The sequence below is a fragment of the Anarhichas minor genome, unplaced genomic scaffold, assembly GCF_050575085.1.
Source record: "Anarhichas minor isolate MPS153535 unplaced genomic scaffold, ASM5057508v1 ptg000040l, whole genome shotgun sequence".
In the NCBI taxonomy this organism is placed as follows: Eukaryota; Metazoa; Chordata; class Actinopteri; order Perciformes; family Anarhichadidae; genus Anarhichas; species Anarhichas minor.
Window position 1 is genome coordinate 7,396,826 of NW_027466486.1, and position 72,089 is coordinate 7,468,914.

Consider the following 72,089-nt stretch of genomic DNA (forward strand, 5'->3'; position numbering starts at 1 on the left):
GCGCTGTCAAGAAGTCACCAGTTAGTTTTTGGTAAATGTGCAAAGGAAGGAAAGTGGAGTTATAAAGGGGGGAAATGTATGCCAACTGTATAAGCTTTGTTGGCCCATATGGGGGTGTATCAATGGCTATCATCAACATCCACATATCAGTGGACAGCCCTCTGAACACATACAGCACAACATGGCTTAAAAACAAATCAAACAAATGGTGAAGTTTATATTTAAATTTAAAAAAAGTTCTTGGACCAAACCCAGGTGTAAAAGTGATCCAATATTGGACTTTATGCTATCTAGTTCATTAGAAGTCTATGGTCCAAACATTACAGAAATATGGACTCAAATGGCCCAAATTTCCCCAGATTGTTGTTGTATAAAATAATACGTATTATAATACTAATAATATGAATAATAATTATATCACTAGGCATGATAATAAAATGTTAACTTGTACATTGTCTGTATTATTTGTATGTACTTTAATCTAATTAAATTACACTACATGGCTAAAATGAATATAGCCTACTGTAAACTAACTAAATGTGATCTAAGGTTACATAACCAACGGATTCTCCCCTGTTGGTTGACTTGGAAACGCATTCGTTTTGGGGGAAAATACTGAATTAACGTTAATTAACGTTAATTAACGTTACATACAAAGGAACAACTGGGAAACCACAACACAGACGGTGGTGGATCGGTTTCGTGTGAAAGAATTGGTTTCCATATCAGACGCTATCTCCAGTTACGTCTCCGGAGCCTCTGCACCCCGAGACAGGGACACGTTTACTTTTGACACCAAGCGAACGTTACTCTTTGTTTGTTTGACCTAACGTTAGTTTACATACTAAGTATGCCAGGCACAGCAGGGAGAGGCGATCTGCCGCCGACAAAAACAATCATCGTCTACAAGAACGGAGACGCTTTTTTCCCCGGAAGAAAAATAGTTGTGAATCCGCGCCATCTGTCAACTTTTGACAACTTGTTGACGTCTTTGACCAGAGAGATCGAGGCTCCGTTTGGCGCCGTGCGGAGGCTGTACACTCCCACAGAGGGCCACAAAGTTCAGAATCTGGACGACTTGGAGCATGGGAGTGTCTATGTTGCAGCCGGAAATGAGCAGTTCAAAAAACTGGAGTAGGTACCAAGCTGGAATTTGTGTGTGTGTGTGTGTGTGTGTGTGTGTGTGTCATTTACATTATGTATTATGTATTGCCTTCCAGGTATTGTAAGATAACAATCAAGAAGCCACAGAAAAAGAAAATAGAACCGGTAAGACTACCTTTTATTTGTCTTTGATCAGCATACTGAAAAAGATTAAACTAAGTGTAACATTTATTTTCAGGTGCTATATTATGTGTGACCATATATGGAACTTTTCTTTAGTGGGAAGTTGCATGTATAGGTTAAGCCTAAACCCTAAACTGTGATAATGAACTCAAAAGTCCTGTTATCACACACAACATCAGAGTTGCGTCAGACACTTGCCTCATTGCTTATTCACCACTGACCATTAGTTTTACCATTTTCAGATTCGGCCTGTTGTTCACAGCAGAATAATAGTTTCTGCTCGTTGGGGGAGAACTACCCATGAGTCTTGCACGATAAAGTGAGTATTGATTTTAAGGTACAAAGTTATCCGGAGTGTAAAACAGGAGCATTTTCTCTGCTGTGTTATGTCGTAAAGTAATAATGTTTTTGTATCCTGTTTACTTTTCAGCGGTTAAATGATTATTCCTTTGTGTCTTCTTTTTCTTCTTGTGTTTCGTAGTGTTTTTACCAACGGCGATGTCTTTGTAGCTCCGGTTCGAATGCGGATCCCAAAATATACTCTCAGAAGCTGGGAACATGTCTTAGCCATGGTCACAGAGAAAGTGCGTCTTCGCACCGGTGCTGTGTACAGGTGATGTCTGACATTAGTACTTTATAAACCCATATCATTTTGAAATGAGTCATGTACCAGTGAGGGCAAGCAAAGGTACAACCTGTCGTTTTTCTGTAAGAAGAAAATAGGAGCCATAATACACCTTTTTATGTTTTTGTATTTTTTGTTTCAAATATATGAATCATGACCCAAATAATGTCCTTCATCAATATTTGATTTTCTTACTATTGCCCAGCCCTGATCGCAAACATTTGAAGTCACTAACAGTTCACCAGTCACAGTACTGGGTCTTGATTCTCTGTAGAGTATCAGCTGCTCTCATATAGATTTGGGAAATATGATTATTGGAGGCTTTTCAGTCAGTCTAAATGCAGCAATATTTAGCAGAGCGGAAGGAGTTTTCTAATTAAGTAGTGATTGGGACGATGTCTGGTTGTGATGGGCTCACAAGAGTTTATCCAAAACTGCTTGTTAGACAAATAGTGCTTTGATTAACTTTTTGCTTCCATTAAATTTAACCACTCAAACAACATTTGAGACATCTACGTCTTTTTTGTATCAAGAAGTTGAAACAATCACAAAGCATTGCTCCCATTTGTGGTATTTCTTTAACTTGAATTCCCAGGCTTTGCACATTAGATGGACGTCCTGTCTGCGGCCCAGCTGAACTGGAGAACAACCAGCACTATGTTGCAGTTGGTGCAGAAAAGTTTAAAGCGCTCCCATATGATCACTGCGTCCCCTTCAGGGATCCAATCGGGGGAAACCACATGATCGAAGGGTATGACGCCTATCGTGTTTTTATCAACACATTTTGAATAACCACTGGATCCCTATTTTAGTGTGAAAAAGAAAGAAAACACATGTTTGTCAATTTTGGTTTCCTTTTTTCCCCTTGCAGCCAAGACATCCTGCCTGCTGTTAAAAAGACAAGACATCCAGAGGATACGGTGAGTGCTATTGCTTCAGAGTCGGGTGCAGTTTGCCATCTGGTTGTTCACTTTATCGCTACATGCTCAATTGTTATTTTTTTCCCGTAAATTCCCCCTGGTTTATTGCTGTAACACCTTGGTTGTATCACCGTTGAAAAGCGTATCTTTGCACACACAGCATTTCAATTAACATTTCCCACGTGTGAGACTTGTTGGGGGGGGGTGCATTTTGTTATGAAACAGCGCTATCATCAATCACTGTCTGCAGGAGGCATTGAGTTACCTTTGCTTTCCACTTTGATGGGTAATCCCCACAGAGAAAGGCTGGCCCACTTGATCAAGTGCAGTGAGCCTCATAGACAGATCATATGCACCAGGGGGGACTTCACTGACTGAAAACCCCAAAAAAAAAAATCTCTTATTCAAACCAGAACCGGGACAATTTGTATTGTGATTAAGTAGACAGTGAAGTGCTTTGAATCCGTATGAGGATTGCGCTGCTGTGGGGCCGAGCTGAACACCAAATCACACGGTGAAGATGAGAACATGCCCACTCAGCAAGTTGAGGTGGAGATGGGGGGGGGGGGGGGGGGCTGTTGCGAGATGTGTCTGACATCTGATTTTTCTAACCATGAAAGATGACAATGCTGTGGCAGATGCCAATGTTTTCAGATGAAGAAAAATACCCCCCATGCTGTATCTCCAGCTGTGTCTGTGGTTGACTACCATTATATTCAGAATGCATATTTATTAGTAATACATTAGAATATGTTAAGACAATTGTAAGATTTCCTTATCTTATATAAATCCATCCAATCATAAAACAATATATGGAAACCGCACTGTTATCAGACTTTGCTAAACTGAGGCACAGTCTTATTGTAGGAAAACACTGCCAACGCCGTATCCTTTGCCATTTTCCACAGCACCATGAGGTGGAGACAGAGACAGAGCTATGGCTGTGTTTTGCATCCACCAGCTCATCGTAGCATTAGTCATTCAATGGACACGATGCTGCCGCATTTTACTCCCTTTGCCTCCGTGTCGGAGCCCTCATGAATTTGTAAACATGGTTTGACCAGTTAATGAGGACCACTCAGAGGGGACAGACACATGTGACAAAAATCGCCCCCCCCACTCCGTCTTGATCTGTTGGCCGTTTAGCTTGCTGATGATTACGCATACATTTATAGGGTCATGTCTGTCATTCATTTCAGTTTGACCTCACAAAACAACAGCAGTCTGGTTTGCAATGCCCGTAAAAAAGATCCTTTAAAAACATGCTCGCTGAAGCTGTGTAAAATGTAACCTTGCTCTTGCAACCTCGCTGCATGGGGGGGGGGGGAACGGTGTCCATCTGTCCTGTCGGTGTGTTTCTGCGCCACTGAATGGGACATCTGGTCTGGAGCAACCACTGAAGTCTAAACTGACGGCTCTGCAGAGTGTAATATTGAAACTCCAGCACACCATGTTCCCATCGGGAGCGAGCATAAGTGCTGAGTTAGGTGTTCACAGACATGATGAGGTAGAAACTTTTGAGGTAGACGTCGCATAAAGAGAAGATTAATAGGGGGGGGGGGGGGGGGGAGGAATGCAAAGAGAAAAAAAAAAAGAGAATAATGATGTGTATCAAAGCAAAGTACTTTCATATTGTAGTGATAATAATGAGCAGTGCAATTGTGCTTCACATGTACTTCAGAAGAAGCATCCTGTGAAAACAGCCCAGAAAGGCTGACTAAACCTTTTAATAGCTGCACTCTCCCTGACATCAGCGAGGACTTGCTGCTGCTCTCCATTTCTCCGCTGTTTCTGGATGATGTCATTGGTGAGGGGGAAGTAGCAATGCCCTGTGGGAAAACTCAGCTCCTCACTGCTGCCGGCACGTCTGCTCGCCGAGGACCCGGCCCTGGGAGTGGCTCCCACTGATACCTCAGCCAGTGTTCGGTTCAATTGGTTGGGACCCCCCCCCACCCCCCCGGCTATCCTATCACAGTGTCCTCTTATTGACTCCTGTTCTCTGCCACTAGAGAGGGCCACAGATTATTTGCTGCTCTGTCCCCCTGAGCCCCCTTCACCCTAACTCTAGCACTCTCTCTCCCATCCATGGTCTCTTTCTCTGGGGCCTGCCGACGCACACAGTCGTCTGCTCCCCCAGGACATGGTACTGTAGATATGTAATGCAGAACAAGAGGCGAGATGACCTCAGCTTTCCCACTGCCGGGTTTCCAGTTGTGCTGCTACTGGTACTGTACTCTCCTGGCTGCGCGGCGCACCCTCGTCCTCTGCTTTCCCCTCCCCGAGTGGGACAGTCTTGATTTAACTCTGTTGATTTAAATAAGATCTATTTACATCGACACCGCCAGGCTGTAAACATGCAAAACAAGCTGTTCAATTTTTGATTGCCCAGATGTATTTTGATTTTGAACTTTTATGGTGAAGTTGTTTCACATCACTCGCAGACGAATTGAGGTTGCGAAAACTGAATTAGCAGCTCACCACTGCGACAGCGCCGCCGCTCCTCTGTCTTTGATCTCGTGTGGTTGTGTGGACACTGCAGCGATGGAGTGTGAACTCTGTTTCAACTCTCCTTCGCTGAATATGCCAGGCAAAACTTCACTCTCTCTTTTGTTGTTTTTCTTTTTCTCGGCCCACCAACGGCTGTAGAAATTCAAAAGAATATCAACAGACTTTGCCTCTGTCTGCATTAAACAAAGCAAACAAGTGAAGAAACAACGCTGCTGTTCCCCAGAGGCCATGTTAGTGAGCTTGCAAACACCATTGCCAGAAGTGTATTCTGGTGGAAGCCTGAGATCACTACACTATCCCCTGAGCCAGCCCAGGGATCCAGCCAGGCAGCCGCAGTACAGAGCACTGTAGCTGCGAAGAAACATTAAGTCTGCTCTATCCTGCTCTCTGTGTCTGCGTCTCTGTAAGGGAGACGCACCTCACCTTGCTACCTACAGAGCGGATGAGAAGCCTGTGAGGAGAAAATTGCCTTTTGTGGAAGCATTAATTCAGATGTGTACCCTGCTGTCTGAACATCACTCTGAACTCTCCCCACTGCTCTCTCTCTCTCTCCTTCTCTCTCTCTCTTTTCTTCTCTCTCTCTCCTTCACTCTCCCACCATGCAACTAAGTCTCGGAGCCTCTTTTTTTCCCCTCCCTTCCCCATCAATAACCTTCTGCTGTCTACTGCTGAAGAATAAGTTATTCCCTACGACTCCCTCCCTTTCCCTTTAAGCTTGTTTGGATTTTCATTGTTTGATCTGGCTTGATAAATAAGACAAATGCAGTTAGAAATTCATGGCTGCCCCATTTCATCAATAAATGATTAGTTTGCCACGCTCCCTAGTGATTGATAGGTTGTGCACGGGATGTATTGGAACCAGATGAATTCAATACAGTAGGAGTCACGGGGGAGCTACAAAGCATATCAGCTCGTGAAAAATTGAGGTCAATGGAAAATGTAGGAAAAGACAGGAGAAACAAGTTTTGCCCTGATGTGTTTTGTCTTTTGTCTTCTTCCTCTTTACATAACAACAGCAAAAATTCGATGATGAATCACAGAGAAATCTGACGGTATACGCCTTCATCCGTGCCCCTGTTTTTCCCTCTCTTTTGTCTCTTCATGTAGTTTGCTCACACAGGCTTTAGAGAGGACCTTGAGCACACAGCCAGGGGCCAGATGAAGAAACAAGCCAGACCGACGAGAACCAAACAACGGAGGCAGGTGTCCAGAAACCCAGTTCTCTTCTCAACAGGAGGTAAGCAGAGCTATTCTATAGAAATCTCTCTCTCTCTCTCTCGCCCCCCTGTCCTCTTCGTGTGTTTTTTTCCTCCAACACCTCCTTTTCTCACTAAGACGATAGGAAGAATCCTGTTGACCAATTTATATGTCTATGGAAGTGGTTACAGTATGTGTGTGCATGTGTAGGGCTACATTTGTGCACACGTGTAGGCTTGTTCACCATTATACATTCCTCTGTGATTGTATGTGAGGAGATGTGAGTTAAAGTGCGAGTTGGGAACATAGAGGCAAAAAATACTTACAGTTGGCAGGTGAAGGAGCTTTCTTTGGGTTGTCAACCCTGTTCTTTTAAGTCCAAACAGAGCCCAACTCCCTGCTGCTTGAAAGAATCAACCAGGCTTCCCTGTGAATATTAAACAGAACCAGACTTCAGACACCGTCAACGGTGCTTAAATCATAGATGAATTCAATCGGGCCATTTTGTTGAATATGTATCCAGAAAGCCTTGTTAACTATGTGGGGGAGAAACAAAATGCTCTAATTTTCTCCTGATGTGGAGATCAACACGGTAATAAGTTATTAATCACAAAGGACGCTGACGGAAAGAGCATAAAAGTGACAAAATACTCCTTTTAGATTGGTGGCTTTGAACATTGCAGCAGTTGTACTGTTTTATGGCGGTACTGTGTTTATCATTAATTCACAGTAATTGTGTGTCTCCTTCCTCTATCCAATTATTCAGTAGTAGATGTTTTCACGGCCGTTTGTTTTACCATCTGTTCACAGTAATACAGTGGCTCATCCTCTACTGTACCACATATCACATTACACGGTATGGTAACAAGTTGAAACCCGCCATCCCTTCATATGTTTGACTTGCTCATGTTGTGCTCATGATGATGCTGTTGTTTGTCAGTTCCCTGGCCACATTTAGGACCCCCCCCCCCCCACAAAACACATTACTAAAGGCCCAAGAGTTCTTCACATCATCTTCGTACAGGAAATAGCTCTGAGTAGTGTTCACAAGCATCATCTGGTGCAGAATCAGAGCTTTCGGCACCAGAATTCCTTCGTCATTTTGTCTTTTCCTAACTGGAGTTTAGAAAAAGATCAGTGCAATGTGTCAGTAAAAAAACACAATGAAGTCTACATGTTTTGTAGCTGTATGATTGCCTCTTATCTAGCTGTTAACCACATACATTTTCTTTATTTTCTTTTGTCTTATCACTGATTAATCTACCGTGCTTTTTAAAATTTATTATTTACATCAAACTACTTAAGGCTATTGACGTAGATTCAAGCTCAATAATGTGTTTAATTATTAACACTCCACCCCGTCCAGCAGCCACAGACAAAAAGGAGTTTGTTTACAAAGGAAAACAGTGTGACGTTTCCATATAAGCGATTCCCCACATGCATCAAGAGCAACCTCTCACTGTCAGGAACTAACCCTGGACTGAAAGTTCACGCTGGCTGGCCATATTTGTGGCAGGGCAGCTGTGGCTTTCTGTGGCCCTTTCGTCTGTGGGACCACTCTAAATAAATAAATGGCTTGACAGTAACATTGATCTCTCGCGGAGTTGAACAGGAGAGGCAAAGGGAGAGGGCAGTGAGGGATGGAGGGGTATAGAGAGGGAGAGAATGAGTGTGCACACAAGAATGAGACGGTGACTGCCAGCCGATGAGGTAATTGTGATTAATCACTTTTCTCAGAGGGCAGCGTGTTCAATGCACAAAACAAAAGGAGTGAGACGGCAGGAGCAGCGGAGGTGCAGGAAGACGGCCAGTTGAAGGTGGACCTGCCTATTGATCAGGTAAAACGCAACCCCATACAGCACTGCAAGCTGATGAGGTCTTTAGCATGCAACCTTTGAACAGTTTGGTCCTATTTAGGACTGGAATCAATCCTTACTTCCTAGTACGAACATCACCGTAGATAAACATAGGCCACCTGGTCACGTGCCGAGTCCATTTAAGTTAAATATGTACTCCTAATTGTACTCGTACTTTTAGAACCTGTTGACAGTGGAGACAAACAGAAGCTTAAGAGTTGAACATCACAGCAAGCTTAGTTCGGTTGGATGGAAAAGTGTCTGCTGCTACAGCATCCTCTCCTCATTTTCCTTCCTATTGTGTTTTCTTCTGTATTTTGAAAATTGAGAATACACTTCTAGCACAGTATAACATCATTTTCTGTTCATAACAAGACTCACAAATTCTCAGTAGAACAAGTTGCATAAATATATAAATATTTAGCAAAATCAATACAGCAGTACAGTACAGTGTAAGCCAAGGGGGATCTTGTTTTCTCCCTCTCTGCAGGTTGAGGCCAAGCTAGTTGACGAGGAGTATGTGGATGGGAGTTGTTCTGCGAATCCCTGCAAGGCCTCCCTCCATGATTCAAACGGCTTGTTTCTGCAGAGGTCTTTGTCTGCAGGTTCCAGGAAACATGTAAGTACCCTTATTATGAGTTTCATGTAGGTACTATTTCACGTTTAGGTCATTTTAAACTTTATTATTATGTCCAATTTTTTCATTTGCATTTGGATTAGGTCACATAAAGACAGTCTAACCAGCAATTATGGTGATCAGCATTCCCATAATTGCAAAAGCGACACGTAGACCTGCTTCCAGCAACTATACTTTCGTCTAATTTGAGTATAACCTGATTGTCTGTCTCCATGGTTCTCTCTGTGTATTGTGGACTCTGCATTTAGCAGCGCAGCCTTTCTGCCGGGCAAAGAGACACAGGCACAGGGCACAATGCTGGTACCAGAGACACAAGATTAAAGACACCTGAGCCCCAGGTACAACTTTATGTAGTGTTGTAGAGTTCATAGAGCTTAGCTGTGGTCACAAACACTCCGTGTATCACAGCACGAAGCTTGGAAATTACATAGAAGTGTGCATTTGTGATTAGAGTAGAGCCCCACAACAGTATGTGGTTGTATTTGATGTATTTGACTCTGGTGATCGTGTACGTTCCCAGTGATGAAGTAGGGCTGAGCTGTGTATACAGATGTTTTTGCATGGATCCGTAGTTCCTCGAAATTACAGTCATTTAAATACACTTATTTTGCTCTAATAATCCTCGAGGGACAGCAGTATGAAGCAGCATAACTGTGATGAATGCACACAATAGTTGGCTGATATTACTATTCCAAGCATTTTCATTCGGCTTTGAAATGAGAAGATATTGAGTCTTATTTAAGCAATCAATAACCTTGAACATTTTGTTTTAATGAAAACTATAATTTCAAGCAGTGGCAATTACACCATAGGGGAATGTTTTGGTGTGGTGATGGTTTTGCTGCCGTATGCACTTTTGCAATAGAGATATTCTTATCGGAGTAATTATTGACTTCTGGGGGCCAGTTATGACCCTGGCTAAAGACCTCATCAATAGCTTAATTCATTACTTATCACTTTTAGTCATAGAGCAATGTTGCTGATTCAGATTGGCTATGGATTGCAGGGAAAGCCCATTGAATAATACAAAAAAAAATTAAAAAAATCCCTGCTACAAACTCAGCTACTTTTTGCAATAACCATCTTGCCAAGCACGATTTGATTTGTTAGCTAACGGAGACTGACATAAGGAAAGGTGGGATTGTTGTTGCAAGCTCTCCAGTTTAAAACCTCATGCCAGAACACATCTTAAGGAGGTCTTAAACTATGTTTTAAAAACTTTTTTAAAGTAAAGAGACCGTTTTTTATCAGAACACCTTCTACTTTCCCAAAATTTGTCTTGGTGGCAATTTTGTTTTTTGTTGATTCTTGTTTCCAGTATATTCATACAGGTTGTCATCGGACCAGAAATAATGATACTGCAGGTGAGACTTACCGAACTTAAAGTCTAACCATCATTGATGCATACTTTCCTGTTTTCCCTTTGAGGCCAAACAGACTGTCGCTGTCTCGTCGTCGGCAGCCTCATCATTTAGAGGGCTGTGAATAATAATGAGGGATAACTGCACCGCTATGACTCATACTTTGAGCTGTGTTCGGACAGATTTCCTCCCACTCCGGTGCTCAAATGTGCTTGCGAAATGCCCGTGTACTCCGTATATATGTGCATATATATAGTAGATATTGATGACCAAATTCAATTACATGATTACATTTTCAGCCCAAGCTTTAAATGATTTATTGCATTGAATTTAAATAGTGAATACATTTGCAGACAGTACACCGGTGAGGCAGTTGTGTGTGTATGTGTGTGTGCTGTGCGTGATATTGACCTGTGTGGTCCAGGCCAAATAAAGAATAACGAGATTCAGCATCTCTGCCAAGTGGAGATGTCCGCTGGGAGTGAAGGCAGGCTATCTCGGTGGAAGAGAGCGAAGGATGGCGGACTGGAGCCCGATGCACATTTATCAAAGCTTTTCTTATAATCACTTGACTGACTTTTGTTGGGCTTTCTGAAGGTTGGGTTTTCCTTTAGAGTGCACTCTGTTAAGGAGTTGATTGATTTCATGAGGGAGGGACTCAGTCTATGTTGTAGATGTCATACACTTTGAGGAAATATGGACAAGGGTAGATTTGCACTCACTGGTGCGGTATTGTGTTTACAACTATCATTTGTTTTGATTTAACAATATTGGCTGATTTATCAACCAGTGAGCTAAGCATTTTTTCTTAATTAATATTGTTAGAAATGTCAATACGACTAGGGATGTTTGATCAATCGTCTTCCTTTTCTTAAGAATTTTGTGATAAAAAATCGAATCATTATTGAGCGCCGCATTGATCCATTCCTTTCCTTTTCCAATGCAAGTCCATTTCATTTGTCTTTCAGCTGTTTTTCTGTGCTCCTATTCCCTGAAGCTTAGGTTAGCCATTTCAAAGGCCTTATTCTCCGCATGCAAGGTCAACTATAATCAACTCTAGGCAATGTCACCGCCTTACGTTTCCAGAGAGCCAGGCGGAGGAAGACGACTCCTCTGGGCTTTTAAGGACCTACTGCATTACACCATTCAATTACTGTTCATTAGACAGTGTACAGCCATTAATCAGACTGAGATGTTCTGCTAGTCCTCAGCGGGGACAATGAACTGGGGAAATTTATTCTGGTTTCCTGTCTGGGCCACTGTTTAGTGGTAAGAAGAGAGATGACACTTTGGAATGCACTGACGCTTTCAGTGCAGAGACATCCTAAAACTGAGCTGCTTCTCCACTTTCTGTATCTGTTTTCAAGTGAAGCTCTCCGCTTCATGCAGCTTTGTCTTTGAGCTTTATGAAACATAGGCCTTGTCAGAGATTTACTGCATATGCGGGAGAGTATTACGAATCTGATATATCACCAAAAGGGGAGAAAGCTGACAGATTTACCGATTAGAGCTGCATATGCATTGAATATGACTAGATGATGATATGAGAAACTGATTTATGTTTTCCAGGAGGCTAAAGAGAGGGAGGTGTCTCCCAGGCGCTGCAGTATACGGTCACGAGTGTCCCGGTTTTTCAAGGGTAGGTTCATCAAAGCATAAAGCCTGGTAGTAGCTCACTGGCAGCAGCGGCGGCGGCCCCCGCGTTCCCCTCCGCAGCACCTAATGCACCCATAAAGAGACCACTAATACACTCTGCATTACCAGTTCCTCCCTCACATTGCATGTCACCGGATCCGCAACCACCTCTCAACATCTGGGAGAGCTTTACGCCATGGTTTATGGAGACCATCTGGTTGAGTGGGTTTTTTTGCCTCCCCAATCTCGGATGACTTATTCTTGTATTAAAGGCACCTGCACATCAAGGTGTGCCATGCTGAGAGCCAGGGATTATTCACCGCTCTTTATATTTCCCATGTCGTTTGTAATTTGGAACCACTCAGACGGAATGAGATGTACCCTGTTACGATGAAAATCCTTATGAAAATCCATTTTACTTCCCCTCCATGACTTCTCACTCTAAGTAGAATTGCATGGTCTGACTTTTATTTGATTGATCTAGAGAAGAACACATCTGACAAAATACAAAATAAGTGCTATACACATTTGATTATGGGGGGGGGGGGGGGAAGATAACATAGTGCTAAAAAACAAACCAAAGCAATGATGTGAACTTGACATTCTCCTTTTTTTGAGGGTGTATGACGTCCAGCTGGTTGAGACAATTTCATTGTAATTGCTTACAAAACATAGGCTTTGGTAGTCAGGCATCCTCAATTGTTCCCTGTGAAAAAATTCCGAAGGTGGCTAAATGGAACGGGATGTGAATCCCTGCACGTGGTTATCACCGTCTGCCCTTCAATCTGAGGTTCGCCCTGTCAGTGTGACACCAGGCAAATCACTGCATCCTGCGCTAACAACATACTCCCTACCTCACTCACGTGTAATCCATGCTATCATAAAAGTACACATACATGCACAGAGTTACCTAACAGACAGCACTTTCCAGCAAGTGTTTTTCATCATACACATGTGCCTGCTTTTTACACATGTATTCTCTTTCAATTATCCTCATATTGCTAACACTAGAGGTTGAGATGCATCCTGATACAATGATCTCGTACTGGCTTTAATTTCCCTGCAGAATATCAATGGACACTGCAGGGGGCATTTGAAATATATCACAGCACATTATGGCTTTGCAGACTCCAGACCCGCATACTCGTTGTTGCTGTTTATGAATGACTCGGCATCATTCATGCCTCACATTCCCGAGCTGTCACACTGTATCTGCAGATGGCACAGATGCAAAGCTTAGCAGGAGACTCGTCGGAGCCGTAGTAGAGGGAAGTGGGATGTGAAAGGAAATGCAAGTGATCTCTAACAGAATCAAACCTGCCTGCCACCTGCTTTGCATCAAAATGTCAATATCTGGGCTAGTTTTTATCCTTTTGAAAGGAATTTGTCAGCTGAGTGAAAATAGGAGGCCTTTTTATAAAAGCAAATCTACCATCAAAGTACTTCCCCGACCTCCTTCACATACTTTATCCGAGGTATTCCATCTTGGCTACCATGTGTAAAAGCGAGAGATATACCACTGGGTTCAGTTTGGCTGAGATTCTCCTTCAGAAGTTATTGGCACCATGTACAATGGCCTTGTAATTTACGAGAACTGTTAGGGCCTCTGACAGAAGTTGTAAAGCATCTTGACTGATTGGGTAGATATGGGATGTGTGTAGTCATGGCATATTGTCGCCTGTACGTGCGCAAGACATTCAGAGAGTTGCATGGCTTGCTCTGTCACAGATAAATTACTCCACACAGTCAAATTAAGTTGTTGTAAATCACCTTGCGGACCCAAGACTAGTCCTGAATGACGACCTTTACGCCTATTTGACTTTAAGTCTTATTTATGTTAATCACATCTGTATTATACCGACAGTAAAATTGTGTCATATCCCAAAAGGTCATTGTTTTGCAGTGCAGCATATGACAGGGACAACAAAAAAAAAACACACACACTGGTTTTGTGTGAGAAGTCTTGAGGGGATAGTTTGACTCTTGAATTATTTTTAATTTATTGATATATATATATATATAATGTTCTTTTTATCTTGCCTTTTTTGCAGGAACATGAAATTCAAGCAAAAGGTATGTACAATGCAAATAACATAATTTAATATCTGATTCAACTTGTAATCTCAATACATAAAAGACAATGCAGAATGGTGGAGCTCCATATACAGTAGGGCACAACAGTGTTCATCAACCATATGGGGAGACAGCTTGTTCCATGTTATTGTGTTGTTGTTACATATAGCAACAACTTTGTGAGCGTTACAGATGCTTGGTGCGGATATTAAGTGCTCATGAAATCCGTCCACAAAGAGCTTTGTAATATTTGCGACACTAAAGTTATCAAATGTTCTATGGATGTTAGTCCACTACAATACATTTTATGATACAGAATACATTTTGATCCTCTGCTAAGTTCAGCCATCCTTGTAGAGCAAATGGTATCCTTGGGGATGGCTTCGCTGAGGGAGAATGAGAGCCTTTGTGAACTACAGTAAAGTCGAAGAAAATGTATGCTCTTCTTCTCATTCATCATATACATGTCACGAAAGGCCTTCAAAAGACACCAGCTCCCAACAGTAATACGTTTCTTCTCCTTCTTTTTTTTCACATTTACATGGTGAAAAATAATAGGTTCCAAAGGCCATGTGTTGAAAATCAGCTATTGTGATGTGAGAGAGGCGTCTGTGTGTGATCTCCGCTGCATTCGACACGACAGGCTCTGTGAAGTGCACCACTGCCCAGTTACGCATTAGCTTTGATTGCCAGTTTGTTCTGTGCGTAGCCCGTATAGCTTTGAACCGCGTCTCAAGATGAAAGCCAACCTTGTCCACAGTGTGTCCACTGTAGACCGCCGCTGTTGCTTATTTGCTTCAGGCACCATCAAGGGCTTTGGGACAATTGTTTTTTCTATAGTTCTTCACCAAGCTGGGATGAGCATTATGTATAATTTATCATACAATACATCCCGAGACAGCACCCCATCTCGACTCCATTTTAATTGAATGCCTCGTCTTTCTTCCTGCATCTTGTGGTCAATGTATGAAACCACTAAGGTTTGTCTTTGTTGTGTCCAGCAGATAGACTTAGATATTAGTGGTTCCAATGGCGAGAGCATCGCCACTCAGTGCCTATCTCTCTCTCTCTCTCCCTCTCCCCCTTCCTCCCTCTCTCTCTTTCTCTTTCCTCTACGAGCCAGAGCCACAGAATACAGTGTCAGACTGCTGAGGACCAGACGTCCTCGTTCTCTTCTGTCTCCAGAAGCCAGCTGCTCATGTATAAGATGAAACGGTGTTATAAACCAAATAAAAATGTCTTGCCTCTTGACAGCCCCACCGTGAATATATGGCCTCTTATTTCAGTGAATATATTGCATAATTATGTGTGGTTATGAATATTACATGGAGCCTCACACTGAGTGCATGGTAAGATGCCTAATTGCGGAGTTTAATTATTAAGAAGCAAAGGTCCTGAGCGGGTTTTGTGAGAAGCACTTTTGATAAATAATTTTTTGCAGTTTTCTGATGAATTATTTTGGGGGCTTGTGTCTAATCAGCAGGCATAGTGAACGGCGTAACTGCTCTTGAGAGAGACTTATCTTCCCATAGAGAGGAATTACTATGCTGATTAAATCCACTGAAATCAACTAATAACTTAATGATATTGGAGTGGATCAAAAGAATGAGTCATCGCCTCTCATAGTGGGGGCTATGAAGAACACAAGGGCACAATGAGCGCTGTTGCCGTTGACCTCGGGGCACAGCTTTAATATTTCTATGCAGCATGAGGGAGAGAAAGAGAGCGCGTGATGGTATGTACTACAGCAAACCAAAGCACCTCATATTAAACGCACTGTAGTGGTGCTTTACTTTATACTTCATATGAAGCACTTCAATGAGAGAAGTCCAGAGAGGCCAACTAAACAAGGAATAATAAACTAGATCTCCCTCAAGAACTGCCGAAGACACAGCCACTTGTATAACTACAGTACGATTGCTACTGATGCTTCTTCCTCTTCAGCATATACCATAACGGAGGGCGTCCGCACGGAAATATTCCTCCCTGGTTATGTATTCAGATCCAAGTACACTTAGTATGCAGAAAAGTTTCAGGCTTGACCTCGGTTTTGTGTCGAAAGAAATGTGCAAATGAATAAACCTGCCCTCCCTGTACCTGACTTCAAATATAAAACTGGTGCACATGATGTATTCTTCCATAAAAGCTAACGACTGTACTGCATACAATAAGAATCACTGACCCACTTAATCGCAGTTCTGTGTCACGCTGTGACAGTGCGAAAGGTAGTTCGCCACAACTGTCGGATCAAACGCAGGGCAGTAGCTGGGCTCCCTCCCTGCAACGCGCATATACGGGTCTAGCACTTATGAAATGCAGTTGAGCTGCTTCTTTTTGCGAGCCAGCACAAGTATGTGAATAATAGATGGATATTGATGTGAGGATCACCTCGGTGTATCCAGTAGTTGTTTGGGTTTGAGGTCTCCTGTGGAGGGCAGGAGCCTGGCCATCTGTCAATAACACGTCAGTGGCCTCACACGGCGAGCACTCTGACCAGCTCAAACGCTTCAGTGAGCAGCCCAACAATTGTTGTCAACGTGACGTCAAATTAGCTCTTCTGCTCAGAAAGGAGGCTCGAGGCTTGAGTGTTTCAGGTCCGTTTTTAGTGAGGGGTCCACAAAGTTGTCTGGAAATAATGGGCGCATACTAATTCTGTTCTCTTGCTGTGATATGATTGCAGTGATTATGTATTATAGTTGGCAGTTCACTTTATTCCACTCAAATTGATCGTCAATGTTAGGGCTGCTCCTTCTCTCTGATCGTTTTGGTTGTAGTCCACTAAGATTTCTTCAGTGGATTAATCGTTCTTTATGCTTTTTTTCATGCTGAATGACTTATTTCCAAGAAACTAATGAGCACATCTCTGGAAAACAAAAATATTTAAAGTGGTGCTTCTTCATGATTCTTTGTGGATAAACTCTGTCGCTTGTACACTTTAATTGTGGACAGCCCAAGTTGATATAAAGTGTATTCAGAACACATTTTCTTTTTAACCTTTATCCAGGTAAATGCACCACAAACACCTCTTTACAGCAAAATGTCTATACAAGCTATTGGGCAGGGCACTCACAGTCACAGCCTGAATAGGACAAAAGGGCCAATGAACTTTTGAATGTTGTGTGAGTGAAATGAAAATTGTCAAAGGTCATTTTATACGAAAATCTCCACATGCGCTGAGACCTGTATGGAATCTTATTGCAGGCAAGATGGACAGGTGGTGTTATAAAAAGACCTTTTACCCACTGACATCATCCACAGCCTCCCCCTCTCTCTCTCTCTCTCTCTCTCTCTCTCTCTCTCTCTCTCTCTCTCCAGCCAGGGAAGCTGGTCACTGTCTGAAGCTAATGGCTGAGAGCACAGCTAAAATCTCTGTGTGATAAGGTAATGTGGAGGCAGGGAGCGGGAGAGAGAGAGAGAGAGAGAGAGCGCGAGGGGGGGGGAAAGAGTGCTGTATCGGTGAGACCATATATACTGATTATACAGTGATGAGGAAATGGTCTAAAAATAAAAACAAATGGCGAATGCCACATGATATCACTGCACCCAGATTGCTGACTGCAGTGTTTGTGGTCATATCCAGATGGTTATGAAGCGGGCATGACGGTGGGAGCTGAGACTTACTGCTGTCCTCTCAACTGACCTTCCTTATGTCATGCTTGATTAAATATGAGAGTAGCAATCTGTTTTCGCAAATACATAATGAGTTATTAACACACGTGTGAATATTAAATTAAAACCATTATTCCCATAAGGTTCTTGCTGTGCTTCTATCTGTAGTGCTTCGCAAAACGAAGTTTTAAAAGTGCATTTGTCTCATTCACTCAGTAAAGTTTCAGCTTTTCACTAGTGCTTTGTATTGTAGATGTTAATGTCCACTCCACGCCTGCTAATGACCGCAACATCATGAGAATTACATGTTTATGTAATTCTTTCTGCCTTCACTGTCTGCAGATGGTGCCGACAGTCTAGTTAGCTATTACTGTTACACCAACCTCTCCCTTCTGTCTAGTGTCACCTTGTCTTCACTCATTTGCTCCTTTTGCAGCTCCTGTCCACCACCAGCACTGTGCACGCACGCATACGTGTACACATTTTTTTTTCTCTCTGTTTCTTCCCTACCGCTTCCTTTCCTGTCCCCCCCACCTCTTACTTCTTCTCTCCTTCTCTTTCTCGCTCCATCCCCTCGTTTTCCCAGACTGGCTTGTCCTTCGTAAGATGGATGTGAGCATTCCCAGGGCAGATGTCCCTGTTGTTACTCGGTGTACCCGGCTCACACTTTAACACCCGGCCGGGTTGTCTGGCCTGACGGGCCATTGCCTGGGGAAAGAAATCTTCTTCCACTCCGTGCAGAAACATGTGTGTTGTGGAGCTAACCGCATGGGTGCTCACACCTCTTTTTTTTTGTATGGTAGTACACTCCAGCAGACCAGCAGAGTGCCAAATACACAGATGGGTTCTTTCTTTAAGGATCACACATTTTGTTGTGGGAACGCTTCAATTTACATAGTGAGTCATTTCTTTTGTTGACATTTGCTCATGAATACGTGATATTTTCAATGTCTTTATTTTCAAAGTAGCAGCTTTAAAAAAGATCTCTAAAGATTTTTAGACTTCATTTTCTGGCCACACTTGCCAGGTATTTACTTTCGGGTGGTCTTCACACAGCGGTAAATATATCAGTTTTTGCTGCAGAGAAATAAAGACACGTGCATATTTACTCATAATCTGGTACCTGACATCATTTTGACTTGAGTGAGTTTTGAGTATGAATAAGATTATCAAAATGTGAAAATGATGTATTCACTTACCTATAAATACTTAACTTATAAATTCTTACTAACCCTTTACCCTTTAGATTTAGGCAGATGCTAATGTAGCCCAGTTCCAACTGCCTTTTACTGCTGCTTACCCTGACAACAACCATAACCTTCCATGGTGAAAAATAGTGCACATCAAATAGGAAGTAGTGTCCCATATAATGAACCTGTTATTTTAATTTCACACAAGGATTAGTAGAGTACCTTAACATCAACTGATCTCTACTATTGTTTCGTCTGCTGTTTAGCTGACCTGAGAGCTGTGTATGTACATCTTTTGATCCCAGTACATGTACATGTATAGTTAATTATCAGCACATCTTCCTTGGCTACCTTTTTTTTTTTAATAACAGGAAGTTTGTAAGTATTTTGATTGCTTTTTTTTCCCAACAAAGTCCAGTGTTGTTGCATGCATATTTTGCATGTGTATAATCTTTTTTATTTTTTTATTTTTTACTTCCTACCACATAACTACCTCTGATTGGACACCGTTTTGCATGACGGCAATCTGTGCCTTTTTGATGGATTCGTTCCATTTCATTGCCATGGTAAACTTTTATAACGGCTATCATTTACTGGCAGCATGCATGGACCTCTTTAGGAGATCTGTGCTTGATTTCTACACGGTGATCTAAGGACGATAAATCACTGGGTACACATAAATTATATCAGTGAAATATCAGCAGTGTAGGCCTTTTGTGTGGACATATGTAAATCCAGCCAGGGATGTTCGTCTGTGCGAAATTGCAGTCGTTCTCTACCCTCTAACCATACAATTTCTTTCATTTCAATCTCGGCACGCAATTGGAATATTGTCCCTTAGCTACTCCTATCATATGTAATGAATGTGCTGCCCCAAAGGTGAGAGCCATAATTGATTAAAAACCATAATGTTTTTCCATGCCTCAGTGTAGTCAGGGATAAGGATATCTGTGATGTGTGAGTAGGTGTGCTGTGTGTGCATCTGTATGTCTGTGTGGACGGGACGGGACATCAAAGTCGTGTGGGCTGCGGCTCTGTTTCATCCTGGCTAATGAAGACGCTGCGAGTGTGCTTCTGGGTCACAGTGGGAACACGCACAGCGAGGTCACTTCAAAGGCGGGATAATGATGGATTAAGTCTAAATCACGGGCGCGCTTTAGTCGCTGTCTCACATCCAGACTGTCGCTTTGCATTTTATTAACAAATCATTGCAATATGATCTGGTGTAAATGTGCCTGCCTTAATTTCCCTTGTCCATCTTACTCTGGGCAAATCCTCTACATCCAGATTAGTGGATGGCGGTGGGCAGAGTGGTGGGCCTTTTTATAAACCCTTGATGGCGATGAAATATTCTTTCATTAGTGTCCATCTAACTCTACATGTATTCATGTTTTAATGCACTGCTCTTTCTGCAATTACTTACTGCTTTGTGTTGTGTCCGTGACAGCGACACAGCTTGTCATTCATGGTAGCCCTACAGCTTGCAAGCAAGATATTCTATCCTTGGCCAGTTCTGTTCAGCATTTAACACCCACAGGCCGTAGCTCGTTGAACAGAATAAGGCAGACATTTCTGTTTCATAACGCAAGGATTCTTAATGCTCCAACCCTTCGATCTGTACTTAAAGTAGAAATAGTTTGGAAGGGGGCAACACTCCAAGATTATAGTGCTCTTAGGACTCTTATGTTTAAGAGGATGGCACATACACAGTGTAAAATACTGTTTCACTACCATTCATCCTGTTCAGTGCATAACCCTCCTATTCTTTGACCTCAGGCCTGCTGTGCCTATGAAGTTTCAGGTATGTAGGAAGCACTCAGGGAAGTCTAATTGCTGCCAGAGTGATTTATCCTCCTGTAGACCCTCCAAGAGCACTCGGACACTCAGATAATCTCGTCAACAACACTTCCCAGCAGTAACAATCAAGGGCACCGAGTGCAGGCTAGCCACCAAAATGCTTGTTTTTGATGGAGGGGTGCAATGTCAGGAATATTTGATCAATTTTAGCAGAAGTTCAGGTGAAATGGGTCTGGTGTTGTTTGAGGTTTGAGTGACAGAGTGCTTAATACTACTCCTGAACATTATCAAGATAAATCCAATCTAGTGCTGAAACAATGATTCGAAAATACCAAACCAAAGTATAAGTCCGCGCCAGGAGGATTGTGCGATCGTTCGCGTGTGTGTGTGTGTGTGTGTCCGTGAGTGAGTGTGCACCTCTGTGTCTGTCCACAGCTAATCTCGCAAACTGCATACTAGTTTTTTCTGCCCAGTTATGGCTGCATGCTCAAGGACCTCTCGTGGTTGTGGTGACTCACACTTTCTCAAAACACCTTTAATTGCCTTTTTTATATTGGCATTAACTGCCTGCTGACTACTCACTCACTACTCTTTACCGGCCCCCGGCAGGTAGGGGCTGCTAGTGATAACACAGCTGAGTGAATCTCCCACCCCCAGAGACACAGTTAACACTCTTTTAGTTTCTTTAGTGTTTGGCTATCAGCTAATGGTACTAACCAGTACTCATAGTTAGTAACATTCAGCTGCTGCTACGTGTGCAGACAGCTTGGTGAGTTAAATATTGTTTTTGGAAAGATTGTATAAAATGTCTTACACGACTACTTTGAGCCGATTGCCTGTATACATCACCGCTTGTTTTTGAGTTTTAATGAAGTGTGTTTTACGACGCCTTCATTGGTGTCTAGACAGGGGGTCAGCCAGTTGTGGGTTGTAATCATTCAATCCCTGGCGGAGATCTGCACTCGATTGAGGACATATTTCTAGTTTATTAAGAGTTTAACAGTAGAAAAACCCGGTCCAGATGCAGCTAATCTACTTCCTTTAGAACTGTGTGCATGAAGTTTGATCAGATTGACTGCCAGCTGGCAACAGAAGAAAACAATTATGAGATTTTGGTTCAAACATGGCTAAATCCTTATTGCTGTATAGAATGTACATGTATGTGACGTCATTTTATCCCAACCAGGTAATGCCCGTTTTAAACTAGTTAAGCGCACTCGCAAAAACAATTAACGCAAAATCTCTTTGAAATAACCAAAACCGTTTTACTTTGGGCTGTTGGTCTGGCAAAACAAATTCAAAAACATCACTGTGGACGCAGGATTGCAATGAGAATTTTTTATAATTTTCTGACATTTATAGAGTAAATGTAGGCTCAATTAAAAAAAATCTAAGCCACACATTAAAGGATAATGAAAATAATGGTTAGTCGCAGCCCTAATCCTGGCTACCCTGGATGTTAATGTACACATTCCGGCTAAATTAATTCACCCAATACAGAGTCACAGACACATAATCCGATATACTGTACATACATTAATAAGATACACTGTATAAGTGTTGAAGTGAATACTTAGTAGAGGATTATCCGAGCTGAAACTGGGTTGTCCAGCCTCTGTCCAGAGGAATCAGCAGGGCCTCGTTTGTCCGAGGCTCTGTGGCAGCTCCCAGTTCACCTGGGTTCTCTCGTGTTTAATTGGCCTCATTATGTGATTAACTTAGCAAATTTACCCCTTACCCTCAAGGCACAGCTTTGAACACTGGCAGACCACAAACCCTCCCAAAGTCACTCCATCACCGAAAGCACAATGTCAGCGTTTAGGCCGACCATCGCACTCCACTGGGAGGTTTTCATTCTCCAGCAGAGATGTCTGTTTGCCTGTATTAACCTCAGTACCTTTGACTAAACACACCGCTTTTAAAACGGCCGTAATTCATTCTAGGATGATTAGCAATATATCGTTGTTTCCTTAGAAATGCTCAGTATGCATATTATGTTGCTTATTACACTTTATATGCTGAGCATGATTTCGGCAAGCTCTGGAAATTGTTGTATTATGCATGGCCTGTGTTGATGTTTGCATTCAGACCTTAGCCCTATGCTTTCAAAAAGTGAGAAGTTGTATATATGAAACATAAATCTGTTTTATTTCAGGGTATAAAAAGTGCATGTTGTAATGGAGCAATCTGTTCATCTGAATTAGATGGATTTAGGTTTTGCCTTTGCTTTTCAAATCAAGCACAACCATGGCGTGAGTGGAAAGAAACAGTAGATTGTCCTATCCAAAACACAAAATCTAATATTTTGAAAGCTCCAGTTGTCTGTTTGCGGGTTCATAGATATTGGTTTCATTTTGCTGATGTCCTCGGAGAATAGTATGGAAAATGAAAGGAAGATGAAAAACAAAGTCCATGATGTTAATCTATTCTGTCATCACTGAAATCTCACAGGTCCTCCGTGGACTCCCTGACAGTCGGTTGAAATAGCCAGTAAAGTGCCAATTTCACCAGACCACTTGTTATTTGTCAGCAAAGTCATAGGTTCGCTTCCTTGTTTAATAACCAGTGGAGGAGCAGGTGATGAAGGAGGGATGCCTGTGTCCGTGTGCAGGAGGAGAGGAGGGGCAGCAGGGTAGAGGAGAAGTTTACAAATGGCATCCATCATTTTTCATGCACAGGGGTGACATCCCTCCGTCAGCCAATTTCGCTCCGATAGCCCAGTCCCTTGGTTCATTGATATCTGCATTAGGGACCTTTTGTTAAAGGTCTCATCTAAATGCATTGAAAAACGCCTTGCTCCCTCTGTGTACCTCCTTCCTTTAAAACTGTGTGCGTGCATGCATGTTGCTTGTGCAAAGATTTGCCGACTGGGCTTTGTGTACATTACGGTTAGTCTTTGTGGCAAAGCAGTGTGGTGTCATTGAACCTGGAGAAGAAGAAAAAAAAAAACAGCCAGTGAGAAAACCGTCAACAAAGCAACAACAAAAGCCATCTGCTCGGAGTGCTCTCAGAGCCGGGCTACGAGTGTTTTCTCACTCGGTTGTCACTGAGTAAGTCTGTAATGCAATGCATTTAATGCATCTATTCAAGTTAACAGCAAAGAGTAGAGCGTGACCCGTGAACCTGTTTCAAGAATAGGCCAGAAGGCATTGTGAAGGAGCTTGTTTCAAATTGATATAAATATGGCAGTGCCTTTTGTATGAAGTTGGTTGGAGTAGACCCATTAACCAAAACACTTCAGAGCCACTTCATTTTATTCCACTAAAAACACCACCCTTCATGTGCTGCACTTGTACAGTCCTGCAGGTTCAAAACAACCTGACTGTACATCCCTTGCTACTATTAAGAAGATTTAATTTGCTTTTCCTGTCCTTCTACTTTACAGAGCCATAGTGTGATATAGCAGAGGTGCTGAGGGGCTAATGTTGCTGTCAATCCACAATCCTCTCAGCTACAATCTCATGGCTTAATTTCCACACAGATCCAAGTACCCTAGAGCTTCGAGAGGTCTCATTCACATACTTGAATCAAAAATTGCCCCCAAACTCTCATGTCCAGTAATTTCTCAACACTTTGGTTCCAAGCAATGTTGCACTTTGCTTTTTTCGCAGCATGCGCCTTCGTTTTGGTTGGTGAACTTTGGAGTAAAACGGCGAGCCAAACACCCAGCCAATCTAGTATTTCATTAATGTGTTTAATGTAAATGTATGTCGAGCATTTCGTTTGCAGCTTTTAGGTAGTTAGGCTATAATATCTCCTGGCACTCTCTTAAGATATATTAAGAATAGTAATTAATAAACTGAAATGGACTAATAATTTGATGCTTGAGGACATCCCTGCAGTATGGTCCCATAGGGATCCCATTAAAAGTCCGACTGACTATAATCTATAGTTGTATAGTTGTGCTATATGATTCAGCCATGTTGCCCTTGCGACAATATTGAAATCCACTTTCAAATGACTTTGGAATTAATCATTTACGTTGAATTTATAGACCTTGTGGTACATGACAATAAATGCTCTGACGTGAATGGGAGTGTGTCCCAGAATGTTTACAAAGACAATTTCAGTGGGAGCATCTGTCACTGCCTGTCACTAGTTTGAAGAGAAAATGTGAGTGTTTGACACATGCTATTATTGCTGTCATCCCATTTTCAGATGGGGTCCGGGAGAGGACAGGTCCCTGTTAATGTTCTTTAGTCCGAGCTGTTTGATTTTTCTAGGATGAATTAAAGTGTGATTAACAGCGCAGAGGCCTAGACCCTCACTTCTGTAATTCAAAAAAGAGTGGCACCCATTCTTAATGCTTGTGGTGATGCTCTCCCTTTTAAATAAGCTTATTGCCGCTGTACTCTTTTGTCATGTGAGGCTGAAATGTCAGCGCCGACTCAAACAAGCGCAGCCAAAGCTCCCAAACATGGTGAGATTGGATGTGATATCAGTGCAAGGGTCACTGACAAAAGAAATTGGGTTTTATGCAGAGCGTGCCTCGATACACAACACTCCCAAACCAAAGGTAAAAGCAAAGCCCTTACCCGCTATTTTCGACCCATCATTATTTCTCATAAATCCTAAACTAGCCAAGACCAGTGCCTTTGACAGCATGACTGATGAGTTTGCCATCGTGAATGTCAAGAGAAATGGTCTCCTGCACCTTATCTCCCCTATTTCTTATTGTGAGTGAGACTTGGGGTTTTTATGGAGGAAAGCCACGGCCGTTGTGATGAGCATTACCCGGTGATAATGAAGGGCACGCCGCTGTACTGTCAGCCTCTACAGACAGACAGGCAGGGGAAGCAGGCAGGGAGGCAGGCAGGCTGCTGAGAGACGCTGTCCATTCATGCGTTTATGTGCCCTTATGCCTTTATCTGGAGACCGGGATAAATGAGCATATTTATTTATTTACACTATGTCAGCGCAGTGATTGCCTTATCTACCGCTGCCTTCATTCATTGAGGGGAAATGTCAAGAGCTAATCAAGTCAAACGTGCCTTTTGTCATTGCTATTCACGGATCTCAAATAAATTGTATATTGAAAATGTTCAGTTGATGGGTCTGTAAAATGCTCTTCTCTGACATATTTGGTTTAACTGGACATGTTTCCATACTGGTTGATTATTCATATGAGCCACCTTTAAACCACACACTTCCATACAGTAAGGGAAAAAATAGAAACCATACATACTTAATGTTTGGGGTTTTCACTCTGAAAGTCTTACTGCTCATTGAACAATTATGGTTTGTTTGAGTGCATTCAAAATTTCAAAACCTCACAAGTCAAGTATGGATTTTTTTTTTTCAACACTGCTTATGGTTTCGAAAAAAAAAGAAAAAGAAAAGAGTCTTGATTTGATGAGCCGGTCCCAGAAGCGAGCCACGTATCCCGCAGAGGCTAACGTTAAGGGGCTTTTAGTGCTCCTGCCTGTAACTTGGCGTGCACACCTGCCAGTACAGAAGAAGCATAATGAGCTCAGACCCGGGTCTGAGCAGTGACTGTTAGGCAGGAAGCTACGTATTTATGGTTTTAAGAAGCATTTATTGCCTAGTTTCCATCAGAACATGGTCTGCAGAGACCTGACAGCTTTCCTTAGAGATTAGTCTCAGAAGCCCCCTTGTTAGGCAGCAGTCTGGCCAGATCTCTCTCCATGCTGCTCTGTTGTCTCCCTCTCTTTCTCTGTTTTTCTTTCCCCCTATCTCTATCTCTTTTCTTCTTCTCACTCCTTTCCCCATGTTCACTCACTCCCCCCCTCACTCCTTGCATTTCCCTTTCTCTGCCTCTTTCTCACCCCCTCCATCTCTCAGAAGTTTTCCACACTTTGTGTCACTACATGTCCTCTGGTTACACTGATACAAATCAGGGTTAAAACAGTTGTTTACTGCGAGGAAGGGAGAGCGAGAGAGAGCGAGAGAGCGAGAGAGAGAGAGAGGGAAACAGCGCTGTGCTAAATGTCAAGGATGATGAGGTGGGTCAGGCTGGCAGTGCTGTTGCGATTACAGCTGTCTTCGCACGGCATCATCACAAACCCTGACAACCGCGTGTCGACTGCACAATTTATGCTCGGGAGGGCTAAGTCTTCCAGCTCCGCTGTTTCACCAAGAAATTAAATTCACACGTTATCTTTGATAACATCCTTCCACTTTTCCCTCCAATACCACTGTCAAGAGTAAAGGAATGTGTGGTGCCAAACCAAAGGATAATGGATTCAGGCGTAAGGAATAACTTCTGTCCTCGTGCCACGAAAGCACACTCATCTTCTCGCTGTTGATGTCTGCTTCCTTCAATAGTTAACTAGATATATAGGTGCTTACAGTATGTGCTTTCAAAATACATCAGGAAAGTTTAATATCATTTTTAATGGCTTTTGACCATTAAAAACCAAGCAGGTTGTCAACTATTTGGCGTACGATATGACAGGCTAGAATGTGCTCACGCCTACACTCCACGCCTGTGTGTTTGCTGAGCGCCTTTTGTATGAGCTATATATGATTCTTTCATGAGCTGTGTGGTGGCTGGCCTTTCATAGGCGTGCTCTCATTGAGCACTTAATCAATACCTGTCATCTTGAACTCATCCACTAAAGTAGGCCCCTGTTCTTTGTCTGCCCCGTAATCCATCTCCATACAGATATTTGAATTTGTATTACACACTAAGAGGAGCTTCCTCACTATCAGAAGACTTAACAGATTACAGAACAGAACAGGGCCCTCAGTACGTATTTTCACATGCACAAGAACTGGTTTATAAAAATCTATTCGAGGGGTCTAAGGACCTGGGGCACTGTGGTAAGCAGGGTAAGCCAGGGACGTGTGAAGAATTTCAGATTTGCAGGGAGGCAATTTCTGTGTCTTGGTTTTTCTGATTGTTTTGTTAAAGCTGGTTTTATTGCTGTTGCTCAGCTCTTCTGTCTGTCTATTTGCTTTGGGTTTAAGGAGTCACCAAAGGTAATTTATAGTATTTCCCCCCCCCCTAGGAGAGTATTTGATAAGGCACTTCTGAAGCTGCCCGGCTACAGGCTCGGAAAAAGGGAGACACGCTTTGGATTCCACATGAGTACGGTTTCTAAATCACTGGCAGCTTCTTGTGATTGTACTTTTGTAAGTCTATCTGTAGTAAAGACTGATAGTGCTCTGGTCGCAACGCTAGAGTGATTGTAGTTTATCTGAAGTAAACATTGATAGTATTGGAAGACACAATGCATTTAAGTCCCCCCCCCCCCCCCCTTTACTCAACTTCAATGTTCCAATCCCTGCAGCTCAGCCCTTTCAGACACAAATGTGCAATTATAGGGTGCTCTGTTAAGAAAATAGTTTTTGAAAATTGGAACTAAAAGAATGTAGAGTGGGGTGAGTAATTGGAGGTCAATAGAAAGCAATGCTCCACGACAGAGCTGAACCCGCAGAGGGACAGCAAGCGAGATAGGGAGACGGGGAGAGGAAGAGAGAGAGCCAGCAGAGTGTCAATCAGTCTGCGTTTTGCCCGCATTGCCCCTTAATTTAATCACTGTTTAATTACTGCTGTCCCCTGAGGGGCGCTCTGTTAGGTTCAGTTACTGAGCTTTTTCCCTTCCTCTGCCTTCGTCTCTGGGTACGTATTTAGCCCTTGGACACTCTCTCTAAAGCGGGCCACTTTCTCAGAAGCCTCAGCAGTATTTCAACCTTACCTCGGGGCCCCTAGCACAAATCTGCTGATGATAATGTCAAGGGCAAAGCACATATGCATATGTGTGATGAAAGCTGCCTGCAGGAGGAGAGACACCACAAACATGCAACTTTATCCAGCAGAGCAAGGGCAGTAAAAACCTGGGAAAGTCTTGAAGAACCAAGTACTCGTCCCTTCAGGGCAACCCCTTCCCAATATAAGTCTCTGCGCGCAGGGTTGGATGTAATGTGAAATCCAAGAGCAACCCATCGTTTAAAAAGCACTGCTCTAAGTCAGGTCAGGTTTTCTTAAATGGTTCCTTGGAACTGTATAGTGTCTGCTACCATATCTATGGCCAAACACAGTGCACATGTTGTGGTTTCTTTGGATTACCAGCAACCCACCGCCACAGATCCTACACAGGGGCTGCGTCGGGGGAATAACTCACGTTTAGCTCTTAAGCTACAGCAATCAATATAAATTTAGCATGGTAATGATCAAGTGCAGGGGGTGTAAGTCTCCCGTGCTTCTCTCTCTCTCTTTTCCTGGTACATGGCACGGAGCTCCAGCTCCCAGAGGCCTGTGGGTAACACAGCTAAGGCGCCACGCTGCACGTCAAACCTCAACTGAGGATTACAGCGGGGAAACAAACAAACAAGGCTGTCTCAGAGTCTTAGCGACAGGCATAGGCAATACCGGGCGCTAGTAATGAAGCCACTGATGGCACACACACCCTCCACAGTTCCCTTCCTGGAGCAGCAGAGGTATTTTAGACTGTGTTAAGGACATAATGGGACAAATAGAGATGATGTGATGAGCGGGCCATGTGTATGTGTGTGTGTGTGTGTGTGTGTGTGTGTGACTGACTGATAGATGAGATGCAGTCTCTCAGGAGAGTGTCCGTGATGATCACTATCGCCAGGGGAGGAGGGTTGAGACAGTTGTGGCTCCTGGGTATTCAGATTGGAGTGTTGACAGGTTTATTATTGAAGTTTTTTTTTTTTCCCCTCGATTCGTTCTATCACTGGATGGGTGGTGTCAGGGTGTGATAGTCACTGTCTTCTTCTGCACTTTCCTTCTTGACAGACAACAAGTGGGCTGTTTCTACATCAGCTAGTCTCTTGCCACTATGGCACAGCCATCTCAAGACATCGGGAGGAGACAACAATAGTGCCGATTAATTGAACGGCATTAGATTTAATGCTTTGCTTTTTACACTCAGAGTTTAAAAAAAAAAATTTTACAGCGTGAAAAGCAGTATTAACGCCAAAAGCGAATCGAAATTGGCCATAGGATCGTGCCAAATGTAATCCCTCTAAACTGGCTCGCTGGCCTTGTTTGTGTCAAGCAGGATGCCCAGCCGGAGTATCAAGGCCTGTAATGCAATTGACGACCTGCTGCCTCTGACATTAATAAAGATGGAACATGTACAGGAAATTAAACTCTCACTTTCCTATTGTAATGAGATCTTATCCATCATGATACTGTTTACCTCACAATCAGATAAAATGATCAAATTGAAGCTCAATCAGGGCCTCATGCAATGCCATCGCTGTAACCTGCTGGCATTACTCTTCTAAATGGATGGAAAAGTGAATGGGATTTAAATAAAGACTCTATATGTTAATGGATAGGGTTTAGCTCCCCTGGTGATCCACTTTCTACAGAGACGGAGTGGTGGTGGTGGTGGTGGGGAGGGGGGGGCAAGGAGCATGTAGCCGGCACTAAAGATGGATGCCAGTAGTTGTTGTGTTATACACATTTCTAATCTTCTTCTTGTTTTAAAAAAAAATGCAAGAAGGAGGAAAGGGAAAATGTTGACCTCAGTAAGTGTCTCAGGCGTCTCTGTGTCCTGGTTCGCCACAAGAGGGAAGTAGCTAGCTACAGAGACAGAACACAGGCCACAGGTCCATAATAGCAATGGAGAGATGTGCGATATATTAACTAAAAGGTATTATCATCTGCTTTACTTTTACACATCACAGGATTTTTATTTTTTTATTTTTCCTTACATGAGCCTATGATCTTTGATACAGAAGAGGGGAAAGTACTATGGACAAGGAGATGAGGCAATGCAGAATTTAATGGTATTGGCTTTTATACGTAATAAGGGGGCACTGATCAAAGGTTCACAATACTCAAAAGCAGCTAGGTTGCACTCAGGAGGGGGACCAAGTGCTCTCCAGCCAGGCTGAGTAAATTGCCAGATCAGCTCATCAGAATTCAACTGGAAGATGTAAGTTAGTGAAGACTAATTGAAGACCGATTTAAGGGGCATCCATCTGGATATGGCAACCCTCTCCCGCTCTCCTTAATTTCTGGTGAATACTAATAATGTTTTTCATATAATAGTGTATGTGTGGATTGGGGAGGGGGGGGAGGGTTTTTGAAATGAAGCAACTCGAATGTACAGGGTGAAATTACTCAGAGGATATCTCAAGCAGACTATCCATTTGCTTGCCCTCTTCGCTTCTCTTGGTGATGGTGGAGGAGCCACGCACTTATGAAGAACAGCACATGTGGGATGTTATCAGCACCTGCTCAACACGGTTATATGAGCCAATTAAACAAGTATGTGTATGATGTCCTCCTCATGATTAGAATCAGAATCTCCGGCTGTGTGGTCCTTCGTGACCTGACTCACGTTAAGATTGAACATTCCACAGAAAAGGGTTCAGTTAATGTAGAGTATTGAGCCACAGCCTGATCAAGAAGTAGGCCACAATGGATGCAACCGCAGATTAATGAAGTCGCGGAGATAAGAGCGAACTGAATTATGTATGCAATATAGGCAGTGCAAATGCTGCAGAATAAATAGAGGTCTTACCTGTAGACTGCGTACTGTACGGTCAGGTGCACTATACGGCAACCTGTGGTGGAAGAGGTACTCAGATCCTCAAGTAAAAGTAGGAATACCATAGTATATAAATACTATTCAAAATGTTCAGTAAAATCACAAAAATGTTATCAGCAAAATGTGATCAACGTATAAAAGACGTATTGTGCAGAATCATGGTTTTATCATTATAGAATAATATATTATTCTTGTTTTATAAAATACCAATATCAGATACTTAGTATAATACCGGTAGATTAGTAGTACAGTACTACATCATATGTTTTAATGTAAAAAGTAACTAGTAAAGTGTCAAATAAATGTGGAGGAGTAAAAAGCACAATATTTCCCTCTGACGAACGATACACGATGCAAACTGTGGAGAGATGTGAAGCTGTAGGACTGTCGACCTCCACCCACACCTTCCTCACCTTTGGAGGAGGAGGATAAGAGTTAAATGAATAAATGAGATCTTAACCACATTTTCAGGAAATGTAAACAACATACAAATGATATTGATCTGCCAACTGCAAACGAGCGGTCAAGTGTTATTCAAGATGAGTCATCAAAAATAATTTGAGGGATCTGGCATGGTAAGAGAGATAAATGAACAAAGTGAACAGAGGGACATAGGATTAGAACTTCTAAAATGTATTTTTCATGTTTCTTGTTTTGGTGCATTCATGCCGTTTAAGCCACACAGCTTTTTTTTCTTCACATGGTCTTCACATGATCCATGTGTTCAGTTTCCATGGATTCAATTCTGTGACCCTACAACATCATTTTTATTCTTACGCTTTGCATCCAGATCTCATGGTGAAAACACCGGGGCAAAGAACGTTGTCAATATGACATTCACAACTGCTGTTATTTCCCCCAGGACATGGAATCACACATTTGAAACAGTCCTCCAGGGAGATATTTAGACAACAGACTGATCCAAACTGCTGGTAACTCAAACCTCGCTGTAATACCGCCGCCTTTAAAATACTTTTAAAATGTGAATAAGACAAAGAGAGAGATATAGGTTAATAGATGTATAGACACAAATTGTGATTTTATTTGTTTTTTTGCACCAAAAATAATGTAAAGATAGTGCCAATGATACAAAATTTTAGATACGTTACGATGATGTGTGTATGTTTAAGACCTTAGGGTCATCAGACATGTCCCACGTGTTTTTATTGTTTTTGAGAGAGGCATATTGCTTTTTCACTCTTCCACAGATCCTCTGTACCTGTAGTATACTGTTGAGGTATTTAGAGAAATGATGAATCCTAAAAAGCTGTCATCATCATGGTGATTCCATTTAGGGTATGATTACTGTCCCAGATGTCAGTGACGATGAAGGCAACAAGGAGGAGTGTTATATTAGTCCCCAATGCCTGGCAACCGTAATACCTTTGCTATTTTACAACCTAACTTTCTCTTACTCCAAGGAGACATTTTCACAATGCTGCTTTGATATGCCTGGCTGCTTGGAAGCTGTTTTAGAAAGGAAAAAAAAAACCTCCCACCGCACCGACAGGTGTCTGATTTCTATTCCCACGGCAAAAGTATGCCACAGCTAGATGAAGATTGCCTGTGGAGATCACCGTTTGTGCGAAATAATAGTGTATCTGGAAATAATGGCCCAGGGACGGTCTACAGGCTTTCAGATGAGATGAATGTTTGGGAAGAAATGATACAACGGTGAGGGAGTGATTGCCGTAATGATAGATTCCTAACCGGACATTTTTCATAAATGGAAACTTGAGTTTTGGCCAGAAAAGAATCAAGAATAGGTATGACAAAGTGTGAGACAATTTAGAGAAAATGTTTTTGTACCAAATTGCTGCATCATGGATGCTCGGGATGCTTTCAGGTAATACAGTTCACGTCTGGGTAGAATCAGTCAAAACATCAAAGTTTGAAACGACGCTTGTTGACCGACTAGTAGAAGCTTCACCAAGTTTTTCATCTGGCGTGTCCTCAATTATTGATTTGATTGATGGGTTTACATTTGTCATAATGCACCGCTGAACATGAAAAAATGGAATACTTTCTATATATATATTTAACACTTAGGGTATATCAAGGCTCTCTTTCAAAGCCATTTTCCTCTGGTATGCAAAATGGAAGGTCTAACCTGAGGGCATGACAATATGATTAGAATGGGAAGTCATTCCTTCCATCCTCACGGCCACTGTGATATAAATATAAGGAAGTGATTAGGGGGTAGAAAAAGCTTTGGTTCATTTATATTTCATACAATTTTAAAAAGTAATCTGACCTATAGACGCTCCATACTGGATATGGAAGTAAGGAAGCTGACATCCGTATAAGACTGCTTAATTTCAATGGAATTACTGCATTATTTACGTCATTAAAACCAACTGTATAACCCACTTTCAGGGGACACATGCACTAATACTAGGTTGGAGATGAAAATAAGGTGACAGCATGGGCACTCTGCAAAGAGATATCTTAAATCAGGCTGATCAGTCGAGCATAATGTGATGGCTATTACATTTAGGCTGTATATATGGATATCTGTCAAGGGATAGGGCATTCTGTTAGTGTGAGATCACATCGCATGAAGCTTGAGAGTTTGACGTCCGAGAGACACTCGTTGCACTCCATCCATTATTAGTGTTGAGATGTGTCAGTTTCGATTTTCACTACATTGCCCTTGTGGTTAATAATTAGATGTTTTGCAAACACTTTTTTTCATTACGAGAGAGTCAGTATCTTCATCCTACAATGAAACCAGTTTCTACTCGCAGCTACCGAGTGACCCTTTAGCGTCTGTATGAGACGCGCCGGGCTTTCAACTGACTCCAATGTAAACCAGTCCATGCCAGTATTACACGGCAAATTATGTAGTATAAAGAGGAGGAATATCCATGTAGAGTGTGATAGGGACGAGGCGGCTGTATCAAACTAAGCAACACAAGGATTTCACCCAGGTGACCGCTGTTCATGTCCCGTGTGAAACTACAGAGTCTGGAGATAATCATGTGTGTGTTTGTCACAATAAAGCTGCTTTAAATTCACATTCTAATTGTGATACCTTAACATACATATATGTCATTTATTTAGCAAATTGTTATGTTGTGACTGCAAACCAATTTAGCTGTAACACAGTGTGGTGCTGTTTTCATGCAACAAGCTATTACAGTGTTCAGCTTTAGTGTTGCTTCCCCCATACACACTCTGCTCTGCATCACCAAGCCAAGGTGAAGCAGGATACTGACATGCATTAACTTTGACCCTGCCCAAACATTTACATACACAAAACACAAACCACGTCTGTTGATGCCCCCATAAACATGACACATATGTGATGTGCCTGTCACACACGGGCCATGTCACTGTGACCGTGTGACATTGTGACAGAGCTCTTATGCCTTTGTGTCTATTTTGTGTACATGTGGGAGGCGGGAGCATGGGGGGGGTTCCATTTTCGGGTTTTTGATGAGTGTGATTGCGTGGGCGCATTTATGCTGCCTCACTTTGACAGCGCTGCTCTGGCTCCATCCTGCAGGTCAGCTGGGGTTTAATTGTCAACCTTAAATATTCATGGGCACATTGAGTAGATAAATGAAGGTATAAGCACACTGTAAAATTTTCAATAGGTCAGGTGTCACTGACTTCACCGGATACAATTTACTGTATGATCCGACATTCGCTGCAATGCCAATTAATATGTTGAGAGCTTGAAAAGAAACCCTAATGGCATTTTCCATTTATGCATTATGCGTAATCTACAATGAGATGGATACCGTTAAGACTAAAGGTGCACCGTAATAAAAAGGAGGGCTTTACGAGGGTGTTTTATATAGGTATGAATCTATATAATTCTAACATAGACTCAAACCTTTGATTCTTTCAGTCATTACTTTTTACCTGAGCATGTGCTCCCTCTTGATAACCCGAGCACAGTGGTCAAATTATTTTACAGTTTATCATCGTACTCTTGGACAAAAGTGATCAAAGCATCTGTACTGCAGGCTCACCAGCTCCAGCTCTTTATGAGTTCAAACCTAACCTGGTTAGCCTGATCACTGAATCTAATACCAGTTCCACCTAACAGACTCCGTCTCTATATTCACATTTACTTATTAGTTACACCCAGCAGCTGCAAAGTGTAACGGTTATGTAGCTAACTTACAAAACACAACTTATAGCTATAATAATTATATTTGACCCGTTTAGATCTAAGTGACATGTTACTGTATGTAGAATATGGTCAACATGTCACTGACACTTCATTCAAATGCTATTTACTAGAGACGCAAACTAGGAATACATTAGATCATTAGATTTCACAAAAATTACAAAATATACCTCTCATCTACTCATTCTCAACTGCATGAATACTGCTTACTCTGAAACACATATTTCTCCATGTATGTATATATGAAAACAAAAAAGTCATATGTACATTTGCAAACGATCATTTTTGGCAGTTATGTTACTGCTTATGTTTCTACACTGACTCCTTTTTTTATGTAGTTGAATGCGTGTGATTGAAAGGCACAACAAATGTTTCCTTGCAACCGATTTACAAATTACTGAAGTCATCACTAGCTGAGACGTGTCTTAAGTTTTAATAATTCGATTTTTACACATGATTAAGTTAGGATCCGCAATTTAGCAACACAATCGAAGCCAACGTGACCTAACTCAGACGCCCAGCTGTCCCCCTCTTGCCAAGGTTAGCATCCCCTCATCCTCTGTGCTTCCATCCCTTTCCTTACTGGCTTATTTGACGATAATTAACCCTGAATGCTACAGAGACAGGCCGGTAGGAGATTGATGGCCTCGTTGGCCTGCTACACCTGTTCCGCCACGAGGCTCACAGTTACCAAACCGTGGCCAAATATGACTGCCCCGGAGCCACGCGTGTTGATGTCAAAGACAAACACAGGTACTCCCCAGTGGCATTGGTGTTCTGTATCGGGCAACATTGTGACCACAACCTCTGGTTAAACTCATTATTCCACTCAAGGCCGGCTGCTCTAAGGGGGCATCCTGGGCTCCTTTTGTCCCAATTATCCATTCATCTGCAGCTTCACATCTTCCTGCATGAAGATGCGCTGACTTACTACAAAAGGCATATTTCATCAGGCCAGTCCCTTTGTCAGTCAGTCCGGAAGGAAACGATTGCACATTTGGGAGCTTGGCAGCACATGGGGACTGTACAATTGACAGTTGAAGGTTGTCAGTGTCTATATACTGTGTTTTGCTGTGAAAGCAGATAATCATGCCAATGCTGAATGGCATTTCCAGGCTCCGCACTTGTGCTCACTATTACCATGAACAGATGTTAATTACTTCTTTCTTTTTTTTCTCACTTTACTTGAGATGTTCATCACTCCCGGTGGAGGCTCAGGTCTTCTTCTCAGCATGGTGGGGTGAAGCTTGGGCCTCGGCAATGTGTTCTACGCATGGGGCTTTCGGGAGTGGGGGAATAATCGAATGCAGAAAAGTGTTTAATTTTTCATAAACAGAGGAACCACCAAATGCCCACAACTAACAATGTACCCCAAAGCAGATGTAGAGCGTTTTTAATTTATGGAGAACTGAGCGGAATGGGCAGATGGAGCAAGAGGAGGTGGAGGCATGCTGAGGGACTCCACTTTTCTCTCTTCTCACCTCACAAACAAGAGAAGCCTGTGAGCGTGTGCCACAACTCTCACCAACACACTCCCACACAACGCTCAAAGACACGAGCACATGCACAAGCGCAGACATGTACCACCATATACATGCACACACTCCCCACCGCCTCCATCACTTCCACCACACACAGAACGCACAAACACACACTTATCACCCCTTTTTCAACACAATCCCACTCTCCCTTGTAACCCACAACAAGACATGCATGGATACATCCCCCTCCCAGACACACACACACACACACACACACACACATGCATTATCAAAAAATGATCCCACCACCATCACCCCCTCACAGACACACACACAATCGAATCCTCTGGGTTCGACTGGACCCGATTGTGAACACTCAGTAATGAACTGCCTCATGCGCTATACAGAGTCTGCAGGAAGTAGACAGGCTTCGTTCTGGTGGGCCATATGTAGGTATGAATATGCATGGAAATCTGTCATGCAGGCAACCAGCACTACATATATATGATGTCAAAGGTCACAGTGTGAGGAGTGAAATTAGCTCTCTGTCGGGCATTTGGAGACATGTAAGACTGTGTTTGGAAGCCGTGGGCGGACTGTGAATCATGCTAATGTGTGAATTTAGTCCTTGCCTCACTTTTAGAGGACAACATTAATTGAGAAGTTTGGCCACTTAGTATTATCTGTTTTTATTCGAGGTAGACAAAAATGTGGAAGTCAATTGGTGCATGTTGCAAATACAACAAGGCCGCACTAAAGATATGCTGGCCCATCATTTCTGTCTTCCTGGCACAATTGTTGCCGCAACCTTACTTGCATTTTTAAAAGCCAAAGCAATGCTGTATTTGGAATATTTATGTTGAATTTATGTTTAACAGGGGCTTGAAGTGGAAAAGTATCTGTTTCGTGAAAACCTAATTGCAGTGAGACTGTTTGTAATTTTAGGGTGAACACCACAATTTCCAAGGTTTGTAATGAAACCCTTCTGTTTGAGTGTAAGGTATGGAGTTCTCTTAATACAGCCATGCTATACTGCCAAGACGTGGAGTACAGTGTCCACTGTAAAGTTATGTAATGCTTTATGAAAAGGATAATTGAAGGTACATAGCCACTGACTCAGTAAAAATGTAAAAATGTGCACAGAGTACAGTATCTGAACTGTATCGACATGATGCCAGTCATACTGAAGGAGCCTGAGCAGTTTTGCTTTATCTCAGCATCTCTTCTGGTTTTCTATGATTGCCATTTGATTGAACAACTTCCCTCACAGGCTCTGCTATTTGACATGGTTTTGTTAGAGTCATTTTTTTTTTTTGCCCTAGTGTTTTATCTCTCCCAGCTGACATGTCACTTCAATCCTAAATCCAAATTCTCGTTAAAAAAAACAAAAATAAAGATAGAAGGTATAGTGGGAAGTGCAGCCTTCCAACAACCACAACTATCTCCAGCTTGTTAACTATTTATTTGAGGTGACATTAGCCCAGCATTGTGCTTTGCCATAACACATGTGTCCCCAGGCATGGCCCAGACGGCCTCACTGTCCCGCAGTCTTTCTGCTGTAAATTCCCCACTTAAAATTTCATGATCTCCGCTCGGCAGGATACCACTTCCATCATGAAAGAGTTCTCAAACCTAATAACCGTTACTACTCTGGCGGAGCCATCAAAAACCTATTTGTTTCAACAAAAGCCCTCTCCCCCATGCAATGCTGCTGGGTAATAATGCCAGATAGGTTTTAAGGGCAATGAATTGTGGAATTACCATTTTCTCCTCTCTCTGTCTCTGTCTCTCTCTTTCTATCCTTCCTTCCCCCCTCTCTCTCTCTCTCTCTCTCTCTCTCTCTCTCTCTCTCAAGATCATTATATTAAACACTTAATTATTCATTGGTAATGTCTGTCATGGTGAAATATTGTCCTCTGCCAATCTGAATGCATCATACTGCCGAGGCCTGCTTCTCTTCCCGAGGTTAATGGCACAGCCTTCACTTGCATTAGCTTGGCTAAATGCGGTGCACCTCATAAGTCAAAGTTCCCTAAGTGAGTGGAGAAGTCATCACCTCGAGCGCTCTCTTTTTCTTTCTCCTTCAGCACGTGGGTCAGTGAGATCATCCTCACACAGGAACTAGCTCGAAACACACACACACACACACACAAATACGTTCGTGTCCACATTGGATCTTTATTGTTTAATCTGAGGATGGTTTGGGTTTGACGGAGTGGTTGCAGCGGAATGGGGCCTTTTAAAGGTGAGGGGTGAGTGGATCACCATTCATGCAGTGCACTCATGGACTGAGCATCCATAGATGGCCCCTATAGGGTACAGAGTAGTATGACTAAATCATGAGACTGACATTAGTCATTCCATACCACATGTTCAATTTGGACAGACATAAACAGTATTAAACAGATTACAGGAGATAGTGGTGACAAGATCTCTCAGGTCTGATGCGAAGATGCATGGCACCCTCCTTGTGTTAATACACTCTGGCATGCAATATTTCTTCTGCAAATATGCAGTGCTAACAAAAATGATAGTTTTGTGCACTTAAGCAAATTGCATGTTGATTACATCTTCCTGATATTGCTAAAATGAAATGTATTCTATCATCGGTTAACAGGGTATTACACGTCATAAGAAATCCTTCCGGGATGAAAAAAAATATATAAACATTTAGTTGTGTGCCAATAACGGGAAACGCTGACATATGGGTAAACATTTCACCAGCTTTGCAGCTTTCCTCTGCGGCAAATAAAATTAATACCAGAAACAATTAATTTTATTTGAAGGGAGGTCATTTTGTTTTAACCTCGCTGAATGAAGTGGCAGAGAAACGGGGCAGAAGGATGCCGGAGATTAATACCGTTTCATGAAAGCCAATATGGATCATTATTTTACAGCCTTCTATTACCTGCTTAAACATGTGTGTCTTAATGTCAGCACATTATTAAAGGTGCCAGCAAAAATGCGTCTGAGCTGCCCTGATGCTTACCTCACCACTGGGCCATCCAGAAAGAATCAGTTAGAAGAAGAAAAAAAAGATATTGGAAAAGCTTGCAGTCCTTGTCAGCGGATTCTCAAAGGGCCATAATGAAAACAACATGCTTACATTTGTGATTGGGCCTGCAGAAAATATATAAATGACTTGTGCATTGTTAATTTCCAGGAATAATTTAACACCTTTGCAGTTACAATATCTTCAGATATCTTTTAGTACCAGTGTGACTTCCTATTGGAAAGCATTTGACAGACTCAACAAAATCAAGTCCAGTCAGTAAGAGGAGCAACCCTGTTTTTTTTCTTTTACTTTTTAGACTTTAGATGCTTGTTAAAACAGAGAGGAGAGAGAACGTATCAACAAAAATACCATGGCTGGTTCCTTTAAATCATTTGTTTGCTGTTAGTTAATGACTCCTGAAGTCCAACAGTGCATTTGGATGATGCAATTTCTGACCTTCACTTTACAGTTGACTTTGCGCAATGAAGAGCTCATTAGTGAACCATCTAATCTCATTAGACGACGCTGGGCGAAGGTGGCACTGCGACAAGGTAACCAGCCTCTCTCTCTCTCTCTCTCTCTCTCTCTCTCTCTCTCTCTTTCTCTTTGGTTTGGACCAGGAGCAGAAACAGGTGTGAGAGCGGGCGTGCAAGTCTGGGACAGGCGGAGCCCTCGCTAACCCTTCTCCTCTAATTGCTGTGGATGGCAGCATGCTCTCGCTATCTGCTGCCTTTCATAGCAGTTGGTGTTTGGCAAGAGGCTTTTATGTTTGCTTTAGCTGATGCGTTGCTACTTATTGTGGCTCTGTCAAAGGAATACTTTTTGCATCCTTAGTTGAAGTGAAAACGTGTGCGTCCCTCATGGACGTGGATGCCAACTGCTCCAAGACACATTAGAGTAACACAGTCACTTTTGAAACGTCTAGCAACAATCTGATGTTGATTTAGTATCTTTCTGCAACTATTTACAAGAACGTTCTGCACATAGAGAAAGAGACAGAGGCACTGTAGCACAGCTTTGGGGATTAAACAATGTATAAGCAGCCTTACTGGTTTCACTAACTCCTTGAGTATATAGGGCTAGTTATTCCTATGTTGACAACAAAGATAATTAAATTTTAGCTTGCTGTAAGACGCTAGTCTTGCAGGTTTAACATGCTACGATGCAAGTCTTAAATCATTCATATCATTCCCTGTTACATTACACTTTGTTCTGGAGTCTAATCTCAGTATACCAATGAGCTGGTTTTCTGATGCACCCCATTGATATTTTTTCCTCTCAGCATTTGATAACATCAGCTCCAAATTTAGGATTTACTCTGCTGTCTGCACATTTTTGTCTGCGAGGCTCATATTCCAGACCATGTGGAGCCGTATTTATTGTCGCAGCTTATTTAAATAATAACAAGCATGTCAGCGCACATTATGACCCTCTGTCAAGGTAATAACACATTGCCATTGCTGTTGGGAGGCAAATATTAAACCATAGATCAACGTTTAACAATGCATAATGGACTGGATCTGCATGTTTCCATTTCAGTTGGCCTTCGGCTATATTAGAATAATTTAATGCTCCAAATAATATGAAAAATCTTTTGTTATTATTGCTTTTTTGATAAATAGTTAAGGGAATCAGTGTTACATGTATTATCAAATATGAGGTTGTTTTTATGTGACGTTAGTGAGTCTGTGCCTTTGTAGAAAAACTGTAAAGCAAAATCACATGTATAAACTATAAATGAATCATTCTCTGTGATGTATACTATGTGCCTGTGTACAGTGCTGCATATATAAAACTAGTCAATATGGGCCCAAAGGTTAGTGGGTTTTTTTGCTCTCTTCACGCCGAAACTCCATTCAAGTCAATGAAGAAATTTTGCTTCGATTTTTCGGGAAACGGCTGGGCAAATCTCTGAGAAAAGTCAGAGCACACGATTCCCGATCGGGCCGCACGTTTTTTGATGTATTTTGTGCGCAGGTGTTGGCAACGCTGTGGGGCGAGAAGCGCGGCAAACTTTTGTACGGAAGATGGAGAATAAGAAGAATAGTAAACCCCGCAGGATTATAGTCAGTGTGCTGTGCCACACAGCACACTGACTTAATTCAATTGAATCCTCTAACATTGTGTCGATGTAAACACGTATATATGTTACCAAAATAGGTTTATATGCTACATTTCTGCTGTTTGACATGCAGCTGGGTCTTGTTATCCCGTGTGTGTTTGACCAAACTAACTAATATTAGTAGAGACACTCCAGCTGCACAAACGCACACACTCACACACACTCCACACTTCCTTATCATGGCTAGGTGGTGATTCTGCTCAAGGTTCAATGGACCATCAACTGGAAAATCTCCCCCGGCTGATCCTGAGTCAGTGTGTGTTGGGTGCCAGGCCTGCAGCGTTTGCCCCGGGGATTCCTCCTTGGATCAGCTGTTGCTAGCTGAGCCAGCAGCTAACAGAGCCCTGGGGAGCTCCAGGTGGTTCTGATTAGCTCTCCACGGAAGAGAAGGGTCAGGGGAAGGCAGCTCGGGTTACCTTCGCAGAGGTGGAAAGGAAGAAAGAAAGGGGAGGGGAAAGAGAAAAGCAGAGTGTGGCGGACAGGCAAATGAGTGGTTGCGGGGCAGTGAGTGGGGAATTAGACACATGTCGAGCTAAGGTCTCCATTTTCCTGCAATCAGCACGACACCTGGCCTCGTCTTAATTGGTCAGGATACCTCACCTAATCCATCGCCTGTCCTCCTCAGTGTCTGGAGCCCTCTAAGCGCCATTCAGCGCTGAGGCGAATGGACAAAAGCCAGGGATGAAAAAGGGGCCTCTCTTTGAGACCTAATCCAATTAGATAACTGTTAGAAAACTGTGAGTAGAGTTGCACGTCCCTCAAAAGAAGACACGAACTCTGGCAACCTCTGTGACCTCGGAGAATGCCATCTTGTTAAGAGTCGCAGCAGGGACCCCTTTCCCTCTCTCTTGATCTCTCTGACCAGAGGGTGTGTGTGTGTGTGTGTGTTTGCGTGTGTGTGTGTGTGTGTTTGGCTGTGTGTGTGTGTGTTTGAGAAAGACACAGAGAGAGGGATAAATGGTCCTGATTCATATAACAGCTAGTCTACATCTCATCCAAGTCTAAAATAAATCAGTGTCTGAAGGGGCTCTCCTGATAGTTGTGTAATGGCTCCTCTGTTTGTTTTTCGTTTAAACTTAATTAACTCTTTAATACTTTTATGTAAACACAACAAAACAAAATAAAGCAAAACAACACAAGAGCCACTCCAGCATATAAAAGTACAGAAACTGCACTGCAGGGACCGATCTGATTTATTCCTATTTACAGAATCAGGCTTGCCTTAGGTGATATCTTTGCCAGTAAATACATGAATATGTATCGCTGCTTTTTGAGACATGCAATGACTCACACATTTCCCGTACACTGGCTATTTTGCTTCCAGCTAAAAATTAAAATAAAAACGTTTCAGGCGCCGCATTAAAAAGCCAGTGTTTTACATTTTTGAAACACATCTAAGTATTGTAAACTTGTGATGTGCCCTGCGAACGTGGCGTGGCCTCGGAGACTGCCCCTAATTGTTTGCTAAAGGGGGGCACCGGCCGGCCCTCGTAATACCCCATAATGTCCCTGCATAGTGATCAAACAATGAAATGTAATCAGTGGCCTCCAGTCTTCTTCCCATAAAAATGTGTTCTCTAATATAAAGTTCATTTCTATGAATATTATAGCAGCATATCATTTGTTGAATATTTCATTTGATCTCCACCTTTAATAATGCAAAATGAGGAATAGAACATTCGCCCTTTTTCCTATAGATGATGACTTTGTCCACTGTTGTAGATCACATATTACATTACAAGGTGTAGTATCTTTAAATATAAGCGTAGTCAAAAAATTTCACCTCCTGCAATAGTTAGTACGCCACACCTTAGGGCATTTTGACTGTCATTGAAATATAATGAATCACAATGATGAAGGTTTAAGTAAATGTCTAAAGTGAAGCATTGCTTGACACCTGCTCACTTTGAATGAACTTTGAATTAGCTGGGTGGCGGGGAGAGGTAGTGACAACTCTTTGCAGAGACTGACGGTACTGCAAGACATAAAGATACTAAAACAGTTACGTAAGGGCTGCACAAGCTCCCTGCACAGCTTTGGATGCTTATTTAATGTAATTGTGCAACATTATAAGCATGCAAATGCAGTGTGTAGACATGGCAACCCTGTTGGAAAAAGCCTTGAGGCTATCTCCCCTTTGTTTCCTTCCCCTCTCAGCCATGTTCTAATTGTATTATCGCCGTCATTTTAGTTATTTGCTTCTCTCTCGTTTTCTGTCTCCCTCCTCTAAATGTCTTTGTATAGCAATCATCAAGGTGATAATTGCATTGCCAGTCCCCAGTAAGAGACATTCTTAATTATTTCAGCATTAGGCGGTAGTTATACAGGCAATTAATGCTTGACTTCACAATTATATACTTTGTTTGATTGCCTTTTATCAGCAGGATACAATGGGCTTATTTGCGGCTGACAAGAGGAGCGCCACAGTTTTATACAAAAGATAAGTGATGTGACATTCCCTGTATGGCTTCTATTCACATGCAAACATCGCATGTTGCGTTGAAGTGCTTTTAATCTCACAAACACCCCACGCATGAAAACAGTTGTGGACGCTGAATGAGCTGTCAAGGCATGAAAAGCAGTCTGGGTCATTCTGCGTCTGTGAAGACTTTTGATGCCTTCTCCGCCAGTCTCACTTTGAGTTTGGTCTCAATTGTTGACAATGGATCACGTTTTCCTAACTCAAACGAATCACTCAAGTGCCATGCTTTTTACGTGCCGAGGAGTTGCTTGAACCTTTGTGCTTTATTGTTCGCTGACGTGGTCTCTCTCTGTATCATACCTCAAGCATCTGCAATCTTAGTAACAGTAACACACTGAAAACATGTTGCTAATAAGTGACATTATATTTTGTGTGCTGCTTTATAATTTGATTCAGACCTAATTACACTCTGGTATACACCTGGCACTAGCCCTCACTACCACATTCCTCTGTCTTTAAAGTCTTGGCCCGGGCATCAAAGCCGCCTGGTTTTGATGATATTTTGGCACTGCTCAGTGTTGGCTGCAACTTAAATGGGATTAGAGTGTTGGACTTTAAAAAAAAAAAGGAGCCGCTGCTCTTCGTTTCAGCAGAACAGGATATTATAAGTACTTTTCAATGTCAAAACGTACAGGAGAACTTTAAACATATTGAAGGAAACTGCAAAACAGAAAAGTGTCCATAGAGTCTCTGTTATCATCAACTCCTTCATCCTCAGCTAGTCTGCTGCATCAATATTAAATACATATGTACCAGACTACATTCAGCACCGACCCTTGAACAGTGCAGTCCAGTCAAGTGCGCACTCTTTGGACAGCACTTTGGCAGAACATGCCAACATTATCAGAAGCTAAATTGGGTTGGCATATGCTAGCCAAGCGCACCAGATGTCCCATTAAATAAAAATACACTTTTCATGACACCTGATGGTATGGGCAGAACTTGCAGACAAGTGAAGGTTAGAGGCCAGCATACAAATGAAAGTGAATTCAGCACACACTGTTCACAGATGTGCATTTTCATTGTTTGCTACCTGCCAATTCATGGCTTATTCTGTTCCTAATTAGTTTAAAAAAATAAAGTTGGGATGCTTTTTTGCTGTGATATTGATCATTGATAAGGCTGGAACAGTGGCAGCTTACTACCTGGTGACTACTAAAGCTACTACTGGCTACCTCAGTGACAAAAAAATATATTTTTAAAGCTGCATTTGGTCCTTTCTGGCCGTTAGATCACTACGTAGCAATACCACTAAACACATAGCTCAGTGTAACATTGGCCCATTAACTCATGGCTTCATATTGATCTGCGATAAGGCTGCAGCAGCACAAATGATGCAACACCAGTGCACATCCAAGACACAGAGAGCAACATCAGCAGCCAGTTGGAGAAGCATTTCCACTCTCCGAACAAATGTCAAATGTCCAAAAGTTTTTGTATAATGAATCATTATTTGATTGCTCTATAATAGCATTGCTATTAGTAATTGTAATGTTACTTTTTTGTTACTGTTTTGCTGTTATGCTTGACATCTGTCTTCAAGAACTAAATTGTTATTATGAATAAAGAACTGTTAACAGTAAATATGTCTCTGCTGCTCAAGCTAGAGACAAAAATGACGGATCCTGTAACAAATAGCACAAATAAAAAAGGTTTTGAGAAAAGAATGTCTCTTGCATAATTTATTGGGAAACCATTTTCTGTATGAATTGTGTTTGTGTGTATATAAAAGGCTCCTGCTCGTTTCCATCATCAATGAGTCTTCCTCTGAGCTGCAGTGATGGAATAAGAGAGCAAATAGGCCAATCTTTGCTGAAATCATGCCATCCCAATTAATATGCAACCCCATAGTTTATGTATGCGACAATTAATGTTCTTCATTATTGATAATTAAGATCAACTAGCTTCCTGCTGTGTTTGAGAAGTTCTGTTTTAAAACCTGACTGGTTATTCTACAAACATTTCTGATATTTCTGACATAATTATGAAGGAAAGCAAAATGTTTACTGATCATGTTAATCTGAGCGCATTAATATTTTACATTTTTATTATGAACACAGTACTTTTGATCAGGCTTCTCATCCCAGTAGGATAACACTCATCTTAACATTAAGTGTAGATTTCCTTTTTAAAATCAATTTATTGGTTTTATAATACCTTGTCCTAGGAGGTGCTGCAACTAAGTCAGCACTCCTACTGCCCCTGCCATTTCCATAAATAATAATGACAATAATAAAAAATGAAAACATTAAAACATGGGGAAAGTAGATCACCAACACTGAGTTTTAATAGTCTCAAACAGACTTATTTGATACTTTTATACTCTATAAAATGTCTGTAGCACCAGTGCGCTGTGCAAACAAAGTTAGGGTAGGCCTGTAGGTTGCATCTACCTGTAATCGGACTGGTTTAATGCACCACCCAGCCGCCCCTATGCTAAGTGACACAAATCAAACGCGCTCAGGAGGTCGTCACATGATCGACAGGTGCCACTGGGCCTGGTTAACATGCTAAATGCTGTAATGCACATGGTGAATCCTGCAGGTCATTTCTCTGTTCACTTACAGACTTTCCCCTTCAGTGAGGAGTGTGAGGCCTTTCTGCAGTTTGCCACAATAATCTGCCACAATTGTTGTGACTGCAGAGCGTCTTCCAGGTCTAAAATGTTTGAAAACGTTGAGGAGGGCAGTGGGAGACCACAGAGGCCGAGGGGGCTGGAGACACACTGAGGATTAGGGTGACCAGACGTCCGGATTTAGGCCGGACAGTCCGGATTTTCAATGCCCTGTCCGGCGTCCGGACGCGTATTTGTCCTCCTTTTTGGAGTTCCACTGGGCCTAAAGAGCCGCGCGATAGAATATTTTGCTGGAACGCAGTCTAACAAATGATTGGTTAAAAGCGTTGTCAAATAAATATCTGATAGGCTTAGGTTAGGTTCTAGCCCTATATCATTGGTTAAAAACGTAAACAAGGCTCCGTGTGCTGGCTACGTCATATCTACGCACTGAGGCCGACTGACCTCAATCATCAGAAACCGACGTCGCTTCACGTGACGCTTCAGAGGAAAGGACGTCTCATGTCTGTTAAAACATATCTCCTCGCGTCTTCTCTCCTCTCCATTTGTGTCTGTACATGATCACTGTACAGAGTTGTTTTCTGGTCAGGGCCGTTTTCAGCGAACATTCCAATAAAAATGCACTTTAAATATTGATTTAAAAAAAGATTGTATGTTTTCAGTTGATTTAATGGTGTTAAACTACTACTTATATTAATAAAGACACAGTTATCATCACTGTCAGAGTGGAGATGTTTTCTCTGTAGTCTGTTACCTGTTAAACAAACTGCATTGAGTATTTTTATACGTGTGTGGTATTTATACACAGTGTGTGTATTTATACTGCGTTCTGTGTCCTGCTTATACGCGCAGCATCGTTTCTACCGGCGGAATGCGTCTTATTTATTAATTATTTACGTCGGTATGTTTTTAAATTCTGATTGTGACGTCATTATAAAATAACCCACAATGATTATGGTTTCTCTTCATTACATGTTGTAAAAAGTGTTTCCTCTCTCCAGCTCTATGATTTTAATTACATAATACAAGTTATTTAGGGAAACAACAGATAAAATCTTTTTTATAAATGAAGAAAGTTGTTTGAGGTCTTTTGTTGTTCAGACTACAATGAACATATTTTGTTTATCTGTTTATTATTTATTATTTATGTGACCTGTGATTTAATTTGTACATTTTAAGTCCACAAATGTTATGCTTTGTGGCACTCAGCACAGTGGTCAGTTTTTGAACACCACAATGTATTGAATAAATACAAATACTGTGAACAAACACTTTTTGACTCTTTAAGACTATTTTTTTCCTATTCTGTTACACATACATCATGTAGCAATCACACAAAGTTGTATTGTAGAGGGGAGCACGCCAGAGTCCTATGCAATTATTCACAGCTTCACTAAATACCGCAGAGTGTCCTCCTTGTTGGTGTTATGGATCTGGTCACCCTACTGAGGATGGACAAGCTGAAAACTTGAACCTGGAGCAGATTGAGGACGACTTCGCTGTGCACAAGATTGCACAATACTTCAGGCAGGTAAGTGAAACAAACGCTGTAGTTGTCTTCAGACAACGTAGCGTTGCGTGCATGTGTGTGCGCGCGCGCGCGCCACACGTTGTGCCAAAACGGCGCTGCTTTGCGTGTGTTTATGGCTGCAGCCGCGCTGGAGTTTAATATTTATACACGCATGTTGTTTGCTTTGGCGATGTTTTGTTCTGCTGTGTCAAGCTTTTTGATTTCTGTACCGTACTACTGCTCATTACACCCGCCGGGGTGTCAGCTGTTGTTTATTATCGGTCATGTTTTTAATGGACTTGAGTTTTGTCGTGTTTTCTGGTTTATTCTCACGTTAGTAAGGCTATACTGAGGAAGACTGTCGTGTCGTTGATAAGCAGTCGTATGTGCTTTGGACATAAGGCCTCTGTTATGATGCCATTCTCATGTTGATGCACTTCATTTTCCACCCAAAATATGCTCTTTAATTTAGTACTTCTATATAACATCATGAACGCTTACATATGTTTGTTTTTTTACCCTGCCTCTACTCTCAATTTCCCTTGTAAAATGAGTAGTCTAGATTTTACCTGACTTAGTTGGCCAGGCATACAGGTACAAGTAGTTGTACCTGTCTACTTGAGTAAAAGAAACAAAAAAAACTTTGCCTGAGTAACATATTCTAGTAGCCTACTATTTCCATTCCTGGTTAAAACCATTAATCTTCATGTTGCTGGCTCCAGGTCATACTTTACATCAGGGAGAATAATAACGGCAATGTATATAGTCAGTATAGAAGACATACTCTCACCCAATAAAACATTTTCTTTTTTGAGGTCACTAATGGGAATAAATGCTGACACAAAGAAGACGACATTGCTTTGTGGCTGTCCCACAGAAACACACTCTCACCCTCTGTAACTTTCTTGTTTGCTTGCTGAGCCATCCTTCATCCTGTCAATAATATTTAGAAATATAACTTTACTCATTCTGGACTAGAAGGGCACTTCAGTCAAAGAGGGCAGTGGCTTGAGCCACAATAGCAGCTATTATCTGCACCTCCCTGCCTGACATTTACCCATACACACACACACACACTGGCATCTACCCACACACACACCCACCCACACACATGCTGCTGTAACAAACACATGCACAGCAGTCATTGCTCATGCAGCAGGACATGCATCAAGACCACCGTGTGGACATCAAAGATCAAATTACACCTCCCAGTATGAGACACATTGATAACCCCGATGTCAGTAGGAATCCAATCAAAATCTAAATTGTGCCCCACTAAAACGGCCCCCTTGATTAGTTCTCCAATAAAATCCATTTCCTGCCCTTGTGCCTATTTTAGGCAGTTTATTTCCCCTGTGGTATCAAGCAATAGGCCCTACCCAGGACTCCCATCTCAGAAGGCCTGGTGTGATGTGTGTCTGTCTGGAGTGCTTTACAGGAGCTTGATGCTTCTGTCCGCCCCCCGACCATTCCCAATGATTACACAAGCCCTACTGTTAGCTTTTCCAATATTCACCGCTGGCTCAACCTTTTGTGTCCACCCTGGGCAGAACTAAATGGGCATTGCTTTCAGAAAATTGTGGCACTTTTTGGGGTTATGTTTATCTTACAGTCCTGCATAGTGGAGCTATCTTGCAGAGAGAAATTGCACAAATATCCATCTAGTCTTTCTAACACAGGAATGGTGCCATGCTTCATTCACCCACAGAAAAAAAGGTATTCTCTCCTGTTAAGTAGTCTTATATTTCAAAACAGTGAACAGAAGTTGTCTCTATCTGTATTACCATTATTACATGCTGCACTTCTAATGTAAATTCAACTGCAGCACTTCAAGTAATATTTCTCTTTTCATATTTATTACACTTACCTCTTTGTTATTCCTTTGATGCCACCATGTGTTCCCTGGTGTAGCTATACGCCATTGATGCTTCTCTTTATTCCTGACTCTATAAATTGCCGTTAAGCACAAACTATGTCTTGATAATGACCCCAAAGCGTAGGATTGATAGTTCAATCAACTTTCTTTCTCTAAAAAGTAAAGAGGGAGACTTTTGGAACACTTGACAGAAATAACTGCTTGCTGATTGCAGCGATGTGCAGTGTTTGGTTGACTGTATGTGATAGTTCAGAGTACAGCGTGGAATATACAGTATACTGTAAGTTCTCAGGTTACACATTACCAACCATACTTTCTCTTACACTAAATCTGTTTGATTCGGAGTGTCCAGTGGCCCAGTTGTTCAGACACAAAACACTTAACTGTCATTTGGGGAATACTACTGAGTACTACTACTACTATTGTGAAAAGGTTTGTGGCTGTGGAGGGAGCTTTCTAAAGTAACCCATGTTAACAGCTTGGCTTGGGCTCGAGACTACTTTGTTGTTGCAACGGATTAAAGGCACTTGTCCAAAAATCCCACCTCCCGGCTCTGAGGTCCGATCAAACTTCTGCAGTTTCACATTTTTCAGGAAGTGCACGATGCGTCTCAGAAGCTTTGCGCTGGCTTTTCTCCTCTATACCTGTGATTGATGTACTTTTTATATAGCTCTACCCGCTAAATACCTCTCTGGGTTCTGAATGAAAGTAACATCATTTGAAAGGATAACGCATAGCTTTGTCTATGAATTTGTTGTTGTTGGAAAATAATTACTCCAAACTGTTTTTGCCCATGCATAAATCAAATGGTTAAAAACAACTGAAGAACAATTTGGTCATTTGACCAAAGAGGAGAAATTCACTGTTTCTGCCGAGCAACACCAAATATATATTGTCCTATTGACCTGTATCTCTTTTGAGCCAAGGCAGTAAAGGGTCAATCGCCACTAATCCCCCATCTTCGATAGAGGAGTGATTTATCATTGGACTTGACAAAAGGTAATTTGTTTACTCATAGATCCTCCCCCTTTTAGATATACATCCTGCTGCCTGGTCCTGATTCAATCTCTCTTTGTCTGGCGAAAGAACGTGACAACTTGGCATGTTGACTCCTCGACGTAATTGTGTGTCACGCATATCAAGTTTTACTAAAATGGAAATTGACCATCCAGGGATGTTTTACTGCAGGATTACCTAATTTACTGTATTGACATTATTGACCCCTTTACAGGCCAGAGAAGGGATTCTGGTGACCTCAGCCAGTAAACACATTGGAGGCGATCAATATGACAAAGTCAGAGTTCACTCGGCTTCTCCGGCCAGGTTGATTGCCAGAATGAACTCCATTAAAAGTTTCCAAGGCCCAAAAGTCCAACATCATTTGGCTCAGACGTCAGAAAGCGTCTGCAGGATAACCAAGACATGTTGGTGGTAATGGAGTTTGTTTTGGGGGGCTTTAATTGCAGGTGCCAATAACTCAAAGGGTTCAGAACAGGGAGAGTTTTATTAAAGCGAGCAACTGTGTCTGAGATTAAAGTCAAAGTACTGAACTTCACTAAGCTCTGTCCAAACAACAGATTTCTGGCCCGGTGACATTTGCATCACCATTGACAGCTGTCCCGCTAGATCTGCGGCTTTGTCGCAGCAGCAGAGCACAAAGCTTTCGAGCCGCTCGGCTCTCTGCAACTCAGTGTTTTTACTTGTCGTAGCCGTCCCACTTGCAGATAAGTTTTTTTGGTGACACCTCTTTATGAGGACACCTGCCACAGTCATTACTCTAATTGTCCGTTTTGTCTCGAGAACGAAGGGCACACAGAATGAAATTAGGCACTCGAGTTGCCACCACAGTGTTGATTCGATTCAGTAGTCAAACTTGGGAGGTCTGCTGTAATTGCATTCACAAATTGAGCCCCCCCCCCCCTCTGCTGCCACTCTGTGTATTCTTCCCCTTTTTCTCTACCAGCCACAACTCCACACACTCCTCATCAGTCACCTCACCCACTTCCTCCCCTTCTCTCCGACTCCTCCGTCATCCCTTCATCCCCTCTGTCTGCAGCCAAGACTCACTTTCCCCTGCTATTTTACCAAGATAAAGCCATAATGGCTCCCTTTGTGCTACTGACGGCCACTCAGCCGTGGCAGCCCCAGTCAACAGATAAATATTTCTTTTCTCTGTTTTCCTTTATCGCGAGCTAGCCTCCATTAGCGCAAGTTACAGTCATTTAATGAATTTCTTCAGTGACCTTTGCTCTGCTCGCCTCCTTTCATGGATTTCACTAATTTAACTTTGTCTGAAAGGTTTGCTCTGTGGATGTGTGATGTGTGATGGTGTGAGCTGGTGGGATTCAGGATGGGGGGCGTGACATGTTTTGTTTGCTGACTGATAAATGGATGTATAATGCAAGTAGATAAAGAGGATGGGGATGGGAAGAGGCAAGGAGTACATTGCCCCCCCCCCCCCCCCACTTCCCCCTAGCTGTCCAAAGCTGTAACATGTGGGCCGACACTCTGTCCCTCTCTTCGTTTCCCTCTCTCTGTCTCCCTTTCTCCCTCCTTCCATCCCCCTCTTTCTGTAGATGGATATTTTTATTCCTTGGCACCTCAGTGTAGATAGGCCATTGGGCTCCTGTCTGCTGGGGCAGCTGGCTGGGGGTTGGAAAGGGATGAAGGATAAGTAGATTCAATCGGGCGTTGCAAATCAACTTTTCCACCAGCATCCTGGAAAGACCCGATAATGCAGGTTTCTAATATCTGACCTGTCTGGCAGAGGGAGAGAGAGAGAGGGAGGGACCGGAGGATAAAGGGGGAAAAAAAGAGAGCAATGGAGGCAAGAGAGAGCAATGGACACATTGATTTGATACCGCTAATAGTTCTGCAGTTGATAAGCACACTGGCGCCAGTCACAAAAATGAAAGGCTCGCAACGGAGTGAAATAAATTGGGTCGAGCTTTTTTGTTTCACTCCCGTCAGAGTTTGGACGTGTATCAGAGGGGTTCGGCAGACAGGGCATCAGCAAGGTTTCCTGTTTGTGTCTCTCCACCTGTCAGCCTTCATCCACGCCCAAATCTGAATACTGTTATCACTGCTGTTTCCAAAACTCAAAACACATTCGGGGCTGCTTATGCGAGTCAAACTCCGATCTGTGAAGGAGGGAAACAAGACAGTGGGAGCATAGCAGTGTGAAACTAGCAGTATGAGCGGCTGTTGACAACATGGCAAAACTGTTCTGTAAGCGCTGCATGTGAGGGCCACTGCTTCAAACTGTGGCTTAATTAACATGCATGTCACATTTTACATCACTGATTTTGACGAAGTACTACAATATAACAATTTTACGGGCTCGCTCAAATACGGGTCATACTGAGCTTGGGAAGTCACGTTCAAAGGTAATTTCAAAGGTCGTATTTTACCTCTGAATAAATCTGTGAAAAAATTCACCATGAGAAATTCAGGTTTGTGAATGGGTAGAAAAGATTTTTGAATTTATGGACAAATAATATGGGATGCACCGATCTCACTGTTTCAGTCCCGTTACCGATACCTGAGCCAATACCAAGTACTGATCCAATACCAGTGTTTAATTAATGAGCTGCATGCCTCACTGTTTGGAAGACACTGGGATCAGCAGACTTGACTTCAACTTTCTTTGTAAACAAAATGTAACAGATGAATAAATAGATGAACTGAATTGTTATTTATTAAAAATAATGGCATCCAATTCCAAATCAGCCTCTTGTCACCCATACTGGATCCAGCTGTCTGAGTCAGTATTGGACCAATATCTGATATCAGTATCGATGCATCCCGAATCTTACTGAACCTATTTTGCGCTAGGCTTGGGCCCTACTACAGTATTGAGGTTCACCAGGGTATTTAGAAATCCCGACGATATGTGTTTTCCGTACATATGTTACCTTGTTTACGTTCTATTTAGTTTACGTAGTTATTTCAAGCTATCAGTTTTTGCTTAACCTAATTAAGTTGTGTTATTGCCTAAACCTAAGCAAGTGTTGCAACAGTAACCATGCGTTTAATGCTGGGCTACCCAGTGTGACGGAAAGCTACGTCGAGGGTTCTGGCAAAATGTCAGTTTGTGACTAGTTGGAATGAGAATGTGTTGTACATACCATCATATGCCATCATATACCGTTTACCCTGGTGAAATGGGAAATGAAGGTATGAAAAAACAGACACTGCTCAAGCCTAACTTTGAGCACACACATTTACCATGTAGAAAAAGAAAGAAAAGAAAAATCACTTTATATTATGCTTTCAGCTGACAGGTTGTACCCAAACAGACCCGCTCCCCTCTGAGGTGTTTGTGTAAAAACCTCCCTGGATCGGGGCGGAACCTGCTGTGTCTGTCCAGCCTGCGCTCAGTGTGACAGTGCAGACACTGCCACTCTGACCTTTCCTGATGCTACCAGGTACGACGGAGCCAATACCAGCGCTAACGAGACAGTGACATAGCTTGACAGCCAGGGGGTGGCACGCAATTATTCCACCGAAGCCAGGGAAAAAGACTCAAAGAGCGCATGTGTCACCATCTCCTGCAGGTCCTTGTGTAGTCATCGAAGCTGCATTGTTGTTATTAATGATTGATGTGTTCAAATCTCGGTAGAACTGCCCCGTCAGATCCCAACACAGGTGAGTTTCATCAACATGAACTCGGTCACCTAGAATGCCTTGCATTGCGTTGGGGTTCTGATCTCAGAATAGCCTGGCCTTGTCTGCTCCCTGGATCGCCTGATGTGACTCATATATTGACTTCCTTTTCAGCTGTGCTGTTTGAAGTCAGGGTTTTGGCAATAAGCAATTTACTTTTTTTTCTCCACACTATCGGAAAAAAAAGGCCTCAACCTTGAGGAGAATGATGGGCTCACTATATCCATGTCGATGCTCAGATTTAGTAGGATGTGAATGGTTGAACCGTTATGTCACATGCCAGGATACCTATACACCGATACGAGTCATCGGAAATTTATGTTTGGTTGTACTTTGCTTGAGTCCAGCCATTTACATTTCTTTGTCAAAGGATTATCTCATAAATAGATGATTAGATTCATCTGTATCTGATTAACAGCGGTTAATTAGCTGGATAAGCTACTCATCCGCTGGTGTTCTTCTGGAACATTTCAGATGAGGTGACTTTGAGAATTGTGTCAGTAAATCAATTAAGTCCTCAGTCAATAAATTAAACGGGCAGAGGAGAATTCGAGGTACTGTATGTACAGTAGTTGCACCACCTACTCTTGAATTTGACTTTGACAAATTGATTAAATGATTAAATCCATACCTTTTTAAACAGATGACTGTATACAAGGCTGTAATGTTTATTTGTATTGGTTCTAAGTTGCTCCTCACTCAATATATTCAAGGTTATTAACGGCAGCATTGGATCATTTGTGGTATTTACAACTCTCGACTCGATGTGATTACTGTGAAAGTACAGTTACTTGGCATGCTGTAAGTAGAGGTGACTTTGTCCCAAAAAGACAAACATAGAATATGCATTTTCACAAATCCCAGAACAAATGCATACATTTGACACGAGCTGTTTTGTTGCGCTTTCTCATCCGTCAGGTCATTGCTCCATCAAATTCCACACCGACTACAAGTTGCGCATAGCTATTACATCAAAGCAAGTGCATGGAGTATTACAATAATCCAAGAGAGGGGGAGGCGGGCATCAAACATGGAGGAAACTGCAACAGGGAAGTGGGGTCAGAACCTTACTCTGCTGCCTGGATAATAAAAGAAGGATTTGTGCTCGGAACAAAGGAGGAGAGGTGGGAGGACTTGGAAGTGACAATGTTTGAACACCATCCAGCAGTCAGTCAGCCTGAGACGCCTTAAATACAATATGTGATTTTAAGACAGCAGAGCTAAATTCCTTACTTTTGATACTAAATCCAGCAGCACAATTTGGGGCCTCATAAACGTGGTCACTACCCATCACCACCTGCTAAGCATTGGCAAATATTTTTTATCAGTTTGTAAGAATTAAAATCAAATGATCTGTTCACTCAAGCCTGTCTCATATACTTTGATCTGTATCTCTTTGTGAATTAAGGATAACAATTTTGCTTAACATCAAGCACTTCAATGGGATAGTTGGACACTCTTTGGTGGGAATATGTGCCAACTTCCAAGGGCATAAATCAAAGGAATAAGAGGAAGTTGCTATTCCTTTGTTCCAAAGGCCACTTGGCTCAGATACATCAGTGGCTGAGCTTACTGCAATGCCTTGGAGGACTCGGTGCTCGCCGTTGTTATTGATCTGTCTGTGTAAAGTTTCTGCAGAGTGATTCCGTGTATAAAGGAGCTATGCATTTTTAAAGGCATACTGGAGTCCAGACTGGACACGTATCATTTATCTATACCCTAAACCCCTAATTATAGCAATTCCACACTTGACAAATTGTCATTCTCTGAGCTCACCTAGCTTAGTGGTGTTCTCAGATGTCAACTTCTTGATGCTCTTAATTTGTAGTCCTGTGTTCGGGATTGATGGAAATGTTAGCTTGTGGAATGGGAAAGTGTTACAGGACTGATGGAAAGCAGAGGTCACTCTGTGAATTGTTATTTCAAATATTGCACGCCATGCTCTTAATGTTCCTCCCTCTACTCTCTCTATAAGTGCAGTGTATTCTTAACAGTGATCCATTGTGGTGGATATGACAAGAAAATAATGTATTTCAACCAGAGTCTATCAGAGAAATGACTTTGGAGGTAGGGGGAAGAGGAGCTAGATCAATATGTTTCAGGCAGCTGTGAGTGTTTTTGAAACTGAATTTCCACCTTCCTTTGAGTTGTTTTGACCTTGATCTCCAAGAAGATATGTCTCTGCTGCTCCCCGGCTTTCACCACTCCGTGATTATCCTGTACACCATGAAAGATAACCTGCGCGGTGAGCTCCACTTTTCCCGGCCCCCCTCGCAGCAGCTCTCGCCATTATCTTGCCAATCCGAAAACGGAACAAAAGATGTCACAGCGCGGCCATTGCACACATTCATCCTGTGCATACCCCTCATTATTATTATTCCCTTGCTGTCTAACTGTTCTCGAGGATAATTGAATTTAAATGAAGAAAAGGCAAAGGAGAATGTTCTTTTTGTGCTGCGTTAACATGCTGTCATTAAAAGCGCTGGTTGTTTTAATGGGCCAGGTTTTAAACCATCAAGACTGTAGAGAACCAGGGAGAGAGGAGGAAAATAGCTACGACAACGAGAGAGAGATTAGAAAATTGGATTATAATTAGTTTACTGCAAATTGCTCAGGTTCTGTAGCACTTAAAAGCTTGTGGGGATCTTCAAATCATCCTGTTTGTGCACCGCTCAGGCCTCCATATCTGCATTTTCTATTTTCAGTCTAGTTTATGATGCCACGCAGGGCTACTACTCGGACCAAAGGAAATGGGCATGAATGCATGATGGGATATCTGCCAAAATAAACATCCAGCGTTGTCCCCAAGATGATTGCTCAAAGAGAGGTGCTCGTTGAGGCGTCGGCAGACAGAAACGCATGTTGTGACAGCTCACACGGAGAGATTCGATGCATGCAAAAATCAAATGATATGCCACAGCCAGGGAGCCCTCCCAATGAAAACAAAATCAGGGCATCAGCATGTTTCAGCTGTGCCTCAATCAAGGTTGTCCGTGGTCTCTGGTTTTCATGTCCCTCAGTGGGATTGGAGACAGAGCAAAAAAAAGCAACACCCGTGTGGATATTAAATGTTTTTTTTAGAAAGAATTCTCTCCCCGTGCCACGTACTCCTTTCAACCCGAATGGTTAGCCAAGCAAAAGGAAATATCTACAGTCCCATACGCTCATGCTGTGCCAAGATACAGGAAAGAGCATTAGTGCGACGTGGACTTTGATTGTCTCATATCGATGGCCGCAAGGTTGATGGACACTTTTAAAAGGTACATCCAGTTGTTTCAATTTCAGGCCGGAAATATACAGGCAATAAAAATGTGCACTCATGATGCAGCTAAGATTGAGCCAAGAAGCTCACAAATAGTTTCAATTGAATTTTTCTTTTAAAGACACCTGGAGAGTAAGTTCATACATACCAAATGTTGAAATTTCTGTTTTGTATGTGCATCATTTCAAAGGACAAATTCGTCAAGTTACAGGAGTAATATCAACGATATCGGCTCTATATAGTGCGGTAGTGATGGCAGCTGGATCCTAAAATGCATTACATTTTCATTATGACCAGAGCAATGCTGCACATAGTAAGGTGCACTCTTGGTGCACCCCATTTATTCTCAATGAAGAGGTGGCTGCTGCAGTTCAATGACCTCTTATCTGATGGTGTGCTGCTGTCATTGAAGCCATCAGAGTGAAAGGATTAAGCCTGGCTTATATCGATAGAAGTCCTGAACGGAGCTAAACACGCGCGCACACATACAGTTCACACAAACACACATGCATATGCATTATAGTATGTCCTTCTGAAAAAAACATTAGAAAGTCATATTAGGTCAGAGCTTCAGAGTAGGAAGATATGTTTTCATCTTGCAAGCAGATGAGGGGAAAAAAGGAAAGTCAATAGAATTCTCTCAACTAGATATTAAACAAATCAGCCTCGGCCGCCGGTCCATCCCTGGATGTCAATAGTACAATGACATCACATCAAATGTGCACCACGGCGCATTTACATCATATGTTGGGAGAGAATTGAGCCGGCGCCTGCTTTGCTGCACTGATGGAGAGGTTAGATGCCTGCTAGAATGCAGTGATCACAAGTGCATTCACAGACGGTTGATGTATTGTGTACAATAATAATAATACATTTTATTTGTATGGTGCTTTAAAAGGTACTCAAAGGAACTTTACATGGTAAAGACAGAAACAATAATTATAACATTATAAACAAGGAAGAGAGAAGACATTATATTAGCAAGAAACTAAACAAAAGCATACATAACTAGCATCACAGGTTAAAATCGGATTTAAATAAGTGAGATTTAAGTGCAGTTTTGAAAGTGACGAGTGATGGAGAATGTCTGATGTGCTGGGGGAGAGAGTTCCAGAGGGAGAGGGCAGCAATGGAGAAGACCCTGTCCCCCCAGGTCCGGTGCTTGGACCGAGTAGGGTGGGTAAGGAAGTTGATGTCGGTGTGCACGTGGGAGTGTGTCGCTGCAGGAGGTCCGAAAGGTCTAGGTTGTGAAAGGCTTTGTATGTAATGAAGAGAATCTTGAACTGTATTCTTTGCTGTATGGGGAGCCAGTGGAGGTTTTGAAGGACTAGCGTGATGTGATCTCCGGTGCCGGAGTGGGAGACCAGAAGGGCAGCTGAGTTTTGGATGTATTGTAGTTTGTTCATGATTTTGGTGGATGTGCCATAAAGGATGCTGTTGCAGTAGTCCAGTCGAGAGGTGATGAGTGTTTCAGCAGCTGAGGAGGAGACGGAAGGGCGTAGACGGAGAAGGAGAGAGGGTTTTTATCAAAGATGACACCAAGGTTACGGATATGCCTGGAAGCAGGATCAGTGGTGCCATGAGATAATTAAGAGGGAGGAATTGTGTTGGGGTTAGTTTCGTGATTTGGGGGCCGATGATGAGGATTTCAGATTTGTCGCTGTTGCGTTTGAGCAAGTTTGCTTGCATCCAGGTCTTTATATCTGTGAGGCAGTTGGTGATGGACGAGTGGGTGGTGGGGTGATGGATTTGGTGGAGATGTACAGCCGGGTGTCGTCAGCGTAGCAGTGGAAACGGAGACCGTGGTGGCATACACATCTTCATAGTTGTTTATGAAACAATGTGACTTTTCTATCAATATACACGTTGCCATGTTTGGATCCTATTGGCTTTTCTTTCGAGTACTTGACCTAAATGCCCTTTATTTTCAGTTACCATGAAAATGTGCTGACACCTCTGCTATTGCCTTATTTCGTGCGTCGTATGAACCTCGTGGGGATTTGTTGCAGCAATCAAGACTTTGTCCATCTAACAATTAGATTTGATGACCTTCAGACTGCGTGCTTCTCAAGCACAATATAGCCCACATGCATCACTCCTCCAGCAGTATATCAAACATTTATGTGCCCTGAAATCCTGAAAACCTTTCAAAGCGCTTTCTCAACTGATGATGGGGGGGGATTTTAATATTCAGTTCAAAACCTGCTTTAATGTTTCAACATTGTCACCCCATGGCCCGGCAACACAAACAGTCTTATGATGAGAACCACATGCTTTAATGCCTTCTGAAGTAACAAGGATGCTTCCTTGTTGATCTTTTCTGTTTCAGCATGCATGGTCATAGTTGCGTGAAGACCTGCCTTTGAACCTACCTGCTCTAATGTTCGCTAATGCAGAATTTCATCAGATAGGACCAAATTATTTCTCGAACATGCATAATGTATTGTTATGTCTTTACACATCTAGCTCAAGATCAAGCAAAATGTACTTGTAAAAGGGTCAGCCCTTCCTGCTGATTTCCCACTGACTGTAACCTGTTGTGCTCCCATCCGTGAATCAGTGCTATTTGTGATAGTAAACTGATTTATGGACATTAAATCTTACAATTGGGGGAAATCATGCAGCATTTTGAACTTTAATTTGATTTGTTACAGCTACTGTGTAATGGTACTGTAATGTGTTTTACAGACTCCAAGGCTTGTGTTTTCATCCAGAATAACAAAACAGTATAGATGGAGTTTAAGGCATTCCAGTTAATCAGGTAATACTGGCCTTTAAGCTTACGATCACAGGTTTGAAAAAAACGAATAGTGATAATGATCAATTATTAAAGCATATAGTTTGTGGACAATGACCTAGAACACAAATTATTGTTTAAGTGCTTGAATTGAAACCTGAGGCTAAATTAATTTAACACGTTCAAAGTTTTTCTCTTTTAAACGGCGACTGCTTAGCGATGGACTGTAAGAGGCACAATGTTTGTTGTGGTAGATGAGTCCCACAGAGAGAGTTATTGGGCACCGGCCTTGTGGCAACAAATGAAGGTAATTTTTCAAAAGCAGTAGAAGTTTGAGGAAGCCTAAAGTCCACCTGTATGTCTCTACTTGAACTGCTTCTGTTATGACCTTCCTAACGGCAAATGGAATCGCAGTGGTCTTAATTAACCGTAAATCCTATCAAAATTATTTTTTCTTTTTTTTCAACTTTGTGTTTCCTGTTTTATAATATTGCACTGTGGTGCTTGTTGCCTTTTAGATTGGGTGTGATTGCTCATCAGCTTGCCAGATCAACAGTCCCCATTTAAACACTGCCCATCTCAAAGAGGGACATATTGACTAAGACGGAACCTTATGGTGTCATAACTAATAACTCAGCGTCTTGATTTACCATCCATAATTCACTCCAGCAAGGCACTTACTGTCTTGGAATAAATTGGAATATTTAAGCAAACAGATATATGCCTTGTGGCATTTAAATAAGTAATACATCTCCTTCCCAAGTGTTCTCAATTCTGAAAAAGAGTGCAATACAGTATACAAGTTTGATGCACCGCTCACCAGAATGAGTGTTTTATTTTTCATGCTTTTTGCCATCCATTAGCTGTGTTTTTGAACCAGGTTGACACACTTTGAAATACAGTCATTCAAAATGTTGGGGTCAAATTGAACATTCATTTGCCATGCAGAGATACTAAATGCAATGATGCGTATGGATGCAGCGCATCACAGGCTTTGCGTTTCTCTCCGCGGAGCAAGTTGGTTCACGGTTAGATGCTGGAAGTATGGAGTTGTGGCAACTAGCTGGAAAAGCATATGATAGCATCATGCATGTCTGAAAAACCTCACTAAATAAAGTGCTTTCTCTGAGAATGCCATTATTTATAACAATATAATTGTGTTCAATTCTTACATTCTTTCCCCCCCCGTCTTTTGCATGATCTTCCATAATCTTAAATGGCGATACTCTAGATATGACTTTACAACATGTTCCATTCAACAGACTTCTCCCTGAAAGGTGCTTAAGGCATGGGGCTGGGGGGGAGGGGGGGCTTCCAACTCCTCCAACCTCTTAAGTCACACTTCTGCTTCGACCCATGAGTTACTCACTGAGCTAGCTCCTGCCTCGCTTTTTCAAATGCTAATGACGAGCAGTGCTGAAAGCTCCAAATTGGGCCGTGCAATTCAGCCTGTGGTGTTTGGTGAGGCCCCGCTCATGTTGGAGACCGTCCGCTTTTCCCCTGCCCCCCCTCCTGGTCTTTTGTGTGCTGCGGTAATAGGCGCAGATGTTCCTCTTGCCTCACACAGGGCCACTTTCCCCTAATCGCCACCTTGTATGCGGCCGGCTTTCACCTGCCCCAGCAGCTTGCTCCTTTTCTCTGTCTCTCTCTCTCTTCCTCTCAACCCCTCCCCCCCCCCCTCTCTCACCCTCTTTCAGTGTTTTTATTTATTTTCCCTACTCCCCAGATCACTGTAACGCCTTCCCTGATGCCCTCCAATGCTTCTTCTCGGGCACTCGATTGTTTAAATATTGAATTGAGGAAATAGAGAAAGGAGAGGCAAGAACGAGGATGGATGGAGGATGTAAAAAGAAGCAACGGTTATTCGTTGGTGGAATAGAATTGGGTTAAAAAAGGAGAAGGACGAGGCTCTCCTCACTCCAGCTGGAGAGAATTTGGAACATAATACCCTTGTAGCAGCTCAGCCAAACCTCAATGCTGATGGTGCATTTATGCTGCCTCCCTCTATTGGGCTCGTGGATTGAGGTGCAAGGGGGCTAGGTTTGGGGGGGGGGGGGGGGAGGTTGTAGCCTTAAAAATTGGACCGAAGTGCAGTTTGCTTCATGGCCCCTGTGGTGTAGTGTGATTTACCCTCCTGCTTTCAAACTGAGTGTGGAAATGTGTCAAAATGTAGTCTCCGTAGGAACCTCGGGGAAATGAATCATATTCCTCTTACTGATGTTTTTCCAGCAAAATAAATTTGATGAGTATCTTAATCACTTTGAAATGAGACCATGGCAGGTGCCAGTGAAGTGAAATGGCACATTTGCCACGGGGTATGTTGGAATTCAAAGCAGAGAATAGACACCTCTTGTGGTAACATTTAATGGAGAACTTTAGAAGATCGAATTTTCTTTTCACTTTCCGTCCCGTCTTATTCTTACTCTTTGTGACAACCATTGAGACCTCACAGACATTTAGCATCCACTCTTCAAAGGTGTGGGTTTATTTTCACAGCTTAATAGCACCGTCTGTATTCATAGAACAGTATTTACGCTACATAAAGAATTCTGTGCCAGCCTCCCGTCTCCAGAAATAACAAGACTCTCCACACTTTGGTAGATGATGGGAGCCCTAATGCATAGATAAAGAAGTGCTGCAGTTGAACAGTCAAGGATTAAATCAATGGATTCTCTTTGGTGGCTTAAGCATTGAGTATCTACTTCATATATTGCTGTTAAGGGAGCGAGGCTTCTAAGAAAGGCCAGTCGGAGGCCAAATAATTGATCATTACTTTGCATGGCACTAAGATATTTAAAAATCAATGTGGTCTTGCTGTCCTCCAACACATATTCATTTAATGTGATAATCAGCCTTGTGTCAAGTTGAGGAAGTGATGATTGCCCAGAGAGGAGAGTGAGAGTCTTCTTTTTTGTTGTTGTGATGTTGCGTGTGGTGCATCTGACACTTTTGTGATGCATCTTGACAATTTTATGGTTCAGCAGAGACCTCTTTATTGCGCGTCTTCGCTGAGTGCATCATACAGTAATCATAACTAAACCACGACCTTGCCCTAGCTTGGGTGAGAAAAAGGAGGCTGTAACATTGCTTATGATGCAACACAAGACGCGATAAGAGCTCATAGGGGTCATTGATTTGGTTTCTCACTCTGACACTCAGCCTCTTTGCTTTTCTCACAACTAAATCCCAAAACAAACATGATCTGAAGACTTTTAACTTGCTCAATTTCATCTGAGCACTGAGTTGTGTGTGTGTATATATATTTTTTGTAGCTCTCTCACACACACACACATGTGCTATGCCCAGCACATTCAGCACAGTGTGATTATTCAGCCTTTCGTCAGCTGTTTGACTGCCTCTCTCAAAGGGCAAAGCCCTGCAGTAGCTTGCATGCAGGATAATTAGTGTTGTGATTGTGCTCAATAACCAAAGGGTGCCTGTCTGCAAGAACCCATAGGCCACTTTGGTCAGTTTGACTTGATGCACACCAACTCACTGAGCCAATCAAGCAAATTATTGCAGGTTACAAGGGTTTTGATGATATATTTATGCAACATATGTATGACAAGACTGCTGATTCTGTTACAGCAACAACAGCCGCACCTTCCATCTGCTGAATAGTCTGATTCCCATTCTGCGGAGGCCTGAAACTTCCCAAGGTTGTAATACAAAACGTTGTCACCTGATCACTTTTGACAGGTTCAGTTAATTCGATTTACCTCTCTCATACAGTGTATCAGTTTAATTGCCGCTCATTATTTGGGATTGGATTTCATAAACTGGATTGTTGATGCAATTTGTGAGCTTTTTCAGAAAGCGTGGCCTCTTGTGTGCATTGAAGTATCGCTTCTCTGCCTGAAGCTACTTTGACCAAACTCCCTCTTATTCCCTCTTAAATACTGTTCAATAGATGTTTACTGGGGATGATAAATCATGAATAATTTCAGAGATATTTTAAAGCATTTCTCATACCATGTATGTTTATTATCAATATTCAGGGCATTTTAAAATGTCTTTAGCAGAAAAGGCAGAGGACATGGGGGATGGATAATAAAGCATAATAGAAATATGTAATCATTTTTTTTTTCTCTTAAAATGAAGGGAAAAGTGTGTGTTGTGTCCACTTTCCCTTCCAGGGACAGATTTGCATGGCGTGATTAGGTGATCGACATATTTCTCTGACATCCTTGTGTCAGACGGCACATTTGCAAAGTCTTTGCAGGCCGTAATGAATATTGAGTGTTCTATCTCTTTTGCCTTCCAATTAATGAATAGATGTTGGTAATTATTTGACCAATGCCCCTCTCTCATGACATGTCCCATATCCATCACTAAGTTAAAAATAAATTAAAATCGATACAGCCGGCAGACTCTTAGGACGGTGTCAGTGCTTCCTATGGAGGGACCCATGCAGGTCTGAATAACAACTATTGATCCTCCTTGAGGAATATTCTCTTTTATCACCTCCCCTCCTCTACATGCACACACGCACAAGATAAGTGTTTCTTTTCCCCCTTTCCTCGTAGTTGCGCACATTGGCAGCCACCGACAAAACCTCATCTTGTTTTGTTCTTATCGCCCCATCCCGCGATAAAGAATGCAGAAAGATCAGAAAGTCGAAAACAAAAAAAAAGGCAGAGCCGCTGCCGATAAAAGCTGGCAACGTTTGTGATTTATATTTCAAACGACTCCCTCTCCTGTCCGTCTGCCTCCGTCCCCCGTGTGGTAGATGGCCATTGTGTAAACAGCTCCTTGAAAAACAAATGGCTCCCTAAATCGTTGTAAAGAGCCGTGGCAGCTCGATCCGACCGGAGGCCCTGGGAGAGAGGGGACGGAAGATAACGTGTGTCAGCAAACATTGACTGGGCTTTATCACAATGAGGTTTCTGTGTTGGAGGAGCTAGGAGGCTGGCCAGCTAATCGTCCTCCACAGAGAGCACACATTCCTACAGGTCAAGGCTCAGGGTTGTATGTGACTGTGTTTATGTGTGCAGAAGGACTTTTGGTATGTTTATGCTCAGGACGATTTGGTGACTCAGAGAAAAAGCTGCAATTTTGACAATTTATTTTTCCCCTCCTTACTCCACTCCGCCCCCCCCCTGTCTCTACACCGTCGGCTAACTTTGTATGCTGTGACCTGCGATAAGCCAGACGGAAAAGCGGTGTTTGCAGTTATGACTGTGATGACTATTTGTTTACCCTTATCTAAACCGTGTGATAAATCACAGAGGAAAAGTAACATCTGGTGTGGTAGGAGTTGAAGAGATGTCTGTTTTTTCCTTTTTCCTTTTCTCTTAGCGAGGGGTCACTCTCAGCTGCCGGGTTGAGGGAGAGAGTTTACTGCTCAAGGACAGAGCGGGGAATTAAGTTTCACACAAGCATGAAGGGGTTTACTCTCTTAACAAATGACATCCGAGGAGAAAGACACACTAAAAGCACTCAGGGTGATTCCGCTTCAGCTGTGAGGTTAGCCTGGAGGCATCTTTTCATCTCGGTTCATGACTCAGGGAGTTTTGCCCCTTGTGCCTCTTTAAGTGTTTTCTGCCCTGTTCTTCTAGGGCACCAGTTGTGAACTGTTTCATACCTCAGTGCAATAACACCTCGTCAGTCTGCCTGCTGGTCCACCAAACATCCACTCAACTGCAGTTACAAATCCTTGCCAACAGATGTCAACCTTTCCAGTTGATTTCCTTTTAAATGTTAGTTTGGAAAAAAAACAGTGCATTCAAATCCACAGCCTCAAACACCGCACAGAGACTTAGAACTAGCAATGCAGAAGATTTACTTTGATATACATCATGTCTGTTAATGTAATTCTTTATTGATCCCCTCAAGAGGGGGGCGCTCTTTTTGCTTCGCCCCTCTGGGGAGGTCAGAGTGCGAGGTTGGATTCAGCATAACCCCCCACCCCACACACACACACACACACACACACACACACCTCACCCGGAGCTGGTAGGGACCCAGTGTCTTGTTCAATGACACTTCATCAGGGTGAATGCGTCCTGACATGGGTGTATGAACCCTTGTCATGTGACTGAAAATAGCCTATGGATTATACCACCTTGCCGTCCCAGATACAGGGAAATTAAAAAGGGGGGCTCAGCACTATATCCTTATAAAAACATTGCTATTCACTCTGTGTAGCATAAAGACAAGCGTTTAATCCTGTTTAGCCGTCAGGCCTGTGATAACTTCTGGGGAATCGCTGCTATCCTTATCGTATTTATCCAGTGATGACAGATTAGTGGGCGTTAAATGCACTTCACATACAGTAGACACCGCCCTGGATTTGTACAGCGAGTTTCAGGGAGGTAGGGCCTCGGATACAGAGCATCTTTTTTTTGTTGTCAAAAAAGATGAATGAAAATCCACTCACCGACTCGGCTGCATACTGGAACAAGATAATTCTTGGCAATAAGTCTCAAAGTGAACGCTGTAATAATTTACCAGCGAAGCACACACCGATGGATGAGAAGTACTCGGTGACTTCTGCATCTGAAACTACAGTTTGCAGTATCGCCATCTTTAATGGGGAAATATATATGTCCTATAGCGCATTTACCATGCCTATATTTCAGGGGGTTTGCACGGCAGCTGTTGGTTTTGCATGCTTTGAGGGTTTAAAAGGTTCCAGCATGGTGCTGTGTGCTTATGCTGTTGGGATAAGGCTCATGAGCTCTCTCTCTCACACACACACACACACACACACACACACACACACACACACACAGACACACATTTACAAGTAGCTGAGTGTGCGTAGTGAGTATGTTCCTTCCAGGCAAAGGCTTGTCTGAGAATCTTGGAGGCGAGCAGGAAGGCACAAGGTGGAGACCTCTTCAGATCTGGCTGCTATTAACAGTCTTGTGATCTGCTCATGTTTACCTACTCTCACAACACTGGTACTCGGGGCTGTGTCGAGCATGGGACGCGGGGCCCGGCCTCTTTGAAGTGAAGTTGATCCCTCAGACTACGCTCTTGGTAATTGCACCTTCTCTCTTCTCTCTCTCTCTCTTCTTTGACCCCCCCCCCCCCCCCCCATCTTCTCTCTTTCTTTCTTTTTCTCCTCATTTTCCTTCTCACTGAGATGAGATTTGGAGGATGCAGATGGGGAGCTTTTAATGTGATTCTATGCAACTTCACGTCTCTGCTTTAATCTGAACCAAACAAGATATATAGATATGAAGTAAAATACATACAACTGCTCAAAGGCTGTTTTTGCGGTTGTGGTGGACAAACGTCTTATTTATAAATACAATTGCGAGGGATTTTTGTGAGAGCTTAACTACGTTTTACGATGTTGTTTTTTCTCTGCCGTAGAGCTTAAAAAAATCATGTCTTTCCTCTATAATTCACTCTACCAGACTTAGATTACCATAATTGAAAAGTGGAAGCAACGCAATGTGAACAGACGGAGCATAAAATGCTCATGTTAAGCACTAGATGACGAAAACGGCCATTTGTTTGTGCACTAACTGTCTGTCGATAAAGTAGCCGTAATGACACTTGATTTGAAATAGTGTAATCTCTTTTTTTTTTTTTTCAGAGATGTTTACTCGGTCCACTGTCACCGGCGTGTGCTGTGTTCAGTGGCGTGCAGCATGGAACACCTGCGTGTTTGTTGTAATTACTTTGATTATACCTACTATGGGGTATTACAGCAGTCTGGAGAGAGCGTGCAATTTAACCTGCAGTGAATTTCAATTGTAACTGAAAACAAGAGGAAAAAATTGCTTTCTGGAATATTTGATCAGAGGAGAGATATTCATATGGTTACATGCTGTGAGTCTGTGTGTGCTGGGTGTTTGGTTGGTGTGTGAATATAATAGGCAACAGAGCTGCATATTGGACTGTGAAGTTCAAGGTTTGTACTTCCCTTTGCTTTTGATCAGTTTGCCGTGATGGGTATTGGTCTGCATCCAGACATATGACAGTCCAGGGGGCCTCATCGGTGAAGCCTGCTCTCCCAAAAGATGCCAGGTGCCTGATTCGGAACAAATGCTCACAAACAGAAACACAAACACACCAGAGGGACCCTGTGTGTGTGTGTGTGTGTGTGCGTGTGCGCGTGTGCGTATTCCTCTCTTTGACGAGGAGAAGGGTGAGGGTGGCAGGTATTGAACTGCGTTGAAGTAGAACGAGCAGCCATGGGCATCTCCCGGTTCATGACGCTAGTCAGAAAACTGACAAACCAGAGCTGCTTTTTATTCTTCAGCTACAATGTAAATGGAGCTCCCTGCTGTCCTTCATGCAATCACTCCAGACCCACTAACTGTACAGACAGTGGTTTGGATACCCTCTCTTTCTCCCTCACTTTCTCTTTTCCTGTCTCTCTAGCAGTCTATATATCTCCCTCCCTGTCTCTCCCTCTACACTGCTCCCCCTTGTCTAGTTAGAGGGCAGATATACCTTTCTTGCCAGAAAGGAGAAACCTATACTTTATCACTGCCACATATGGGGAAAGGTATTTTCTCCCAAAGGGAAAACTGGCATGCAATTATAATGTTCTCGCTGCCCCAAACATCCTTCAGAAAGAATATAGCATCCTGTTTTTTTGACTTGCACGAGTTTATGATCTCTTACATGGCACCACACTGTTACACGTACGTCTACTGGTTTACTGGTTGAGCTGAGCAAAGCGCTATGGCTATTAAATTGACCTTGTGTTGTTGTTGTTTTTTTACCAGCTGTGAAATGTTTAAGACAAAACGCAGCACTTCACATTGACAGTCAGAATTAGTGCTCTTCCAAGACGAGATCGGCTCTAATAATTAAAGATATTTAACTTCTAAACAATGTTTCCTTTACTGTCACGTGTGTTTTATCCATATAAATATTCTCACAGAGATGGTGCAAACACACCTGTGATTAGTTGTAGCAAATTGCGGACAAATAAATTGAACGACTAAATGCACAAAATTACGGATGACGGCACACTTTGAGATGTCTGGAAGCAGTTTGTAGACCCGGTACACTGCTGCAGTGTGCCCGTCATACAAGCCGCCTCTCTACCATCAGAGTGGTAAAATGGGACAGATGTTGAGGGTCAGAGAGGCCCTAGTGGGATATTGAGAATGATGGTTTGGCAGGGAGTGCGGAACAATAAAGGGAGGATACAGAGAGGCCGCGGGAATCTCCTTTCACTACACCTGACTCAATCCTGCCCTGGGACCTGTTCAACCTCATCTGAAGTGAAAGAAAGGTGCCCTTTGTCAACTCATTTACATTTACATTCAGAGCAAGGAATCCCCAATATGCCTCGTGAGAATGAAGAGAGAGAAATGCTGGTCAAAGCTTGGCGGAGTGTGGAGTGTTTCAAACATTAAAGAGGCGCTTGCGTGGAATAACATCCCCGAGAAAGATGGGAGTGGAGAGCTTCAAAGTGAGAAGACATAAAAGTGCATTCTGAAGTGTCCACTTATCAATTCCCGATTCATTGAGGGATTGGATCGATAACTGTCCTCCTGAATTTCAGGACAAGCCTTTGAAGTGAGCGGCGGGGTTACAGTGAGCTCCTTCTGACTTTATTAACCAAGTATCAAACTTCACAGGTTTTTATATTCCCAGCAGTCCTCCAAACATGTCTAATAAATGCAACATCAGTTACTTTGGTTTGAATGTCTTAAGTTGAGTTTCAAATGAATTTATAGTAATAGAGATGGACGCTCTAGATTTTACTGATGTGCTGTATAACTTTTGTTTTTGTGATTTAAAAAAAAAAGCCACTGTTTTGTCAGATTGGTATTCACGTTATCGCCGGATGCTGCATAATAGTAGGCTGCAGCTGCCAGAGCGCAGCAGACCTTCCATTGGTTTTACATTTTATGAGAGTTTACATACGCTATGTTTCTTCAAGTGGAAAATTGTTTTCTGCGTGATGCCAACAGGTGGACTCATTACAGAGTCAACAAAATCATGGCAATCATTCCTCTCTGCAATTAGAAATATTGATCATTTACATATTATTATCCCGAGCCATGCTTGGGTTTATTGTTTCACTGACGCGTGTTTCTAAAGCCAAACATCTGTACAACACATAGCAGTCAGGACTCTGCTTAGTCTTTGGTTGAAAATTGAAACATTAAAAAGGCAGAGCTTTGGGCGAGGTTTGTTTTATGTCTCTTAGAATGTTTCAGAACAGTTTTCTTCCAAAAACTTGTCCAAATGAAAACTGCACAACGTCCATGGATAAAGACATAGCAGCTGCAATTTTGATATATTTTCAGTGGCTTGGCATTACAAGCTAAATTCCATTCCCCTTAATTGAATTTGGGTGTCAAAGGTGGATATCGCAATTCCCCTACAGCTCATGAATCCAAATGTATTTACATAACTAGATACTGTAGCGACAACAATATATTCTTCATTATTACTTAGGTGAACTGACACTTAACACAGTTCAGTAAGGAGACGATGCACTGAGTCGTTTTTTCTGTGTCACATGGGTTTCACCACTGCCCCGCCCCTTTAGGAGACAAGCGGCATTTCCTGTGTGAACTTGAACCGTTTCTTTCCACCCCATAGTCAACAACGTAAATATTGGACCTATTTTTCACAGGCCACATTAACTTTAACTAGAAAACACATTAACTAGAATATTAACTTTGTTTAAGACTCTTTTCTGTGTCAGCAACACATGCTCACGAGATCTGGCAACTTACATTTGCGAGCACCCTAGCTAACACATTTTCGCAATGTTAAATATGGTTGTTGTGGCTGTGTAAATGTCTAATTTTAACTCTTTTAACTTCCTGTCTACGTCAGAAGTGGTAATGTGTCCAGTTTTACAGAATAACGTATTGCATTAAGGAATTCCATAGCTGGAAGAAAGTCTGTAATTTTGTCTGTCTTCCCAACAATCAATATATTTTAGTGGTCGTAGCCACCAATTACATCAGGTCTCCTGCACTGTGCCCGGAATTAAGGTAAATATCATATATGCTATATTATACAATAATACTGAATGGAGATTCATCAGATTTCCAACCAAACCGTTTTCATATCATTGAAATGTCTGGTTCAATAAATCAGCTCTAGACAAGATCAGTCTGG

General features: G+C 42.4%; 1 protein-coding gene across 1 annotated transcript; it reads left to right on the forward strand.

Annotated features, from left to right (window-relative positions):
* Positions 1-850: 850 nt before the first annotated feature.
* dcdc2c (doublecortin domain containing 2C) lies at positions 851-32,022 on the forward strand. The gene is made up of 12 exons (XM_076108502.1): positions 851-1,134; positions 1,221-1,269; positions 1,530-1,606; positions 1,769-1,900; positions 2,508-2,639; positions 2,781-2,832; positions 6,448-6,577; positions 8,275-8,375; positions 8,884-9,012; positions 11,961-12,030; positions 20,191-20,199; positions 31,979-32,022. The coding sequence occupies exons 1-12, from the start codon at positions 851-853 to the stop codon at positions 32,020-32,022; spliced, it is 1,209 nt and encodes a 402-aa protein (XP_075964617.1).
* The last annotated feature ends 40,067 nt before the right edge of the window (positions 32,023-72,089 follow it).

Bases quoted from the DNA above. Each gene is read 5' to 3' on its own strand.
- dcdc2c (XM_076108502.1), top strand. From the start codon at position 851: ATGCCAGGCACAGCAGGGAGAGGCGATCTGCCGCCGACAAAAACAATC. The intron at 2,640-2,780 runs CGGGGGAAACCA...TTTTTCCCCTTG, and splicing joins GTCCCCTTCAGGGATCCAAT to CAGCCAAGACATCCTGCCTG. The intron at 9,013-11,960 runs GTAAGTACCCTT...TATGTTTTCCAG, and splicing joins CTGCAGGTTCCAGGAAACAT to GAGGCTAAAGAGAGGGAGGT.